This window comes from Phaseolus vulgaris, chromosome 5 (genome assembly GCF_000499845.2).
Source record: "Phaseolus vulgaris cultivar G19833 chromosome 5, P. vulgaris v2.0, whole genome shotgun sequence".
In the NCBI taxonomy this organism is placed as follows: domain Eukaryota; kingdom Viridiplantae; phylum Streptophyta; class Magnoliopsida; order Fabales; family Fabaceae; genus Phaseolus; species Phaseolus vulgaris.
This window is the reverse complement of record NC_023755.2, coordinates 40,250,926-40,317,487: the sequence shown is the minus strand read 5'-3', so window position 1 is coordinate 40,317,487 and position 66,562 is coordinate 40,250,926. Positions and strand designations below refer to the sequence as shown.

General features: G+C 36.9%; 7 protein-coding genes and 1 pseudogene across 10 annotated transcripts; 7 read left to right on the top strand and 1 right to left on the bottom strand.

Annotated features, from left to right (window-relative positions):
* Window positions 1-4,386: 4,386 nt before the first annotated feature.
* Window positions 4,387-5,898, top strand: LOC137836032 (embryo-specific protein ATS3B-like). The gene is made up of 3 exons (XM_068644837.1): window positions 4,387-4,614; window positions 4,875-4,985; window positions 5,459-5,898. Exons 1-3 carry the CDS (start codon window positions 4,474-4,476, stop codon window positions 5,726-5,728), a joined length of 522 nt encoding a protein of 173 aa, XP_068500938.1. The 5' UTR covers window positions 4,387-4,473; the 3' UTR covers window positions 5,729-5,898.
* A 4,696-nt stretch (window positions 5,899-10,594) lies between these two features.
* LOC137836030 (probable polygalacturonase At3g15720) lies at window positions 10,595-14,907 on the top strand. Its single transcript, XM_068644835.1, has 10 exons — window positions 10,595-10,847; window positions 10,983-11,105; window positions 11,199-11,336; window positions 11,818-11,988; window positions 12,121-12,144; window positions 12,690-12,897; window positions 13,021-13,102; window positions 13,917-14,025; window positions 14,152-14,268; window positions 14,370-14,907. The coding sequence occupies exons 1-10, from the start codon at window positions 10,845-10,847 to the stop codon at window positions 14,598-14,600; spliced, it is 1,206 nt and encodes a 401-aa protein (XP_068500936.1). The 5' UTR covers window positions 10,595-10,844; the 3' UTR covers window positions 14,601-14,907.
* Window positions 14,908-15,455: 548 nt separating this feature from the next.
* On the top strand, window positions 15,456-19,157 carry LOC137836031 (RHOMBOID-like protein 5). Its single transcript, XM_068644836.1, has 5 exons — window positions 15,456-15,928; window positions 16,642-16,805; window positions 17,158-17,333; window positions 17,997-18,253; window positions 18,352-19,157. Exons 1-5 carry the CDS (start codon window positions 15,654-15,656, stop codon window positions 18,428-18,430), a joined length of 951 nt encoding a protein of 316 aa, XP_068500937.1. The 5' UTR covers window positions 15,456-15,653; the 3' UTR covers window positions 18,431-19,157.
* A 411-nt stretch (window positions 19,158-19,568) lies between these two features.
* Window positions 19,569-21,692, bottom strand: LOC137836028 (DCC family protein At1g52590, chloroplastic). Its single transcript, XM_068644834.1, has 5 exons — window positions 20,965-21,692; window positions 20,804-20,861; window positions 20,365-20,472; window positions 20,011-20,103; window positions 19,569-19,912 (listed from the first exon to the last, which is right to left on the bottom strand). The coding sequence occupies exons 1-5, from the start codon at window positions 21,152-21,154 to the stop codon at window positions 19,831-19,833; spliced, it is 531 nt and encodes a 176-aa protein (XP_068500935.1). The 5' UTR covers window positions 21,155-21,692; the 3' UTR covers window positions 19,569-19,830.
* An 860-nt stretch (window positions 21,693-22,552) lies between these two features.
* On the top strand, window positions 22,553-26,080 carry LOC137836027 (uncharacterized). The gene is made up of 8 exons (XM_068644833.1): window positions 22,553-22,804; window positions 23,329-23,441; window positions 23,633-23,704; window positions 23,944-23,979; window positions 24,784-24,829; window positions 25,150-25,237; window positions 25,639-25,696; window positions 25,908-26,080. The coding sequence occupies exons 1-8, from the start codon at window positions 22,726-22,728 to the stop codon at window positions 25,956-25,958; spliced, it is 543 nt and encodes a 180-aa protein (XP_068500934.1). The 5' UTR covers window positions 22,553-22,725; the 3' UTR covers window positions 25,959-26,080.
* A 2,771-nt stretch (window positions 26,081-28,851) lies between these two features.
* Window positions 28,852-32,910, top strand: LOC137836026 (pentatricopeptide repeat-containing protein At1g52620). Its single transcript, XM_068644832.1, has 2 exons — window positions 28,852-32,333; window positions 32,452-32,910. Exon 1 carries the CDS (start codon window positions 28,968-28,970, stop codon window positions 31,428-31,430), a length of 2,463 nt encoding a protein of 820 aa, XP_068500933.1. The 5' UTR covers window positions 28,852-28,967; the 3' UTR covers window positions 31,431-32,333; window positions 32,452-32,910.
* A 3,372-nt stretch (window positions 32,911-36,282) lies between these two features.
* Window positions 36,283-38,762, top strand: LOC137836025 (nodulin-30-like). 3 transcript variants are annotated; one of them, XR_011085180.1, is made up of 3 exons: window positions 36,283-37,074; window positions 37,693-37,797; window positions 38,593-38,731. XR_011085180.1 is itself a non-coding variant. In XM_068644831.1 (2 exons), exons 1-2 carry the CDS (start codon window positions 36,435-36,437, stop codon window positions 38,604-38,606), a joined length of 654 nt encoding a protein of 217 aa, XP_068500932.1. In that variant the 5' UTR covers window positions 36,283-36,434; the 3' UTR covers window positions 38,607-38,762. The 3 variants fall into 3 exon arrangements, 2 of the variants coding, with proteins under 2 accessions (XP_068500932.1, XP_068500931.1); XM_068644831.1 differs by lacking the exon at window positions 37,693-37,797 and having other exon boundaries at window positions 38,593-38,762; XM_068644830.1 differs by lacking the exon at window positions 38,593-38,731 and having other exon boundaries at window positions 37,693-37,938.
* A 14,322-nt stretch (window positions 38,763-53,084) lies between these two features.
* Window positions 53,085-54,475, top strand: LOC137836024 (nodulin-30-like; annotated as a pseudogene). Its single transcript, XR_011085179.1, has 2 exons — window positions 53,085-53,834; window positions 54,444-54,475. The product of XR_011085179.1 is annotated as a nodulin-30-like (transcript).
* The last annotated feature ends 12,087 nt before the right edge of the window (window positions 54,476-66,562 follow it).

Here is a 66,562-nt window from a genome sequence, read left to right as displayed (position 1 = left end):
AAATGAAAAAAAAAATAAACAAACAAAAACGCAATTAACACTAGTGAAAACATCGCAAGATTTACTTCAACCACCAACGAACCACTCCTTGAAAATGAAGAAAAAGACAACACACTATGTACTATACTCAGAAGTGTATTGTTGGAATTAAAAAAGAAATATGGATGTGCAAGTAGAGGTGAAGGGAGAATTTGTGGATGATATATCATATATTTTTTGTATTTTTAAGAAAATTGTACATGTATGAAGACAATGTATTACGAAGTGGACTTTAAGCCTAACTCAATCCCATAAAACCGGTTCATGAGGTTGAGGTTTGCACCCACTTATATACAATGAAAAGCTCTAATCTCTAGTTGATGTGAGATCTCCAACACAATGCAAATGCAACCTTAGTTCCATGAATCATCTAAATGCTTATTAAAACCTTTCATATAATTAATTTATCACCGAATGGTGTGAGCAATTTCTAGTGTCCTCAATAAAAATGTGTGGTAGAACACCATATATAACAATCACATATATCAGTTTCTTCCACAAAACTCATCTCATAACTGTTCTTTTATCTAACCTCACAGTCTTCTCCACCAAGAGACATGATAGCATGAGAGTGAGAATGGCCAAGGTGGAAACTACACACAGGTTGAATCAGTCTCCCTTAGCAACTTTCAAAAATAATTATTATATTGGTGATAGTGGTAGGACCATTTAGCAACCATTTTCTTTATGCTTTTCCTTCATTCATCTTCTTTTATATATTCACTTATAGCACCTTTATGTATTGAGTTGAATCAGTTTATAACTTTTTAATATGACTTGTAATACGACAAAATATTCATCCCTAAGATAATTTCATGTTCTAGTTTTTGCATAAAAATGTAAATAATTTTAGAGAAAACATCTTAGATTACTAGGGTAGAAGGTGAAAACTATCTGAGATAAGTTGAAGCAACAGAAAGAGTAATGATTATATTGGAGGTAGTGGATGTACCAAAAAAATGTTGGTGCTAGTTGTTGGGCAGTCATGTCATATGCACTCTTAATCAACCTAAGACTAAAACAAATTAATTTTTTTAAAGTTTGTATTAGAAATTTAGGTATAAATTCTCAAGAATAATAGACAAATAATGTATTAAAAATAATAGACTAACATTGGTCTTGCTTCCAACTTTTTTATTGTCTGAATGAGTGGCTCTTTCATTGCAGTTTTCATGGAGGAGCGTCTACATTGGGGTTCTTTCTTGGTTAAACTAGGAGCTCACAACCTTAAGGGTGTAAAAAAGGAAGAACTTCTAGTTGTTTGCCACAAGTGAGTACACTCGTCTATTGTATATGTATATATTTATATATATATATACCGTATTTGAGAGATTATGTGACTTTATTTGATTTTGTTCTTGAATAAGGTTGAAATCAAGAGAACGATTATCTTTCTTCTCGATCGATCGGACTACCTTTCTTCCTTTCTACTTGAATGATCTTTTCGTATTCTTTTCGCTCCTCTGTTCCTCATCTTCGTGTGATCTCTGGACTTGGATGATATCTGCAAAAGATACTTTGATGTTCAAGTAAGACTTTGGTATTCGACACTTGTTGGAGATCCCACATCGACTAGAGATGAGAGCCTTTCATAGTATATAAGTGGGTGCAAACCTCACTCCATTAAGCCGGTTTTATGGGGTTGAGTTAGGCTTAAAGTCCACTTCCTGATTCTTGAAATTTGTGCCCCTATTTATATAATTATTCTGAGTTCTTTGTTATTGGGTTGGATTAAATTTTTTTTATTATAATTAAGAATGTATTACTCAGTGTTTAATCATTCATTAGTCTCGTTAATTTTCTATATAATAATTTTGATCGTGTTGATTGATGTTTATTAGATACCAAATCTTCAAATATCGTACGGACGACCAGTACATGAACATGTACATTTTTTTATCTTTATCAGGTCAGTTTATATTGTATACACAGTACTTGGAGATGTCAGCATTTTAAATTCTAGAGTTTGAAAAGTGTTTTACAGGTTTGAAAATATATTTCAAATTTTAAAATTAAAAATTATATTTCAAATTCTATAATTAGAACATTTATAGATTATACAAATAAAGAAAAACTTTGTTAAAGGGTAATTTTGGAATTAATAGATTTATGGAGATGTAAGAATAAATTAGGGAGTGGAGGAAGAAATTGCTTGAAAAGGTTAAACTTTCTTTTCGACGCTGACATGTGGATTGCGATGAGTTCTTCACCATCTAAATATAAACTATTTTTAACCCACGCGTTCGGCGAGGCCCAAATTTTAAATACAACACTTTTCGTCAAAAATAAAAAAATTATGTCACTTTTTTAACAATATCTGAATTTTATATTTTTTTTTCATATCTGTCAACTATACATTAATTTCATTTACAAATTATATTATATTCGATGGATTTTTGCATATAATAAAAATAAAATAAGATTGTCGGTTCTTCCCAATATTTGTATATATAAAATGTTTAATCATTTTTATATAATTAAATTTCATTATATAAACATACATTATTGAAAATCTAAAACAACATATAAATTGTTTCCCTTAAGACCGATAAATAGGAATTGAGAGAGTATTTCACTCACACAAAAGAAAAATTATTAAAACAACAACTCGTGTTGGCACTAATAATTTCTCTTCATTGCTTACGGTTTAAAAAGGGACCGGTCTCTGTACTGGAAATTATTAAATATATTTTAGTTTATATAAAATTAACAACAACAAAAATTGTAAAATTTATGAGTTCATGTCTCTTAAATGACGTGTCCATATCGAACACATGTATTAGACATTGTACGATATTTGTAGGATATATATCGGTGAAATGTTTAGTTCGAAAAATATTTGTTAGATTTCTGTCAATTCTAGTACGGTTCTAACACAGTTTTAAAAAATGAATAATAAGGAACAAATTTTTTTAAACTAGTTATTAAAAACATTTTTCTACTAAAAAAACTGAAACATACTTATGCACGTAATTTTTATTGTCAATTTATATAATTCATAATTATATAATATATAAATTCGTGTTCTCATATCCTACATTTTGGAGATTATACGTATATCTATGTCCGTATTTGTGTTGTTGTATCCGTGTCTGTGTTAGTGTTTATGCTACATAGTTCTCATATATAAAGATTACCTTGTTTCTATGCTTCCAAATCCCGTTCACTACTGCGATCTAAATCACTCTCCAAACTTCATTCACCTAAGCAGGCGCATTGCTCATCTTAAGCTGAGAAAAATTTAACAATTGGACGTTGTGAAACACACTCTGCATGCCCAGATGCACAACAACGATTTCACTGTAATCAAACAACTCTGCACTCAAAGAATAAATAAAAAATATTAGTTTTCTCCTCGATCCCACAAAACTACATGTGAAATTTGTAAGTGTGATTCCGCACCTTTGCAATAATATTTGTAGGATAATGTCAATATAAGTTAAATCCCCGAATGGAAATTTAGCGATAGTTTTCTATAAATTGATAGTTAAAGTTAATTAAAAAATGTGAACGTGTAAGGGCGTTTAAATTAATTAATAATTAGTTTGTCTTTTACTGTTATATTCACATATAGTCAATTATTAAAAAATTTAAAAGCCTAAATACAAAAGATGGTTAATTTTAGTAATACGTATTTATTTCCCTTTAACGAAGATATCAAATTTAAATTTTGTATTAACAAAAGAAGAAGAAAGAATCAGATATGAACAATGCCATTTGAGATTATTACAATAAGGAAAGCTTTGCTACCAAATGCTTTTTTTAAATAATTCCTCAATTAATTATTTTACATTTTACTATTTATTATATAAATATGAATTAAAAATAATAATATTTTATAATATATAAATGCAAATTTTATTTTATAAAGTTAAATTAAATATAAATTTAACTTAATATAAAAATATATAAAAAAATTGTTAGAGAAAATTGAAGTTGTTTTAATTAATTGAAAGTGATGGGAAATGTTTTGTTGTACAAGTGTTCTCGAAAAATATAAAAGAAAACTGGAATTTATTGTGAAAATGGCTTTTTCACCTTTCACATTCATATTACTTTAATTTTAAATTTCAAATTCTAAGATATCAGATTATTTAAGAGTTTATCTTACCAATTTTATTTTTTTTGAATTTATTAAATTATTCATGTACAAGTTAATAGATTTTGGTGGTGGTGAACTTTAAGTCTAACTCAACCCCATAAAATTGGCTCATGAGATTAAGGTTTGCGCCCTCATGATATTAAGATTTACACCCACTTATATACAATAAAAGACTCTAATATCTAGTCGATGTGTCAACTCACGGTAAAAATTCAATTAAATGGTAGACACCTACCCCTTAATGTCCTTGTTCTGTGATAATAAAAGAAAAGCTGTCCAACATTAAGCGTGTTCCTCGTTCTCTCCCCAACAACACTCTCAAACATTGTACCATGAAACCTCTCATTCTCATCCTCACGCTATGCCTCATCGCTGTTTTCTCACAAGCAGCAACACCATTACTCACTCTCTCTCAACCTCAAACTCAACCTCAACCCAATGAATCTTTCAAGGTCAACCAAACCAAGCCGCAGGTAACAAAGTTTTTTTTTTTTTTACTTTTACAGATGTTTCAGAAAGTACAATTGAATACCCTTTACTCTGAATCTTCAAAATCATCTACTTTTACTTGCAAAGTTTCGTTACAAACAATGTTTGTATTGACTGTTACTGAAGGAACATTGATAGACCAGAGAATATGAAAGGGTACTTGGATTTTGATTTTGAACTGAAGCATTTTGCAGATCTTGTTACTGTGTGTGAAATTTAAGGTTGTTGTGTATGCGTTTTGCAGAACACTGCTAGTTCCTGCAAGTACACGGTGACCTTCCAAACCAGCTGCAGTTCTCCCTCTTACACCAGAGATCAGATTAGTCTTTCATTTGGTGATGCTTATGGCTATCAGGTTCCTTCTCTATTATGATTACATCAAATGAAAATTGAAAATACAAAATGGGATTGTCCTGGTTAATTTGGTTCTAATTATTAGGTATGAGACACGTATATCGGATATAAGACACACGTGTATGGGATACTGACACTCATAGAACATTTGTACGACACCTGGAACATCTGTAACATTTGTAACATTTGTAGGACACTAATTCTAGCATAACTTAAGAAAGGAGAAATAAAATCTTCATTAAGAAGAAATAAATCCTCATTAGAAACATTTTTCTATTAGAAAAAAGAAATTGAAACATGTGTACATAAATCTTTATTATCAATTTATAATTCATAAATATATAATATATAGATTCGTGTCTCGTGTTCTATATTTTAGAGATTATACGTATCTCCATGTCTGTGTCGTATTAATTTCCGTGTCAGTGTTTGTATTAGTGATTTTGTTGGATAATAAATCAATGAATGAATCAGGTTTATGTGCCAAGATTGGATGATCCTCGATCAGGGACATTCGAGAGGTGCTCTACGGATACATTTCAGATAAACGGTCCATGTACGTATCAAACATGCTATCTGTATTTATACAGGAGTGGATACGATGGTTGGATTCCAGAGAAAGTGACTGTGTACAGCTATAACTACAATCCTGTTACATTTTACTACAATACTTACATACCTAATGGTATTTGGTATGGCTTTGACAACTGTCGCCGTTATTTGCCTTCTACTGCAGCAGAATAGTGAAGTGTAGTATTATTACTAGTACTCAACTTTCTGCAAATTTTCACTTTCTCATCACTATGAAATAATCATAGGTCCAAACATGAACCTTAATTCACCCTTTTGTTGTGGTTTCGTGTATGAACTTAATACTTTATTCCAGAGACTTTTTAGTTTTTTGCATGGATCAATGGTTTGTTCTTTTAGTAGATATTTTGTTTTCTTTGATTGGCATTGAGAATTGCCCACCACATGCTTGACATAGTTCCTCAATATGCAAAATACTGTGGAATTCTTAACTGCATATGAATCCTACTGAAATAAAGTGGTGACACTTTTTTCAGCTATGGATTCTCTTATGGCTTAGTTCAATTGACACCTTGTTTCAGCTATGAATACTGAAAATTGATCTGTATCTTTGCTAACAATTGGTTGTGTTATGAGATTTTTCTCCATTCCATATTTATATCTATCTATTGAAGTTAAAATAAATTCTTCAACTGATGAAGTTAAGTGTTCATACGTCTGGTGTTGTTTTTCTACTTCTATATTTGTTTTTCAGTTGTGTACATAAGCCAAGGTTTATCACTTTCTGTAATATAAGATACAATTCAATCAAATCCCTTTTTTTTGTTTTTCTCTGCCTTTGCTTCTTCTTCTCTTTTCTTCTTTGCATATTCTTCTTTTCATCATACATGCTAAAGTGTTATCTTGAAGAAATAAATCTAAGATGGTATCAGAAAAGAAGAGCTCTGTTGCATACATCTGATTTGTTCTTTCAGTTTTTCTTTTCTATTTCTTGCCCTTACACTCAATAAATCATAAATTTGTGGTGAAAATACTCAAATCATCTCTCACTTTTATAATAATTTTTTATTTTTCTTCTTTTTCCATTCATATTACTCAATATAGTATTTTAGTGAATACTCACTTGGTATAAACACAAGAGACTAAAGATGTTTGATTCTCATGCTTTGTTTTTGAGGAAATATTAAGACTTTCACAAGAGAACATTGTTTCTCTTCTTCTTTATCTTCCTTAAACAGAGTGATTTTGAAAATTAATCTACACCTCAACTTGTTAGATATTTTTTTCTGCAATTATCTTCTTAGATTCATAGTTTGGTCAAGATTATCATGCAATTCATTTGATATTTTATATAAAATAATAAATGTTACATTAAATGTCATTTATTTTTTTGGGCTTTTGATTAAATAACACATGTTACTTACATGTAACAAGTGATGTAGGTGCAACAATTTGTATTTTGAAACTTGACATATTGTTGTAAGAAAACTTGTAAGATCTTTTCTTCATAAACATTATATACACACTTAAAGATGGATTATATTTCTAATAACCAGTTATGGAGTTAGATGCATAATTTGTATTATAGAAAGACTATATTTCCACCAGGTTCATTATTAAGGAGTTAGATGCATGATTTGTACTAAAAAAGACGATAAAAGTTATATACATTTATATAATATAAATGCCTGTGGACAAAAAGTCTAATACTAATAATATTTATGTTTTCACTACAATAAATTCATTAAATAGTAATTAAATTTAAAGAAAAAAAAAATTAATCACCGCATTAATTAAATAAAATATTATTTTAAAAACTAAAAAATTATTTATATCTAAGATAGTTTCTATTATTAATAAAAATTTATAAAATAGTTTATAAATTGGAATATAAGTTAGTTATCAAGCTTTTAGTTACTAATATTTTAGACTATAAATTGGTCTCAATTAGTTTTTTAGAGATTAATTTAAAATTTAAAATATTAGTAGTTAAAACTTTAATAGGTAAGGGTTAGATACCAATTTAAAAATTACTTTATAAACTTTTATTTAATAACATAAACTATTTTGCATACTAATGATTTCTTGATCTCTAAAATGGTCTATAATTTAATTCAATAGTAATTAATTATTTTTAACTCTAAAATTAATTGCAATTTGATGATTTTTCTAGTATTGTTGTAACATCTTTAATTAAAAAAAATGCATGTTGATCTTTGACCTAACATCTTTCAACCTAAAAATAAACTATTATAAGATAGAGCAATAAATATTTACCCATTTTAACATTGATCTCGAATAAATTAAAAATCCAAGAATTTTCACCTTATTCAATTTTGGTTCGTTCTGTAGAAAGTGTTGAGAGTTCCTTAGTAAAATACGAAAATATTAAATTAATTCTTATATATATTTAGTTTATTTTTGTTATAATGTGTGAATTATTTTTAGTTAAAAAAAGGGAAGATTAACTATATATATATATAAACTATATATATATATATAAACTTAATTATTTAATTAAGAAAGTGTAGATATTTTCAAAGAAGGAATAAAGTTGGTAAATTGACAGTTTTACTATAATAATGTCAATTAAAAATAATTTTAATTAACATAATTATTCATCACTAACATTAAAGGCAAATAACGGAAATTAAGAGGAATAATAATAAAAAAAATTCTTATTAGAAAAAGAGAATTGAATATATATAAATACGTGACAGAATTATTTAGGAAAAACAAAAGTTACTCAAAAATCGAGAGAAGAGGTTGAAGAAAGATTTAGGAAGAAGGAGTTGGTGCTAATAAAAAGAAAGTTGAAGAAAATTATAATTCAAACAATGCAAATAAAGGTAAGAGAAGTCTTTTTTTTTTTAGTTTATTATTTTCATTATAATTATTTTGTTTTATTGTTAAAATTACATGGAAAAAATTGAATTTTTTATTTTATTTTGAGAGCATAGAGTGTTCTTATATTGATGTGAATTTGTAGTGGTATTTGTGTTATATTATGGTTAGAAGTAAAGAAAAAAAAGTTAGATAATATTTTAAGGAGAAAAGAATTTTTGTCATCTGTGATATTATGTGTTTGATTGATGTGAAATATAAAAAAAAAATATTTAATTAATGTTCGAGAAATTCTTAGATTGGTATTTTGTAATATTGTGAGAAAAATAAACGTTAGAACACTATAAGAATAACTGTATAATGATTTTTATTATATGAAAAATATTTTTTTAGAGTATATACTAAATTTAAATAGTATATACAGTGTATTTTAGTTATTATTTGAAATATATAATAAATTAATTATGTTGTATTTTGATTTAAGAAAAATAATATTGTTCATTTTATTATATTTTATTTTAAGAAAATAATACATTATATTTGTTTTTAATGCACTTTTTTAGAAAATACATTTTTTTGTAATGTTAGTGTAATTTCATTTGGTATTTCTTGAAATGGAATTTTTTTATTATTTCAAATTTGGACAAGTTATACATGTTGAATACAATTTCAATGAAATTTAATATTTCAAATACAACTTCAGAATATTTGTTTTTTATCCATTTCATTTTTATATATTGAATTTTAATATTATTTTCATTATATTCTACTTTGTTTATCTATTTTTATTGTAAAACCACCAATGTTGACAAATTAAATAATAAAATGATGTAGTATTAATTATATCTAAATAACAATTTTTCATTAAAACTACATCTCATTTTTTAAATGACTTTTAGTTTATATTTTTACAAATTATGGAAGTTATAAAAAATGAATTTTAACTAATTTATACAAAATTATATTTTATTTATATAAGTACTTTCATTATAAAAAATTATATTAATTGTTTTAGAAATGGATTGTTTTAACTTTTAAAAGAAGAAGTAATTAAGGAAAAATGTTATGTTTTTTTTAGGAAAGCACATATAGCAATTGTAATTTTTTAATATGCATTTTCTTTTCTTAAAAAACACATAAAAAAGATTTTGAATAGAAAAGGAATTAATATATATTCCAATCGTCATGGCCATGTGCAAATTAAATCATTGAATTGAAGTCAAAACGCAAAAACGCAAAACCCTAAATCCAAATCTAGAATGAAGCGTGGATTTGGGCATGTTCAACCTTAGGAGAATTCATTTTTACGTTATAATATCTTTTATATTATTCTATAAATAACGAAAAAAAAAATCATTTATTGATTTATTTTCCACTTAATGCACGGTGATTGAAAAAAGTATATTTATTTTCTTTAGCATGTCAACATAAGATTACCATATATAATAAGTAAATATTCTTATAAATATTTTTAAAGTCTAATATTGCAGATCTTATAAATATTTTTAAGTCTAATAGTGCAGATCTTACATCGTAAAATATATAAAATTAGTTTATAATATGTCAATTTTTGTAAGATTAAGTTATAAATATCTAGTTTCACCAGTTGAGAAATCTACGTATCACACACTAATATGACACGAACATAGACATATTCAGTTTTTTGTTTGTAGCATAAGAATGTTTCTAATGGATGTTCAAAATGATTTGTTCTTACTTTTATAGTCATAATAAAAATTTATACAATAGAATTTTTAGAAAATTAATGTATTTTTCCTTTTTAAAATTGTATTAGAACACGGGCTAGAATTGTCAGAAATCCAACAAATAATTGGACACTTTTCATCTATACGGACACCATTTAAAAGACGTTCGAGCCTCATAGGGTGTAATTGTTAAATTATAAATATATAGTTAAATGTAGGAGTTAACATGAAAAATATTAAAGATCCAATTATATTTTGATGAAATTTTTTTGTTTTTCCATAATTATATTTCATTTGAAGGAATATACTGAAGAATATTTTCATATATTTATGGACAAGAACGTGGTTTGAAATCAAAGTATAAGTTTTTTTTCAACCAAAAGTTAGCAATCTTTTGACATATTTACCAAAGTTTACTATTGAGTGTAAATGAAGGAGCTTCGTAATGTTGGTTCAGAAGAAAGCGTAGAGAGGTGCATTTGGTTCATGTGCTTACTGTAAAAACAATGTCTTAGTCTTCACAACCCATGTGTTTTCCAATTAGATTGTGTGCACTTTCATTTTCTGCAACTCCATTATATGTCTCAATTAATATTATAGTAAAACCAAACGTATCTTTATCACTAAAATGAACCCAATTTAACGTCTAAAATCTGCTTTCAAATACACAGATTCTATAGCTACTCCTTATATATATATATATAGAAGAAGAAACTGGGTACGTACATTGCATATATCAGTGTGTGAATCTTCAAGAACACTGAAAATTTGGATATAATATGGTTAGAATCTCACAATGTCACATTCTATTATATGCTGCAGTGACTTCACTGATGCTGTTTGATTTGTATATATAACGTTCTTACAGTGTAATTAATAAAGTCTTATTTGTCATGGAAAATGTTCATTTCATGCAGGAATTTTTCTTCACTGTTTTGATCATTCTGAGTGTTATTGCACCCGGATTGAGCAGCACAACAACTACTTTCAATGTTTTGCAATATGGAGCAGTTGGAGATGGACAAACCAATGATTCCCCAGTAAATTACAATCATTATATTTTAGTTTTCACAAATTATTAATTTCTTCCATTTTAAACCTGTTAATTATGCCTTTCTGATAATCTTCAACAGGCCTTTCTGAAGGCATGGAAAGACGTTTGCCAGAGCAAGTCACACATATCTCAGCTCATCATACCAGCAAAAAGGACATTCATGCTCAAGCCTACTACCTTCAGTGGTCCATGCAAATCTAATTATACCTACATTCAAGTAAATATAAGTGAATGCAAGTTTCACTTTATGAGTCAGGTTTTGTAAAGTTGGCTGGTCTTATAAGGTCATATCACAAAAACCTCGAACATGTTTCATATGATTGAATTAAACTTAAAAGTCACTTTTTAAAATTTATTTTAGTAATCCAGAATACTCATTCTCATGTACTATCATCCATCAACCTTTACAAATGGTTAAAACGCATAGCAAATAAACATTAACTTCACTGTTTCAACTTTCATGCAAACTACACTCAAAGACAGATATTTATGTATGATCAACTAATGATTTGGATTGCCTTGTGGTAAGAAGTTAGTTATGATAGTATACATAGAGAGTGTAATCCTACCTCGACTAGAGATTAAGATATTTCAAACTTAAATCCATTTCGTAATAATAGTTTACAAGCCAAAAATGCACGAAAGATCCTAAATTGAGTCATTTCATGATAAAAATTGAAGTGTTTGTGAGACCTCAGCTTTCAGGGAACATTGTTGCACCAAAGACAAAATCTGAATATTCTGGATTCCACACGAACACATGGCTTGGCTTCTCATTCATCGATGGTTTAATTATCAGTGGAAAAGGGTCCATTGATGGTCGAGGCTCTATCTGGTGGCAACAACCTTGCTTAGGAAATTCACAACCTGTAAGTAAATAGTTACTACTTTTCTTTCTCTTTTTTTTTTCTCAGTTTTGCTTTCGTTTTGACCACATAATTCCTCATTCTATTATTTAACAATATAGCCCAAATTTTTATGACTTCTATTTTCTTTTTCAGGGCACAACATGCCGTCCACCAACAGTGAGTAATATCTCTTGATACTTTCATTATCTAAATAATGATTCAAGCTTATTGTCACAATCATTGTTGTTTTTTTCATAAGGTTTATTAGCACATACACTAACACACAAATACTAATACAAGATGAACAAATACTGATACAACACGGGCACATAGATACATACCATCTCTAAATTAATGTATAAAATCCAACAAATATTTTTTCAATTGAAAATTTTATGACTTTTTTACGAGTGTCATTGTTTGATACGAACACGCCATTTAAAAAGTGTGTCTAAACCTCATAGGGTTTACCTGATATTAGGGTTTACCTGATATTATCAGCATAGTGTGACAACTTTGATTTCCTTCAAATTAGAATCAGTTTTTTTATACTGAAAAAACGCATTTGAGAACCAAAATCTAAATCCACCCTTGTACATATTCCTTGTTACACCTAATAAATGGATTGTTTTCTCAACACATGCATAATCAACACTGTTTTCTCAAATATTTTCATCTTATTTTGTTTTGATAAGCACAAACACATCTTTGTGGATGCACAGGCAGTAACATTCAACAGATGCAACCGACTTCAACTGAAAGGATATACAAGTATTAACCCTGCAAGAAGCCACATGACTCTAACTAGCTGCCAGAAAGGCACCCTCTCTAACCTGCGTCTGGTTGCTCCTGGAACAAGTCCTAATACCGATGGCATTGATATTTCTGGCTCTAGAGACATTCAAGTACTCAATTCTTCTATTGCAACAGGTAATGAACTTTACATCTGCATGTAATTTTACACCCAAATTTGTTGGTAAAATCTTTCAACTTCTCTGTTTCCTATAACATGATTATGGCTGTTATACAAATGGCATGATGGTTTAACTGCAGGTGATGATTGCATTGCTATTAGTGCTGGATCCTCCAAGATCACAATATCTGGTATAACATGTGGTCCAGGCCATGGTATCAGGTTAGTTAGTATTTCGGTGTATTAATGCTTTGAAATCCTATTATCCCTTTGCTTTGGCTTGGGTTTCACATAACTAAGACTTTTGTTCACTAGTTCCTCAGTAAGACAAGACATTCATATATCAGCTCTGTGAAAATTTATGAGATTCAGACACTTATCTTAAATGGCGTGTCCGTGACGTATCGAACACGGACATTTCTACGACATTTTTACGAAATTCGTAGAACATGTATCAATAAAATGTCCAATTCAAAAAATATTTGTTGGATTTTTGACAATCCTATCACGGTTCTAACATAATTTTAAAAAGAAAAAATACATTAATTTTTTAAAATCTCAAACTTATTATATAACCTTTTTTATTATGATTATAAAAATAAGAAACAAATCCTTTTGAATCAGTCATGAAAAATATCTTTCTGCCCAAAAAAAAATCTGAAACATACTCTCGTGCATATAAATCTTTATTGTCAATTAATATAATTCATAATTATAAAATATATAGATTTGTATTCCCGTGTCTTACACTTTAGAAATTATATGTATCTCTGTGTCCGTGTCGTATCAGTGTCTGTGTCAGTGTTTTACAGTGAAAACAAGTCTAGATTTTACATTAATTGATGGAAACAATACATTAATAGAACACTCGGTTTTTTTTTTTTAACCCAAAAATGTAATTCTTTGACCCACAAATCCAATTATCAATGATAATTTTTATATAATCCCCCACTTGTTTGGGAGATATGTGTGCTTCCCCAATGGGTATCATGTTCCTTTACTACTTTCTGATGAAGGAATCACATTTTTTTTGTAGCATTGGATCATTGGGAACACGTGGAGAGACCGACATTGTAGAGGACGTGCATGTGGAGAATTGTACTTTGACTGAAACATTAACTGGAGTAAGAATCAAGACATGGCAGGTAATTGACCACATAAAAAAAAACAATGCTAATTACTAAAACATATTTTGGTTACATGCAAAAGTTCTGCAACTTGTCATCATCATGTTGAATATAATAGACTTGGTATTCTATTTTTTGCATTAGGGTGGTGCTGGATTTGCTAGGAGGATCTCGTTTGAAAAGATCAAGTTTGTTCGAGCCAATAACCCCATTATCATTGACCAGTTTTATTGCCCTCATAGATCGGACTGCCAAAACAAGGTAGCACAAGAAGATAATAACCTACCCAATTTGACTGTTTATCATAACTAACATTTTACTCCAAAAATTTACTAACTTTTTCATGTTGTTTCTCTTGAAAGACTCAATCAATCAAGGTAAGTGATATAACTTACAAAGGAATTGTTGGGACATCATTGACGGACAAAGCAATCAATTTGAGCTGTGATGAAAACGTGGGATGCTCCAACATTGTGCTTGATCATGTTTATATAACTTCTGCAGTTCCAGGGCAGAAGGTTTTCTCCTTTTGCCATAATGCACATGGAACAGCCACCCACACCAAACCATCCGTAAAGTGTCTGCTCAAGTAGCCCTTCCACAACAATTCATCTGTGGTTGTCTTCTTCAGAATTGGCATATATGTTTGTTGCATTTTCATTTTCTTTTTCTTTTGATCATAGAGGTGATAATCATGTAAAAGATTTGTGTTTTAAATAGTATTATCAGAATAAAATAGAGTTATACTTGTTTGACGGACCATCGATAATATATTCTCTCATGCACGAGTTGTCACTTTCGATGAGGATGTGTGTTGGAGATCTCACCTCAATTAGATGAAGATATTTCATCATTATATATGTGAATGCAAATCTCACATTATAAGCTGATTTTTTATGATGTTGTTAACCTTAAAATCCACTTCTTTTTTTATCAGCAAAGAATGAAATTAAATTAAGAGAGATACAAAAGGGGTATCCCAACCCTTTTACATAAACTAAACCACAATAAGAATCTCTAAAAATAAAGAAATGAACAAACACCCCAAAAATGCATAAGCTAGACATCCTATTCCAGCTAGCACCGTGCTGGTATTAGAATACTATAAGCACTACATTGTACGTGTAATATTGGTTATCTCCACCACCTCATTCACTTAAAATCCACTTCTTACTAATACTTAATATTATCCCAAATATTTGTTCACAACCACATTTTTTTCAATGTTTTAAAATAAAACAATAATATATTTAGTCAATAACATAAGGTTGTGAAAATACTATGCTGAATATTGTACGTGTCAAGTGATACGTATGATTAGTGATTAAGCCAATCAAATGTTGTCCTACTTTTGAGTTTTGTGTTTATTTTGCAACCAACTAATTACTAGACCGAAATAGATATTGAGATGCAAATGAGAATAAGAGAAAGAAAAAAGTTGAAGGTATGCAATATAATGTAATGGATGGTATAATATAATGTAACGAATTCTATAAGAAGGAAGCATGGTTACCTAATTTAACTGCTAGGCTAGCCAACGGCAAGGAGGGTGGGTAGATTGGTTGTTATTGCAGTTGCATGCCAACACAACAACATATTTCATTGTCTGTTTTTGTGTCTGTGTTGCAATCTACAATCCCAACAGCATGGGGAAGAGACCGCCGCACATGTCCGACATAGAGGCGGCACGGTACCCCCCACCGCCACCACCTACTTTCCACATGCCACAACCTCGTCTGTGGTTTTCATGGTTGGTGCCACTCATTTTTTTGGCCAACATTGCCATCTTCGTCTATACCATGTACGAGAATGATTGTCCTGCATACTCAAACGACGACTCTTGTCTTTTCACAAAGTATCTGGGCAGGTTCTCCTTCCAACCTTTCAGGGAAAACCCTCTTCTTGGCCCTGCCATCCGCACGTGAGAATAATTCTCTCCCTCTCTCACCCAAAGCTTTTCTGCATTCCTCACCATCATCGTGGATCACATTGAACCATCTGCATGAAACAATAATTTTCTCTTTGATTAAGGATGCATGCATCATCAGCAGATGATTTTTGTTGCTTGAGGTGTCACCTTAACTGAAATGTGCCAAGTTGATGCCTTGCACGAAAGCTTTTACAAAAAAATGCCTAGTTTATCATTATGTGTCTTCTTTCCATTGCTAACAATGCATGCATAATACACGGGTTGAAATAAGGATGCATGCATTAAGATAGATGATTGTTATTACTTGAGGTGTTAGCCTAACTGAGATGTCGAGTTGCATAGTTATACATAACATGAAAATTTGTATAAAAAAAAGATGCATGCATTATCCTAGTTTATCATTATGTGTCCTCTTTCCATTGCTAACAATGCATGATACCTGGGATAAAAATAAGAATGAATGAATTATCAGCATATGATTGTTGTTCACTTGAGGTGTCAGTTTAACTCCAATGTCAAGTTACATAATAATATTTAACACGAAAACTTAACAAGGATGCAGGCATCATCCTAGTTTATCATTATGTGTTCTCTTTCCATTGCTGACAATGCATGCATGATGCATAGCAATAAAAATAAAAGAATGTTGAGGTTCACCTTGGTTCTTCATTCATTAATGGGGCTCTTGTATTAACTTTCTGCAGGCTGCGGCTGTTAGGGGCCCTTGAAGAGGACCTAGTGGTGAAACGATATGAAGTATGGCGCTTCTTCTCCTGCATGTTTCTTCATGCTGGAGTCGTGCATTTACTGGCCAATATGTTCAGCCTTCTCTTCATAGGGGTTCGGCTTGAGAAAGAATTCGGATTTGGTAAGGCATGCTACTGAATTCTTTTTTTTATCAGTAAAGAATAAATAAAATAAAATGAAACATTTTAGAAGTGTTCCAACTCTTATACAAATAATTACAACATAAGTTTCTTATCTCCCAATCTGTTGGGTATACCACCAACATTACAATACATCAGCCACATTAACATACCATAACAAGATACAAGAACATGTCAATATACAATTACATCAACCCTCCAAAAGAACACATTCTCAAGACAATACACAAAAATCCAACAACTAAACCCGGTCTTTGCTAATGAATATTTTTACAGATTGAATTGAACCTCTATGATTTTCTTTAGTTAAATTCTTCTCTGTGGATTTGGCAGTGAGAATTGGACTCTTGTATATGATTTCTGGTATTGGCGGAAGTTTGCTATCTATTTTGCATTTGCAAGAAGCTAGATCTAGTACGGTGTCAGTTGGTGCATCTGGTGCACTTTTTGGTCTTCTGGGAGCCATGCTTTCTGAGCTTCTAACTAACTGGAGTATCTATGCAAATAAGGTACTTTATATAATCTGTCAGCATTGGAAGACAGTGAATATTAAGAAAATCAGAACTAATTCTCATTTTTTGGTGTAGATACAAAATGGACATTTGTAAAAGCAATAAGCAGATAATAGAAAATAAAGTAAAATAAAATAATGACAAGTAGGAAAACCTTCTCAACTTGAGAAATAAGAACTCACGGAACATATTTAGAAAATGTCTTCATTATGAAAGTAGGATTAGAGTAGTTGTTTCTCTCACTCTGTGAGGATAACACTAAATTTCACTCAAGAATGATGAAATACAAAGTCTCTCTAGCATCTTACTAGGATTTCTAATCTCAACATTATGGTGATTATCTATTCTAGTGAGATGCTAGTGAGACTTTGTATTCCATCTTTGCTGGGTGAGATTAAATATTATCTTCACAAAGTGAGAAAAACCAATATTATAATCCTATTTTCATAGTGGAGACATTTTCTAGTCTAGGTCACATGGATTTTACTTCTCAAGTTGAGAAAGTTTTCTCACATTTCATTATTCTCTTTTGCTCTATTTTCTTTTATCTGTTCATTACTTCCGCTAGTGTCCATTTTGTATCTACAACAAAGAGAGAGAATTAGTTCTGGTTTTTCCAAAGAGTGAAGAAAGACAAATTTTAATCCACACTCACTTCAGTGTGCAGCTCTTGCAAGCCTTTTGATCATTGTTGGCCTAAACTTGGCTGTTGGATTTCTACCTCATGTGGACAATTCAGCTCATGTTGGAGGGTTCTTGGCAGGATTCTTCCTCGGTTTTGTCCTTTTAATGCGCCCTCAATACGGATATGTAAATCGCAAATATATTCCTCCAGGATATGATGTGAAACGCAAATCAAAGTACAAATGCTATCAGTATTTCTTCCTGTTTGTGTCACTGATCATTCTAATTCTGGGGTAAATGGTTACAGTTTTCTTACATGTCAATTTTCACAATGCATGTTCATGCCTTGTATATCATCCATGAGCCTGATTCAATGACTACAACTTCACAGATTTGCATATGGCCTGGCCAAACTGTTTGTAGAAAATACAGCTCAGAAATATCCCTTCCTACAAAGTTATCCACGATGAAGGGTTCTGATTTCACACTCAGTTCTTCAAGTTTGCATGTACAAACTGAAAATCTTCCCTTTTAGAAGCTTTTACAACAGCACATAAAGTCTTGCAGAAACAGATAAATAAAGCTCCATCACTTTCTTTGGCCTAAGAGATCTGCATGATTTGCTGCAACTGCTGAGAATTTTGGTTTGAAATTCTTTCTTCTTCCCAGTTACATGATTGTTTATGCTAGATCCAGAAGAAAAGGGCAAAATCCAGTTCTTGAGAGATTAGACACTCTATACATGTATCAACTTGGCTTCTTATATGGATAGAAGAAATTCTTGAATGTTGACTTCCTAATTATCAGACCATGTGGAATAGTGCTAAAGTGTACTACCATCATTTATTCAAAACTGTTCTGTTTTCTACTTCCAGAATCAGCTTGTATGTAGATCTTATCACAACTGAATCCAAAAACAATGAATATAGTTCTTCCTTTTTTTGGTGGCGGAACTAATATCTCATCCAATAGAAAGGAAGAAAAGAAGGAAAAATCGAGGTTTAGATTTAATTTATTTCTTTGTTAAAGCTGGTAGTTACAAAACTAGCAAATTTACTGCACGATTTTTACACTTCTGGCACTTAGTAGTTAAAGATTTATTTTAAGGACAGAGTCCTTTGCTTCCTATTTTCCTGTACCTTGTCATTATATCAACCCTAATAATTCTTGATTAACTGAAAAATAATCAATGTCATGAAAAATGTAGTTATCAAGTTGCATAATGATACCTAACATGAAAGCTTTTATAAAAAAAGAAAGTTGCATAATGATACCTAACATAAAAGCTTTTATAAAAAAAAGAAAATGTAGATAGAATCTTGACAAACATGCAGACAGAATGGAACAATATACATCTTAACATGTTTTTAGGTAAAGAACATATTTGTGAAGATTTCATGATCTCACTACAACTAGATTCTTAACCAATGAATAGTTCTTCCTTTTTCTAAGTAGAACTACTAGTTTCTTTATCTAATATGAAGGAGATTTGAGTCTTTGGTTAAACTTAGTTCTTTGTTGAAGCTGAAAAACATAAATTGTGTCAAACAAAGACATTTTTTATCACACAAAGACCCCAAACAGTTAAACAAAGATAAGAAGAATACATTTAGACAACTTAATGATTCCTGATGAAGCTATGAAATTATTGGGAGTATGTAGTGACATGATTTGGTACAGAAAAAATATTATGAATCGATGTTCTTCTCTACTTCTATAAAATAAAACAACAAGTAAAGTTCATATACAGAGCAGTACATGGAAGCTTCAAAAGATTTGAGGACAACATGATCTGACAACAACTATAAAGAACCCCACTTTTTGAACTTAGCAGGTTGCTATTATCCCATGTACTCATGCCAGGATGATGCTATATTTCACATGATTCAGAACGACCAAAAATCATGTAACGGTTGTTTGCAACATTGTCATAAACAAAATCTCTGACAAACCTGCAATCATCCATGACATATATCATCAAGCTTGTTGCCCTTAAGCAAATAAAGAACACCATAAAACCCACAAAGCAAGAGGGAAAAATACTACTTACAGAGGAACAAATTGAAGAAGAATTGCTAGTTGTGGAAATGGCAAGTTTATGTATTCCATTATCTTCAATACGGCTTCTGACTTTATGTACGATCTAGAATCAACCAGACAGTCAATTTTTTTATAAAAGCTTTCATGTTAGACATCATTATGCAATCAAAAAGTCATTTGTTTCCACTGTTAATTCTTTTTTCTTGTAATTTACAATATGACGTTCTTGTTTCCTCACATATACATTAACTTGGTTGAGGAAATAATGGAAAATTTAACCGAAAAAGGGTGATCTTATTGGGATGAAAATTGTTGAGGAAACCTTGAAATTTTTACAAATGCTTTTGAACCTTCAATAGCATACCTGTCCTTTTCAACCAGCACAACACTTGAGATGTCATCAGGAGCTCTTCCTGATCTCCTAAGCAACATTTTACCCGCTTCACTCTGAAGAGCTTCATATCTAATTGTCCTAACAATCATCAAAAAAGCACAAACAAACGAAAATAACTGATCAACTTTTCTTTAGTCGTGGGATCTCAACACAGTTTCACGATAGGCCCAACAAACTCTCACGCAAACTCTCACGCAGATAGGTTTTAAATGGCTCTGATACCATATTAAACCTAACTCGCTCATAATATAAGATGAGTTTGCACAAGAACAAAATATCCTAATTTCTATTAGAGATCCCGAACATAAAGAAACAACTTCAATATACAACTATAGGAGATAAAATTTTAATGTGAGAGTAATCAAAGGGAGGAATTATCACAAGGAGAAAGAAAAAAGGGATCATGTACTTATTTCTATCGTTATCACTGACGAACTTCACACCCCCGTTGCACAAGTTGCATACTCCTGTGTCACAAGAAAGATTTTTCACCCAACCTTAGCATGGAAGAAAAATTCACTTGTTTGTTAAAGGTAGCATGAAGAAAAAAGACGATAGAGGGTTAATTACCGTCAAACAGCATGATGGGTCGCTTGTCTTGGTCGAAGAAACTGGAAGTTGCTTCAACCCAGTTGGTTGTGTCGCCGCCACGGGGTTGTGACAGAGTGGCAAAGGTGCTGAATTTCCGACCAGACATCGAGCACACGCTTGAGTTGAAGCTCCTGACACAACCAGAAAGTGTTGGAAGTTGAAGAGCCATTGAACTCTGAGAAACACCAAGCCCTGCAAAAGGAAAAACCAGATAAACTCTTCAGAAACATGCTCTTGTCATTTTAACTGAGTTTTAAACAAAAAGGGTTAATTTTGAAGTGATTTTTTTAAGGATGTTATTGTAAAAAAGACTAATTGCTAAATTACAAGTGAACATGTAATATTTAAAATATTAATGCAACATGGGTAGGAAGAAATGTTTCAGAGTTCTAAGAAAAAAAAATGTAGAGTTCTTTGCTTAAAATATTGAGAAATGTCATGAACTTTATAGAGGTAATCTCCCATGTGAAATTTTCATCTGATTTATCTTTTTCTGTGGGTGTTATTATGTCAAATCTTTTGTAAGATTTGGTTATGAAATTTTGTATAAAACTTGTATTTTAATAATTGTTTATTCATATTTAAATGTTTCTAATAAGTCTAAAAACTGTTGTAGATAAGATTTTAGATGTCATGAAACTTTTGTTTAAAGAAGTTTGTAGCAGAGGTAACTTGCAATGTTTTCTATGCAAATATTTGATTATAGTAGTGACACGACAGTGTAATTTGAATGTAAGTGAGTGCTCAGAGAAAAAAAAACAAAATATCCTTAATTTTTTTTATAAATTTATATAATTTATAATTATATATACATATTTTTGTTTTTGTATTGTATCAGTGCTCATATATAGAATATTACAATATTCTATTTGTGTTGTGTGAATTTGTGGGATGAAACCCTCTTTCTATTTAGATAATCGATGTTGTTATTTTTTCTTTAATAATGTTTGAAGGGCATAATTAATATTGAAGGACTGTTTCATGAAAATTGATGTTGATGTTTGAAGGAGAATAATTCAGGTTAAACTAATTTAGAATTTTTGAATATTTTATATTTTTATTTAAATACGGTATTAAATATTTAAAATTTGTATTTATTTAAAAAATTTAATATTTTAAATTTTTATTTAAATAGAACATTAAATAACTCTCTCTATATCTTCCTAAAAGGTTTCATCTTTAGGTTTTATCTCTTACACAAAATCAAAGTTAATGCAATTGTATTAGGGATAAACAAGTTAGGGATTTTGACCAAATCCTTATTTATTGACCATGTCGACCAATGATATTATTATCAACTCTGACTTAAAAAAGATAAAATCTAGAGGGTTTAGGGTATTCTTGAGAATTCTTTTAACTATTTTTCTATTTTAATTAATTTATTATTTATTATGTTAATTCTAGCTTTAACTTCAACATGTTTCGAATGTAATAAAAATAATATGATACGGCAATAAAGATTATTTATTATAAATTTGAAATATAATATATACTTAAAATCTAAATAAATATTTAAAAATATTATTCGTAATATTAAATGACCTACATGATTAAAATTAAATCCATAATAAAATATCCTCTTGCAAACGGGGGAAAACAAAAAGGAGAGTTACGCCTTGGTGTTGCAGTGAAGTTGGGACTTGCAGCAGCAACCATAGACTTCTGCGTTTCGCGTTCTGCGTTCTGCGTTTTGCGTTCGTTCTTCGTTCTGCGTTGAAGGGAAGAGAAGAAGCAACAACAATGGGTTGGATCGGAGAGACTGTGGATTCCGTCAAATCTCTTCAGATCCGGCAGGTTCTCACCCAGGCCGTTAGCCTCGGTTCGTTCTTCTTCTCCTCTCTCTTTTTCCGTTTCAATTTTTCATTTTATCTACCCTCAATTTCCTGTGCCTACACTCCAAAATCAATCCAAATTGCAACTTCTGCAACCAAATTCTTCACTCCCCACTTTTTTAGGGTTTTTATAATCAACTCCGATTGCCAATTTTTTCACTGTTAGCATTTGTAAGAGCATTACGCGAGCATGGATGTCTTTAGGGGTTTATCTTTAGCGGCTCTCACTCTCACTGTCACACTGCCAGGTTATAGATTATGAGGATCAATATGATTTATTGTAATTCGATTATGCAGACAACATAGGGATTGTGTTTGTCTTCCGTACTTTATATGATTCCTCTATCATACTCAAAGTTTATATATGTATATGCTGCAGACAGTAATTCAACATTTGGTTGATGACTCTATATAGGCTATAGTGTTTAATCACAAGTACCGTCGACAATGTGGTTTTCTTGGTCTATATGTAGGGTTTTTATTTACCAAGGTAATTTATGTTTTGACTCAGGCATGATTGTTACGTCTGCGTTGATAATATGGAAGGCATTGATGTGCATTACTGGCAGTGAATCTCCTGTTGTTGTTGTTCTTTCTGGAAGCATGGAACCAGGATTCAAGCGGGTGAGTCGGTCTTATGCAGGAATGCTTCTGTTTTTTTTTTTTTTTTACCATTAATAGTATTTTTGTGTTTCTTGTACTCTTGATTCCGGATATATTTCAATGAGAGAGAAGCTGTGTATATATGTAAACTATTCTTGTGAGCTTAATTTGTCTGCTACTTTGTGGTTTTAACAAATGCGGCTAATGTGCAGGGAGACATCTTATTCCTGCACATGAGTAAAGATCCAATTCGGGCGGGGGAGATTGTTGTGTTTAATGTGGATGTAAGTTCTCTCTTGGGTTGTTTCTTTATATATTGCCTAGCTAATTTGTATTTATCAGAATCAATCTATAAAAAATATTGTATGAGTACCATTGTGAATGGCTTAACTCAGAATAATAGGTTTGCTTAGTCTTGTTAGTTATATTCATTGTTTGATTCTCTGTTTTCTGCTCACCACTTTCCTGTCATTATTGACGTAAATGAGATACTTTATTGACATGTATTTTTTTATTTATTTAGGGGCGTGAGATTCCAATTGTTCATCGTGTAATTAAGGTAAGCACCTCTGAGACACTTAAATTGATTTTTGGATGGAAAATTAGGGAAAATCGGTTCACAGCATTACATGGGGAGATCCATTTCATAAGTGTGTTGCTGAAGTGCTGTGCTTATTCAGTTTGATGTGATGTGACTACGAACCAAATCCTAACCTGGGTTTTATCGACATATGTGCCATCAGTTTGTGGTTCTCCTTATTTTAATCTATTGACGTAATCTTTGAAGCATAAGGAACATCAATGTAGATTGCCATTAGAACTTTCCTCCTTCACTCTCTGCCCCTCTTTTGTTGCGTGATTGAACTACTTAGTTATTTCCATTGACAACATTGTGAAAACCTGAGAGGATCATAATCTCAGGGTAATGGATATGAATATCATCGATTACTTGGGACTATCATTCCTTGCAAAAGGAAACTTCCTGAATCTCCAAACACACATGCATATTCACTAGTTTAACAGTATGCTTTCTAAAACACGCCTACTTTCCTCCTTCAATCACTGCCCTTCTCTTGTTGCTTAAACTAGTTTTATCAACTTATTGTCACTGAAAAATGGAGAACATCAAGAATCTCTGGATAATTCATAAGATTGATTAGTTGGATTTATCCTTCTTTCCAGCAAGAAACTCTTCAATCCCTCAAGTGCACACATGTTCACGCACACTTACATATTCACTTGTTTAAATTCTATATGTTTTCTAAAACACGAACTCTCTGGTTTAGCATTCTCTATGCTTTCTGAAATTTATGATAATTATGGTTGCCCTGTTTTAGAGTCTCAATACTTGATCATTCTGTAGGTACATGAAAGGGAAGATACTGGAGAGGTTGATGTTCTCACAAAAGGTAATGTCTGGTTCATGACTAGATTACTTAATGGAAATGTTGGCTATATTGATTTTTTGGTCCTCCATTTTACAGAAATACTAGTGATGCTTGCAACACACTTTTTCTAACACATTATTATTGAATGAATTTTCCAGTAAAAGAAATGGACCCATTCTCTATTTTGTGAGAAATGCTTGAAGTGTTTTAGTTCAGTCTATTGTTGGGATCTCTCTTGTACTACACCTACTAGAGTGCAAATTTTGAAATTCATTATTTTCTCTAGTATTCTATTTCATAATGCAGTGCTCTCCCTTGATTTATTTTGTTGTCTTTGGCAGGAGACAACAATTATGGGGATGACAGGCTATTGTATGCTCATGGTCAGCTTTGGCTGCAAAGGCACCACATAATGGGTAGAGCTGTCGGGTATGGTATTTTGTTTAGTTACACTTGCTCCACTTATTGTATAACTGTTTTCTAAACCTGCTTTGTTATAGCCACACTCACTTGTTGTGGCAACCACACAAAGTTATTTATAATATTTAGGTTATATGTTTCAAGTCTCCAACTATAATAAGAGAGAGAGATGTGTGACATCAACGAAGTAGGCTTTTTTTGGCTACATGCTAAATGCACTAGGGGAGCATAGTATCTAACAATGTGCGCAATTTACACCCAATAAGCTCTTGAATATGAGCATCATCCTTAGTGTTAATCCTACTTTATCCCGTAATGATACCAACAGTTTGACATTTAATATTATGAAGCATTTCAATTGGTAAGTAATTTTCTGGTACTCTAAAAATTGTCTGTATTGTCAATGGCAGGTTCTTACCTTACGTGGGCTGGGTGACCATAATTATGACTGAAAAGCCTATTATCAAGGTTTGTTTTCTGTGCCAATCTATTGTGTTCATCTAGCTCGTGTAGGGTGTTTACGGTTTGAAACTTAATAGTTTTGTTGTGATGCTGATTTATGCAAAACAATGGATGATATTTTACTCTGCGCTGCCATAAAATGACCATTTTCAAGATGCATGACATATTTTAAGTTGAAGCAAGTGTGAAGTATTCTAAAGCTGTCTCATCTTTGCAGTATATTCTCATTGGTGCTTTGGGGTTGCTCGTGATTACTTCAAAAGATTAAATGATATGGTAGTATGAGCAGACATCATGGTTTTCTTGAAGGTGTCATTTTGTACCATTCATAGTATGGAGGACTATATAATGTTAAGAATTAATGCAAAAATAGTTGAATTTTGATATTTACCTTGATGAGTTGGCATCTGATCGAACCCCACCGCCCCCCTCCTTTATATTCTTCTACTTTGGTGCAGTTCCTTATCCACAATGTCACCTGCTGTCTATGTTCATAAAAGGCTGCTTAGTTCTTTGCGAAATTTTTTAGCTTGCCCATGCTTTACGAATCTAATATAATTATTGAAATTTTTATCTTGATCGATCCTAAACGAAGCTAATATAATATTTGTGGGGGTTATTGGATTTTTGTAGTTGGTTATTTGTAGCTTTCACCCCTTTTTAGTATGATCACGGATTTCCCTTGGGTTACTCAGCCTGATCATACCATGTACTTTGTGCCACCCTATACTAAATTTGGAAATATCTTTTTATCTTTTTTTGTGTTATTTCTATACATAATGAGGAAGATGTTTTTGGATCCGGTATTGTTTTTAGATTTACAAAATTTAGAAATTTTTTTGATTTGAGATAAGTCCATGGATCATATAATCCAGAAGTTAATTTTATATTTAGAAAAAACTTCCAGATTATGTGATCTGAAAATTAATCACGCATTTCTTTTGAATTACATAATTTGAAAGTGAATTTTATATTAAAAAAAAAAATTGGATTACTTAATCTGAAAGTAAGTCTCGTATAGAAATATCATTCGGATGATGTAATTAGGAGTCTAATTAGACTATGAATTTAGAAAAAAAAATTATATAATGCAAAATATTAAAGAAATATATTTTTGAAATCCACCAATTCAACTTACCAAATATATACCAAAAGGAGATATTAATCTTAGTGCCAATCTTTTATCATTCAGACTGGGAACAATGGGGATGTACGCCATATTTTAATCTTTTTTCTGATAGAAAGAAAAAGCTTGTGATATGATTTATTTACTTACATGTTAAAAAATGTAAAAATAAAACAAAAAGAAATCAGCAATTATTATTTGGCCAAGCATACGTTTTAGTTTTTTCAAATCAAGAATTCAGTTAACAGATCTTTTGATAAATGCAAAAATATCCAGCATGTATTTGTCTTTTATTTTTATAATAATTAAAAGACTTGAATGGCTGACTACCAACATTTATTGATATTTTTGTAATCACGACATTATTTTTAATTGTTACTTTTAATTTTTAGTTTTGACACTTAAAACAATGAAGAAATTTCTATTTAATTTCCATCTTCATCATTTTTTTAACGGTTATAGATGAGCTAATCATCATGATAATCAAAATAAAAAATAAAGGTCGAAGAATGAAAATAATTCTTCCAAAATTATTCCAGAAATATTTTAATACCTCCTAAAGACAATGTAATAACCGCATTTTCATTCCATTTTGAATTTTAATTCGTCTGTGAAAATAATAAAAAAGGAAAATGCATAATTTAATTCGTGTTAAATCTTTTGAAATTTGAATATTAATGAATATTTAATCAAATGATTCTTTAAATTAAATGTTTCTACGTGTTATTTATAGACTTTACTTTCCATGAGACTATTATAATATATATATTATAATTAATTTTTATTTATACGATGTAAACTTTTAGCTCATTAGTGAGTTTTAGAGTAAAATTATGGTTTAATTATCTTTTTCGTCCCTATATTTATAATCAATAGTCAATTTAGTACAGTGATTTTTAAAAAAATCAATTTGGTCCCTAAGTTTTTTAAAATGTATTCAAAATGGTCCTTTATGTTAAATATCACCAAACGGCGTTAAGTGGTGCTTATGTGACAGACACCTGTAAGATGGTGCTTACATTACTTTAGTGAATACTGAATTAGGGTTTAGGTTATTCAAATTGGGGATTTCGAATTTCTGATTTAGGGTTTCTAATACGAGGATTGTTCCCCTGGTTGGATTTTGTAGAAACGAATGAGGGGAGCACACCTCCGAATGGAATCGAAGAAGGGAAGCGCACCACAGAATCCAACTAGGGGAGCAATCCAACTTAATGCCGTTTGGTGATATTTAATAGAAAATACCATTTTGAATACATTTTAAAAAACTTAGGGACCAAATTGAATTTTTTAAAAACCACTGTACCAAATTGACTATTGGTTATAAATATAGGGATGAAAAAGGTAATTAAACCTAAAATTATTTAACAATTATTGAGAGTGAGTGTATCATTGGTGCTACATTTCATGTAACATATTTCAGGGAGGTTTCCCAAGTGATTCAATTGTTGAAATGTAAATTAAAGATATGTGAATTTTCAATTTTCAATTTATATTTAAAAATATACTTTCACTTTTCAGATGACTATGTTTTTATGTGAATATAAAGAAATATTTTAAATATTACTTTGTAAGGACATATTCAGTTTTGAAAGAATATCGGGATATTATATTAATCTTTTGAAATTAAGAAGAAGAAAAAAAAACAAAATAAGTCTTTCAAAATTTTAGAATTGTATTTAGTTTGATATGTTCAACTATTTTATATATCTTAAATTTTAAATACATTTTCTTTTGTTAACTCATAATAAATTTAATAAAAAATTGTGATAGAATTTTAAATTTTAAAAATAAATAATTATTTTGGTGTATCTTAATGTATTTGAGGTTGGAATAATATTTATATTTTTTTCTTTTATTTTATCCTAATATTATTCTTGAAGGCTAATATTACGTATTTAAATAAATTCTTATTTTTTAATTTTGGGAACTGATTTAACACTGAGATACTAGAGATTAAAGTTTTCTCAATATTTTTTATAAAAAATAAATCTGATTTAGTTTGAATATAAACTAATAGAAAATTGAAGAATTATTATGAGTCTCTGGTAATAGGAAGATGAAGAAGATGTAACTGAGAAATGATTGAAACTTTTCCATGAAACCCTTTCTTCTTCTTCTTCTTCTTCTTCTTCTCTTTCAAACTCAACAATGTCCAAAGCCATTCTTTCTCGAATCAAACCTCGTCACCGCCCCAAAACTTCTTCCTCTTTGCCACCCCGCATCAACAACCTCGTCTCTGACGTCATCCGAATCCTTAAATCCCACCAATCTGAGGAATCCCTACAATCTCGCTTAGCTCAATCTCACGTTGTTGTTTCCGACATTGCCCATTTCGTCATCGACCGAATCCACGACCCGGAACTCGCTCTCAAGTTCTTCGACTGGGTTTCCACCCGACCCTTCTCTTGTTCTCTCGATGGGGTCGCCCATTCTTCTCTTCTGAAGCTCTTGTCCAGGTTCAGAGTGTTCTCGGAGATCGAGTTGGTGTTGGAAAGCATGAAAGTTCAACACTTGATCCCTACCCGTGCAGCATTCAGCGCTTTGATTCTTGCATATGCAGAATGTGGGTCGGTTGATAGGGCTCTCCAGTTATTCCATGCAGTGCGTGAGATGCATAGTTGTTTTCCCAGTGTTGTCGCTTGCAATTCGTTGCTGAATGGGTTGGTCAAGAGCGGGAAAGTCGATGTTGCGCTTCAGCTGTATGATGAAATGCTTCAAACAGATGATGGCACTGGTGCTGCTGTGGATAACTATAGCACCTCCATAGTGGTGAAGGGCCTGTGCAACTCGGGGAAAATTGAGGAGGGTTGGAGGTTGATTAAGGATAGATGGGGAAAGAGTTGTGTGCCATATGTGGTGTTTTATAATATAATTATTAATGGTTATTGCCAGAAGGGTGATCTCCAATGTGCAACTAGAGCTCTCAAGGAGTTGAAAATGAAGGGGGTTTTGCCAACAGTAGAAACTTACGGGGCTTTAATTAATGGATTTTGTAAGGTGGGGGAGTTTGAAGCAGTTGATCAATTTCTGACAGAAATGGCTGCAAGGGGATTGAATATGAATGTGAAAGTTTTTAATAATATTATTGATGCAGAATACAAGCATGGTTTGGTAGCCAAAGCAGCTGAGACGATGAGAAGGATGGCTGCGATGGGTTGTGAGCCAGATATTACAACTTACAATGTTATGATTAACTTTTCATGTAGGAGTGGAAGGACTAAAGAAGCTGGTGAACTCATAGAAAAGGCGAAAGAAAGGGGATTGCTGCCTAATAAGTTTAGTTATACACCCCTCATGCATGCTTATTGCAAACAAGGGGATTATGCTAAGGCATCAAGTATGCTTTTTAGGGTTGCTGAACTGGGAGAAAAACCAGACTTGGTTTCTTATGGAGCTTTTATACATGGAGTTGTCGTTGCTGGGGAAATTGATGTTGCACTGATGGTCAAAGAGAAAATGATGGAGAAGGGTGTATTTCCTGATGCTCAAATTTACAATGTTTTGATGAGCGGTCTCTGCAAGAAAGGGAGGTTTTCTGCCACGAAACTACTACTTTCAGAAATGCTTGATCGAAATGTTAAACCTGATGCATATGTTTATGCCACCCTGATAGACGGGTTTATTAGAAGTGGTGAACTTGATGAGGCAATTAAGCTTTTTGAAGTCATAATCGGAAAGGGTATGGACCCTGGTGTTGTAGGGTATAATGCCATGATCAAAGGCTTCTGTAAATTCGGAAAGATGACAGATGCTCTGTCGTGCTTAAATAAGATGAAAAAGGTGCATCATACTCCAGATGAATATACGTATTCCACAGTTATAGATGGATATGTAAAACAACATGACATGAGTAGTGCCCTCAAGATGTTTGGACAAATGATGAAACATAAATTCAAGCCAAATGTGATCACCTACACCTCTTTAATCAATGGGTTCTGTAAGAAAGCAGATATGATCAGAGCTGAGAAAGTTTTCGGAGGGATGAAATCTTTCAATTTGGAGCCTAATGTTGTCACCTACACTACACTAGTTGGGGGTTTCTTTAAGGCCGGTAGACCTGAGAAAGCAACGTCCATTTTTGAGCTAATGCTGATGAACGGTTGTCTTCCAAACGATGCTACATTCCATTACCTGATAAATGGTTTAACAAATACTGCACCTACTCCGGTTATTGTTGAGAAAAATGATTCTAAGGAAAATGAGAGGTCATTGGTTCTGGATTTCTTCACAATGATGATTTTGGATGAACGGGAACCAGTGATTGCTGCTTATAATTCTATTATTGTTTGTCTTTGTAAACACGGAATGGTTGACACTGCCCTATTATTGCAAACTAAGATGCTGAATAAGGGATTTCTTGTAGATTCTGTATGTTTCACTGCTCTGCTACATGGCTTATGCCAAAAGGGCAAATCAAAAGAATGGAGAAATATTATATCCTGTGATCTAAGTAAGATTGAACTTCAAACTGCTGTGAAATATTCCCTGACATTAGACAAATACCTATATCAGGGAAGGCTCTCAGAGGCCTCAGTTATTTTACAGACCTCCATTGAAGACTCCAAGTTTTCTGAACAACCTGATAAAGATCTAAAGGTTATAGCAAGATAGAGACCGAGAAAATTCCCATGCATCAGGAAATTTTACAGATTAAAGAAGTCAAGCAATTTTCAGTCATGTGTATATAATGTGATCTACATAGATTTTAAAGAAGACATTTATATTGTTTTCCGAATGCTATTAATCTTCTTGATCTCAGTAAACAGCAAAGGGACATCACAAATTATCTTCAGACAATCATCTTATGAAGAGTAAATCAATGAATGATTATTATTCCCAACCTTTTGCACTAGTACTGCATGCATTAAATATGTTGAATCTCAATGCTTTGAAGCTGGCATGCACAAAGATGTTGAATATCAATGCTTTGAAGCCTGAGACAGCTGCCAGTAACAATAAAGAGGTTCGCAGTCATTAGCCATGAAAAAGGTCCAATACCTTCCCAATTCCCACGAACATAAGAGGAAACTTTGCCTGACATGAGTATCAGGACCCCAAGGTTATTTCTTCAGTTTTTGGCAGTTCACTTATCATATTGAGGAAAGGTCCTCTACATAATAATGTGCCCTCACTGATTTATTTTGGCCTACTTTAATCACTTCTTCGCCCCTTGCTGGCTATCCCATGGGATGGGAGAGGGGCAAAATTGCAGCAAGCCTACAACACTAATCAATGTCAGAGAAAATGCATTGGGATATATATTTTGCATGCTAGTCAAAATGGAATTGGATTCTTCTCCACCTTATCAGTTAGTTGGATTATTCATGGATTCTGATTCAGATGTGAGAAAGCTGAAAAGGATCCTATGATAGAGCTAAAGAGCAGAGAAGAGTAATTGGTTCTGCAGTCCGCTAGTCTTTGAACTACTGGATTGGATGCTTTGGAGGCAGGCATGTGTGCAGTTGCTTCTGTTATTCTTTGGCTTCTGGAGCTGTTAGCTCTTATTCATCCCAGGTGTGGTCTTTGGTTGGTTTTCATAAATTTACCAACTAGTGTACCTTGAATAAAAGGTCTTCTTGGTTCATGATTACCATATTTTTAAAGCTAAATTGTGTTTTGTGTTCCTATTCAGATAATTAAATGGACATTTGATAAATACAAGAATGCTGCACATGTTCAACCCCATCCATGGAGTGCAAGTTCAATTATAGGATGTTCTGACTTTGATCAATATCTTGAACTTTCAAGTGATGCATTGATGATGCTATCAGTGTTTGATGGAAACAACTTTAGATCAAAGTCACTCTGCTGATAAATTTGTTGCTACTAACTCACTCTGCCTTAAAGAATGAAGGAGAGGTCCCAATGTAGCTGGAATGCATCAGTGTTGCCTCACACTCACTGCATAAATGCAAGAATTGGCCTACCTACTACATCATATATTTTTGTGTAATTTGGCATACAAAATACTGTAAATAAAAAGGGAGTAGAGAACACTTTTTTTTTTTAATTTTAAATTGTTTTTTTTACAAAATTATATGTACCTATAAATATATTTACATTTATACATAACTTTGATATACATACACAATTTTAATGAGATATTGATATAAAAAATATTTGAATTGCATTTCGTAATTATTGATTTTTCTTTCAAAAACATGTTTCCATCATGTAGGAGAGAAATTAAAGACATTTAAAAAAAATAGACGTATACATGCACACGTGTAATCATAGAACAAAATAGTATATTTTTGCTTAATTATGTTTATAGTCTAATTTTTTTGAATAATTTTGATTTTGGTCTCCTAAATTTTAAATTTGTTTTTAAGTTTCAAATTTATAAATTGATTATACTATTTCCTTTGTCCTTCAATTAAAAAAATTCATTTTTTTAGTTTTTCAATTTTATGAAATGTTATTTTTAGTTCTTGATATTAAACTACATTAGTCATGATGATGTGGAAAACTATTATCTTCTTAGTATTATATATATATATATATATTTAATTAAGTGTCATAATTTTTTGAAAATTTATCAAATACTTAAATGTCTTTTTTCTTCTAAATTGTGGAAACTATTTGTTTTGGTCTTCTATTTTATTGTGATATTTCCTATTTTACTCCTACTTTGTAAAATCTCACTCAAAAGTGTAATAAACTAACACCAATCAAAACTCCTTTATTTAAATCAAATTCATCGTGTTACTCATCTATGAAAATTTTTAATCGAATCACCAAAAAGAAACAATATGTAACCAATTTGGATAATTAAAAACATATTTAAACTTTTAATAAATTTTAAAAAGCTATGTCACTTAATTAAATTCATGAAATAAATGTTGAGTTATTCATACACAAAATAACATATTACATCTTAAACGTATATACATTTATATATTTACATTTAATAAATATTGTAAATATCAAACACACGTCATACCAAAGTTGCAACTTATTATAAAATATTTAATGTTAGTTGTGTCATTGGATTCTTATATAATTTTTATGATTTAGAGTATAAATAAAATATTAAATTCAATCATGAATTCTAAAGATATTTTTATAAACAAATTATTTTCAAATATAATATTTAAAACTTAAAACATATGAAAAACTAATTTAAAAACGTTGTACAATATATCCACCAATCATGAACTCCAACACCTTAAATCATGTCTCAAATTTGAGCCTACGTATTGAAAGATGTAATTGCAAAAAAATAACTAATAAAAATGGTTAATTAAGTTTTTAACGAAGTTTAATTGTCCACAGAAATTGATGAATATATCATGTAATCCAAAAAAAAAATACTGGAATAATGTAAAAGTTTGTTGTGTTATCCTATTAGAGTTGATCTCTAATAAGACACTAGAGACGAAAACAGTGGATAGATGGGTTTGGAAGGATAGCGTTTCAACTGAGTTTTCAGTTAAGTCCGCTTATGGGTTTTTAAGGGGAGAAGGTAGTGAGGAAGACTTAAGATATAAATTTTTCTGGAAAATTAAGGCGCTCCCCTCAGCTCAAGTCACAGCTTGGAGGTCAGAGGAGACAACAAATCATTTGTTTTGCGAATGCAGAGTTGCTTGGATAATTTGGAATCTCTGTTATAACTGGTTAGGAATAAGATCAGTGGATTGTATGAATCCTGGGTCTCATTTTGAACATTTTAAGATTCTGGATGCACCTATTTCAGTTAACCTTATTATGGGAAACCTGTGGATTGCGTTGGTTAGTGAGATATGGAGACACAGGAATAATTGTTTATTTAAAGGTGGAGTGGTTGATCACACTGAAATTTTCTCTCTGACACAGATTAAGGTTTGTTCATGGATCTCATCAAAGATACCGTCAGCTAATTTCTCATTCTCTGATTGGTGTCTTGAACCCTTGGTATGTATGTATTCTGTTTAGTTTTTATGTAAAAGGTTGTTTCTTGGGTTTCTTTTATTATTGATTGAAATGAGATAGAGAGTAGGAGGTCTTTTGGTTGATATGTAGATGGAAAGGCTCTTTGAGAAAATCTGTTTTGTTGTATAAGGGTTGGACCACCCTGAAGTGGTCTCATTTAATTTCATTGCTATTTGCTGATAAAAAAAAAAACCAACTTTTTTCTTAACTATCTTATATTACTCGTAATCACCCAATACGTTTTAAAAGAGTCTAATTTAGTAACTAATGGGAAAAAAAATCTAATTTTAAAAAGAGACTTAAAAATATAATTATACAATTTGTCATTTAACGAAAATTTATTATAAATTTAACTGCATGAATTATATAGTTCTTTTGTCAATTAATTCTGTTTATTAAAAATATAGTCTTGTAACTAATTAATATAATTACGTATTTTCAATTTATATGTGTTTGTATTTTTATATATTTAATTTACCATAAAATATATTTTTATATAATTGTCGTTCTAAACAAACAATTTTAGTTATAATATAACCGTGTTGTAATATAATAATGAATCAACTCTTAATTTTAATGAAGGATCGACCTTTTGTGAACCCAATTTTTCCAAAATAAACATTATTTTTTATGGGAGATTTTAGTCCATCCAATACCCGAAAGGGCTGTAAAATATTTTATTTATATATATTTTTATCACAAATGCTTGATAACTTATTTAATATAATGAAAAATAATAATTACGTAACTATTTTTCTTCTCATCACGTCTCTTTTCTTAGAAATGATTTTACTCAACCCACTTGTGTGTGTATATATATATATATATATATATATATATATATATATATATATATATATATATATATATAATAGAAATTAGTTTTATTCATCAAAATAATTAGTTTTATATCGATTAAATTAGAAATCACCATTTTATAATTTAAAAAATTATTGATTTTTAAAGTAATTTTTATTATTAATAAAAATTTATGAAATAATTTTTAAATTAGTATCTAATTATTAACTAATAAAGTTTTAGCTACTAACTACTTATGTTCTAAATTAATCTCTATTAGTTTTTTTAGATACTAATTTAGAATCTAAAATATTAATAACTAAAATTTTAGTAGCTAATTTAAATAACAATTTAGAAACCATTTTATAATATTTTATTAATAATAAAAACCACATTCGATACTAATAATTTTTTAATCTCTAAATTAGTATTTAATTAGTGAATGACTAATTATTTTTTATCTTTAAACTACTATTTAATGATTTTCTTGTATTATATATATATATGTATATTGATATACTTATAATGATTTTTTTTAAAAACTAAAAAAAAATACAAATATTACAATATTTTTAGTATATTAAGAAATCTACTTTAAATTTTATAAAAACAATTTCTAAGATAAAGTTTACTTAGATAAATGTTTTTATCCTATAGATTTCTATCATAGTATATTAAATACATTAATTTTATTTTATGTTTAGAGGTAGATATATTTTTAACTCTTGAAAAACAAATGAGTCAGGTTGTGTAATAAAGATGAAAGGTCGTTATAAATTTGTATAATAAACATGTTCATGGTTTCTACATTCTTCTATATATACTGTAAAATTCATGTACCTCAGCACCAAACAAAATCTAAAACTGTAAATTGGTTTATCACTGGAAATCCAATTGAGGGAGAAAATGAGAGCCATACTAATTACTCTGTTCTTGATCCTAAGTGTGGTAGTTGCAGAAGAGGCAGAAGATGCTGCAATTGTTGAAACCATTGATCCTGCAAAAGAAGCAGGAATTTCTGTAGCAACTAATCCTGCAAAAGATCATGGAATTGGTGGAACTGGTGAAATCAATGATCTTGCTGAAGATGCTGGAGTTGGTATTAGCAAAGCCATTTATCAAACACTTAGTGGGCAACCTGAAGCGTACGAATCTCCAAGATTCAAGAGGTTTGTGACACATTGCAGCTCACATGTTGCTGAAACATGCAGTGATCCAATGCACTATGAGGGTGGAATCCGTAACCCAACTGGGTTGTCTCACTGCATTTTTGATTCCATGGAAGCATGCTTGGCAGATCATAAAGCCTCGTTTTATGACTCTGCTCGTTCCAAAATCCTAAACCTTAAACCCACAAAAGTCGAATATTTGCCGGTTATCATTCAGACAGTAAAATTTCAAACTGTGTTGAAAACCTGCTCTCAAGTCAGTGCACAAAGTTGTTTGAGTGATTCTGATGTTGATGCATCAACTTTAGGAGCTTGTCTCTTACCATCTTTGAACCAGTGTGTGTATCCTACTCAAGTTCCACCTCCACCACCTCCTGGTAAGACTTCTTTAATAATATATATGATTTAAGAAATATAATTAACACACTTTTATTTCTGTATTTTGTTAACAAAACTCATTTTAGATTAACCTCTACAAAATTCTACCTTTTCACCACTACTTTTTCATTAAAACAAAAAAAAATAATATTAAAAAATAATATTTCATCGTATCTTGTACTCTTTTTTTCCGTAAACTTAAACTTTAGAGTTTAGAGTTTATGGTTTAGAATTAAAGATTAGGGTTTACACATACTAAACTCTAAATTCTAAGATCTTATATCGATTAAAAATAAAAATATTTCATAATATATAAATTTTATTATAAAATTACATAAATGCATCATTTCATGTGAAATTTTTGAAAAACATGTAAATAATTTCGAAAACCATTACATGAGCAGATATATTCATGATGGAAATAGAAGTAGTTTCATCAAATAAATTAATATTATAGGATTTTCAAAAACATAACACTAATGTGGCTTCTTATAGTTTTTTCTTACATTATGTGTTCTTATTATATCTGATGTTTCACATGTTTTCCATTGCTTCTTCTTTTTTTTCTGGAATTAATGTTTATATTTTAGAAGCTTAAAAGGTTGTGGTTTGTGCAGATGAGACACGAAGATAAATCATACTGGGGAAGTACTTATAGTTAGCATTGCCATATTATGCTAATACAACAATAATCGCAATGTTTTCTCCATCATCTTATATATGTAATAAATAATCTCTTTTTTCTAGCTAAGATTAAACTCTTAATCTCGTTCTTAATTTAATTTATGGTGAAGGATATGTTATACCTTCAATATTCTATGTCACTCTATGATACATGGTAATGAAGTTTGATTTTCTATTCACACTGTAACATCCTAATTTTTACCCATATATTAAAACAAACAATATCTAATTACAAATAACATATACTACTTTCTCATATGTGTATCTCAAAAGAAATATCCCTCTTCATAGGGATTTAATATATACATTAAAAGTTTTAACAACAAAACAAAACATTCAAATAAAACTATCTCATCCTCCAGCTGCTCACTAAGGAGTTCTATTACCTGCAATCTCATCTGCTCCCGTGTAAAACACGATCATCACAAATAAAGAAACAAACACAAACAAATAAAGGGTAAGTTATCTATATAAAAAGTTTTGATATAATTCAAAATTTAAATTAATAAGCATAATTCATCAATTCTCATGCGATTTCTCAATTTTAATATGAGATATTGATATTAAAAATATTTGAATTACATTTCTTAATTATTGATTTTTCTTTCAAAAACTTGTTTCCATCATGTAGGAGAGAAATGAAAGACATTTAAAAAAAATTAGACGTATACATGCACATGTGTAATCATAGAATAAAATAATATATTTTTGCTTAATTATGTTTGTAGTCTAAATTTTTTGAATAATTTTGATTTTGGTCTCCTAAATTTTAAATTTGCTCTTAAGTTTCAAATTGATAAATTGATTATACTATTTCTTTTTGTACCGATCAGGTGGTCGAAAATGATGACGTGGCAGCAAGCGATAACATAGGCGTGTTGAGCGGGACATCTGGATGACAGAAGGGAAGCACATCGGGAAGTTTGTGTAGTCGCCAGTTGTCAGCTTGGCGTTCTCCAGTATATATAACTGGCGGTCACCAGGCTTGCGTCATAGTCGCCAGTTGCGAGTTTATAACCAGCGGTCACCAGGTTTGCGTCGTAGTCGCCGGTTACGAGTTTATAACCGGCGGTCACCAGGCTTGCGTCGTAGTCGCCGGTTGCGAGTTTATAACCAACGGTCACCAGGTTTGCGTCATAGTCGTCGTATGCGAGTTTATAACTGGCGGTCACCAGCCTTGCGTCGTAGTCGCCGTGTGAGTTTTAGGAGATCAGGTGGTTTGAGACCGCCGAAAGGGGCACATCGCCGAAAGATCAGGAAGGCTTGCTTAAGGCTTTCAAGAGGTACTAATACGAAAGGCGAGGTTATCAGACGATCATTCCCTAGCCAGAGGTTGAGGCAAGGGAACAGTTTACCAGAACATGCATGATGCACGAGTGAAGCAGATCATCATAAGCGGCAAGCGAGACCACAGGGAAGGTGTGTATGGTGACACCCCGCACTCGCCACTTAAGGGGTCGCGCTCCAAGGAAGCTGTAGTTGCTCCTCGACGGGGTAACTTAGTCAAATAGCTTGAAGAGTAGAGTTGACGCTCAAGTAGAAGGTGACTCCAGATGGTGACACGTGTACAGCTGGATGCGAGCCACGTGTCCAGAGGTGTAACCGTCAGGAGAGAGAAAGTGCTCAGGTATATAAGGAACTCTAACGAACTTATGAGGTACGCGCGTTCAGAACACTTCTTTACGCTTTGAGAACACTTGAGTACGCTGAGAGAGATTTTGCACGGTTCCTTGAGTTTTAGCTTTTCTCTCTTAGATTTTTTGTGGTTCCGTCACTGACTTGAGCGTCGGAGCGCGATCGGCCGCAGTGGCGCCACTCTGTCTTTTTCAGGTTCTTGAGGAGAATCGAGGTGCGAAGGACGGAAGCTAGCGTGGTGCAAAGCCGATCCAGAAGGAGAAACCATCGACGTGGCAAGGCTCTTGCGCTCTGGTCAACCGGCAGGATCATCAGGCGCCCACCGTGGGGTCGTGTAAAACCTGTTCCCATCCACAGCGTGAGTTCTTGAAGTTTCTGCAGTTTCTGTGTGGTTGTGTGCTGGTGCAACCATTCTTCACCGTTCGTTCGAGCTTCTGTTCGGTGAATTGAAGTTTTCCACCGTTCGTTTGGGTTTTAATCGGTAGTTTGAAGTTTTCCACCGTTCGTTTGAGCTTTCGATCGGTTTCTTGAAGTTTCTTGCTGCTTGTGCGGTGTTCGATCGGTTGAATCGAGGTTTTACCGTTCGTTCGCGTTTCTGATCGGTGAATCGGGAGTTTTGCTAGAGAAGTGGTAGGTTCGTGGTGAGATTGCGAGTTTCTGTGAAGGTTTGACGTTCGAATCTATCGGCGTGTTGTTGTGGTTGCGTTTGAGGAAGTTCTTGGGAGTTTGAGAGTTTTGATCGATTGATTGCTGGATCGATCGTTTGCTGGTGAAGGTTTTGTTCGCTGGAGTTTGATTTGCTGATTTTTCATGAGAAAGATGAGAAGCAACCGTTCAAGTCCCGTTGTGCCAGTTGCTGCAGAAGGCGCCATGACCATGGCGCAGATGATGGAGATCATGCGTGCGTTGCAGGCAAATGTGGAGGCATCGCGCATAGAGCAAGCAAAGATGCATGAGGACCTGGTCGCCTCTCAGGCCAGAAACGAGGAGCTCAGTAAAGTAACTAAGAAGTTGCGTCAAGCTCTTCAAGAGCAGAGAGGGCGCACAGTTGCTGAAGAGGTTGCGCCGTCATCGCCACCGCGCGTTTTCCCAATGCCGTTTGCTCAGGCGATCACGGACACGCTTATCCCTGCGAGCGTAGTACCCGTGAAAGCCTCTTTCACCGGCGTGGAGGATCCTGAAGCACATCTCACTACGTTCCACACGCAGATGATGCTGTCAGGAGGCTCAGATGCTGTATATTGCAAGATGTTTGTGAGCACGCTCCAGGGAACGGCGCTGGAATGGTTTATTAGCCTGCCTACAGGTCACATAACCAATTTCCAGCAATTTTCGAAGCTCTTCGTCGACCAGTACATTGTGAACAAGGCGCCACCTAGGGTATCTTATGATTTGTTCGACGTAAGGCAGTACCAGGGAGAGTCCCTCAGGGACTACTTGAATCGCTTTGGAGCACAGATGGTCCGCTCGCCTGCTAAAGACGAGGAGATGTTGGTGTACGCCTTCAAAAAGGGCGTGCTGTCGGGACCCTTCTGTGAGGCGTTGATTAGGGCCCACCCCGCCACGTTTACTGAAGTTAAGTGACTTGCGGTGGCCCACATCGCCGACGAGAGTGAGGTCGTCGAGAAAAGAGGGAGCGTGGCTCCTGCTAGGCCACGAGCCCAAACCTGAATCCAGCCGCAGAGGGTGCTGGAGACGGCGGCGACCAAGAGGGATCAAAGGACTCGCCATCCTTACGATCCAAAGAAAAACAAGGGAAGGGGCCCAGGGCGCCCCAGGGAGTACAACCGCCCACCAAAGCACAAGTTTGTCATGGGGTTGACGGATCTGATCGTCATTCCCAACATAACACCGTTGATTCGTGTTTGGCCCTGGGATACCAGCTCGACGACCTGGTCAAGAGCGGTTTCTTGAATGATTACCTGCTGCACAGGAGGACAGGGGGTGCGTCGAGCTTCCAGCCGGCGAGTGGGGAGGGTCAGCAGCACGAGGTGCCAACCCATGTCGAGATCCACACCATCGCTGGAGGTTTCTCGGGTGGTGGAATCACTGCATCACAGCGGAAGAAATACGCAAAGTCTGTGATGACGGTGGACATGTTCGAGGATCACTCGCTAGACGTGGACATCACGTTCACAAAAGAAGATCTCAGGGACGTTGTGCCTCATGACAACGATCCCATAGTTGTCTCGCTAATCACGGCGGGAAGGAAAGTCCACCGGGTACTGGTGGACCAGGGAAGCTCGGTAGATGTAATGTTCTGGCCGACTTTCACGCAGTTGCAACTACCCCTTGACCAGTTAAGGCCCTATGGAGGATACTTGTATGGGTTCGCTAGCGATCAGGTGGAGGTCAGGGGGTATATCGAGTTGAGAACTACGTTCACAGACGGGGCGGCCTCGAGGACGGAGAAGATCAAGTACCTCGTCGTGAACGCCCCCTCGGCGTATAACATTTTGTTGGGAAGGCCAACACTCAACAGAATAGGAGTTGTGCCCTCGACCAGGCACATGAAGGTTAAGTTTCCATCTATGGAGGGGGTGGTGATCACCATCAAATCTGACCAGAAGGAAGCGAAGAAGTGTTATGAGAATAGCCTGAAGAATAAGAGGTCAGTGAGTTACATCACGACCACGCCGCCCCCCGGTGTGGAGCCCAGGTCGACGGCGATGGAGGTGACCGCCAACGGCGATGTCGTTATGGTAGACGCTGAAACAGGGGGAGAAAACGGTGATCGGGGGGAAGAAGCGAGAAACCGCCTAGAGGAAGCGAGGGAATCGGGGATCGCCAGGGAAGCCAGGCCCGCCCCCGTCGAAGAGTGGCTCGAGAGGGAGATCGGGGGTAAGGTCTTCAAGTTGGAAAGATCTTTGAGAAAAGAGCTACAAGACCAGATCGCCAAGGTGATAGAAAGGCATCTGGATGCTTTTGCATGGTCTGCTTTAGACATGCCGGGAATTGACCCCGACTTCTTGTGTCACCATTTGGCGATGGACACGCAAGTCAGACCAGTGCGACAAAGAAGAAGGAAGTTTAACGAGGAGAGGAGACAGACGATTAGGGATGAAACGCAGAAGCTCCTCGTCGCAGGCCATATCAGGGAGGTCCAGTACCCTGAATGGTTAGCTAATGTCGTACTGGTGAAGAAGAGCAACGGGAAGTGGCGCATGTGCGTCGACTTCACAGACCTGAACAAGGCTTGTCCAAAGGATTCATACCCTTTGCCAAGCATAGATGCCCTGGTCGAGAGTGCAGCAGGGTGCAAGTTGCTGAGTTTTCTGGACGCCTTCTCGGGGTATAATCAGATAAAGATGCATCCTATGGATGAAGAAAAAACTGCCTTCATGACTGAGAGGTCGTGCTACTGTTACAAGGTGATGCCCTTCGGGCTGAAAAATGCGGGAGTCACGTACCAAATATTGATGGATAAGGTACTTGCACCGATGCTGAGAAGGAATGTGCAAGCGTACGTAGATGATATGGTCGTGACCTCGTTAGAGAAGAGCAATCACGTCTCAGATCTGGAAGAGTTGTTCACCACGATTGCCAAGTTCAGATTAAAGCTAAACCCCGAGAAGTGCATTTTCGGCGTGGAGGCAGGGAAGTTCTTAGGTTTTCTCTTAACTGAAAGAGGAATAGAGGCAAGTCCTGATAAGTGCGCTGCCATCTTGGCAATGAGGAGCTCGGCTGCCATGAAGGAGGTGCAGCAACTTACAGGTCGGATGGCCGCCCTGTCTCATTTCGTATCAGCTAGTGGAGAGAAGGGTCATCCGTACTTCCAATGTTTAAGGTGAAACAACAAGTTTGTCTGGTCGAAGGAGTGTGAAGAGGCCTTTGTGAAGCTTAAAAAGTACCTGGCGAGCCCGCCAGTTTTGTGCAAACCCATGGTAGGAACCCCTCTCAGGTTGTATTTTGCTGTGACTGAGAGGGCGGTGAGTGCGGTGCTCGCCCAAGATCAAGACCAGGCTCAGAAGCCTATCTATTTCGTCAGCAAGGTGTTGCAAGGCCCGGAGGTGAGGTATCAGGCCTTGGAGGAAGCTGCACTGGCTGTAGTATTTTCGGCGAGGAGGTTGCGCCACTATTTTAACAGTTTTACGATGCTGTTGATGACTTGCCCATCCAGAAAGTCCTGAAGAAACCTAATGTAGCTGGGAGAATGGTGAAGTGGGCGGTAGAGCTGTCAGAGTTCGACATCAAATATGAGCCCCGAGGACCGATCAAGGGGCAGATTTTCGCTGATTTTGTGGTCGAGCTCTCGTCAGAAGCAGCACGAGTCGAAGGGGACGATTTTCGTTGGGTGCTTTCGGTGGACGGATCGACTAACCAGCAGGGTAGCGGTGTTGGAGTCATTCTGGAAGGCCCCAACGGCGTGCTGATAGAACAATCCTTGAGATTTGCTTTTAAAGCCAGCAACAATCAAGCAGAGTATGAGGCGCTGATCGCCGGAATTTTGTTGGCTAAGGAGATGGGGGCTAGGGTGTTGATGGCCAAGAGTGACTCATTGTTAGTCACGGGACAAGTAACAGGCGAGTTCCAGGCCAAAGATCCACAAATGACGGCTTACTATGAGTATGTGCAGGAGTTGAAGAGTTCCTTTGTCTCATTTGAAGTAGTGCATGTGCCCAGAGAACAAAATGTCCGAGCAGACTTGCTAGCCAAGCTCGTCAGTTCGGGCAAGGGGGGTAGGCAGAGGACGGTGATCCAAGAAACTCTGAAGATGCCTAGAGCATTTGTGGCAGACCACCTAGTTCTTCAGATAAGCAAGTCGATGGAGAAAGCGGCGAGGAGTCACAGGTCCTTGACCCAGGAGACCTTGAGATCGCCGAGAATAAAAGCGTGTCAGGGGGACAGGGTGAACATGACGCAGGTCTGCGCTACGCATGAGCTAGACACATGGATAACACAGTACAAGCGCTGCCTGACAGATGGCCTTCTCCCGCTGGATCCGATGGAGGCTAAAAGGATAAAGAAGAACTCTAGCAAGTTCACCATGATCGATGGCGAGTTGTACAGGTTTGGGTTTACACACCCACTCCTAGAATGTGTGCACGGAGAAAAATGCACTAGAATTATGGCCGAGCTCCATGAAGGTATATGTGGGAGTCACGTCGGGGGTCGAGCTCTGGCTGCAAGAACTCTCCGTGCAGGTTATTATTGGCCAACGATGAGGGAAGACTGCAAGAAGTATGCTCAGTGTTGCAAGCAATGCCAACAGCACGCCGATTGGCACAAGGCGCCCCCAGAATAGCTGAAGTCAATTTACAGCCCTTGGCCATTTCATACTTGGGGAATTGACATTCTGGGACCTTTCCCATTGGCGGTCAGGCAGATGAAATACTTGGTGGTGACAATTGAATATTTCACCAAGTGGATCGAAGTAGAGCCAGTAGCCCAGATCACCGCACACAAGATCGAGACCTTTGTATGGAAGAACATTGTGTGTCGGTTTGGTGTGCCTAAGCGCCTGGTGTCGGATAATGGGACTCAGTTTGCAAGTCACCTACTGAAGAAGCTGTGCGAGGAGGTGGGAATACAGCAGGTGTTTGCATCCGTCGAGCACCCACAAACAAATGGCCAAGTAGAGTCTGCCAATCGGGTGTTGCTGAGAGGTTTGAAAAGAAGGCTAGAGAAAGCTAAGGGGTCGTGGGCTGAAGAGGTACCCCGCATAGTTTGGGCGTACCATACCACTGAGCAGTCAGGAACCCACGAGACACCGTTTAGCTTGGTTTATGGATGTGATGCAATGATTCGAGTCGAAATCCAGGAGAGCTCGCCGAGATTCCAAAACTTTGTAGCAGAAGACTCAAATGAAGAAAGAAGGTTGAATCTGGATTTACTGGATGAGGTCAGGGATGAGGCAAGAGTAAAAGCTGAGGCAGTAAAAAGGAGGATTGAACGAAGATACAACTCCAGGGTAATGTCAAGGCAGTTTAGAGAGGGCGACCTGGTGATGAGGAAGGCCCATCAGTACGAGATGGAGAACAAGTTATCGCCAAAGTGGACAGGACCGTTTAGAATAACCGAGGCGTTCGGGAACGGCGCCTACCGCTTAGAGACGTTAGAAGGGGGTGATTCCTCGTACTTGGAACGCCACACATCTCAAATTATATTACAGTTAAAGCTTTGTAAGTAAAAACGAACATGAAGTGATTTACATGCTTTATGTTAAAACAGTTTGAAAGGGGGCACTCTTTTTTCCCTAAGGAGGGTTTTTAATGAGACCACCCAATAAAAGAAGAGTTTTCAAGCTTAAGTTTCTGAGTTTGCATGCATGTTTGTGTTGAAAGCTTGTAGAAAAAAGACCTTGTCACTCGTACGTGATTTAAGGCGAGTTCAAAGTTGTATTGCATGCTCTCAATTAAAAGTTTTTAAGTCCCCATCGTCTTTCGGCGATTGGCGGCATCAGTTAAAAGTTTTAAAGTCCCCATCGTCCTTCGGCAATTGGCGGCATCAGTCAAAAGTTTTTAAGTCCCCATCGTCTTTCGGCGATTGGCGGCATCAGTTAAAAGTTTTAAAGTCCTCATCGTCCTTCGGCGATTGGCGGCATCAGTCAAAAGTTTTTAAGTCCCCATCGTCTTTCGGCGATTGGCGGCATCAGTTAAAAGTTTTTAAAGTCCCCATCGTTTTTCGACGATCGGCGGCATTAGATAAAAGTTTTAAAGTCCCCATCGATTTTCGGCGATCGGTGGCATCAGATAAAAGTTTCAAAGTCCCCATCGTTTTTCGACGATCGGTGGCACTAGTTAAAATTTTGAAAGACCTCATCGTCTTTCGGCGATCGGAGGCACCAGCAATGATTAAAGACCTCAACGCCCTCGTGCGTCTTGAGGCGAGAAAGAGATAAAGTCCTCATCGACTTTGTGCGAGTGCAGGCGAGAACAGATTAAAAGACCTCTCTGCACCAGCAGATAGAGGTAAGATTAAAAGACCTCTCTGCACCAGTAGATAGAGGCAAAATTAAAAGTCCTCAGTGCATCCAGGGGGGAGGAGATGTACACCCTGGGCAAGTTGAGGCACCAGAAAAAGTCCTTCTCGCCGTTGAGCGAGTTCAGGCAAGATAAAGTCCTTCTCGCCGTTGAGCGAGTTCAGGCAAGATAAAGTCCTTCTCACCTTAGAGTGAGTTCAGGCCAGAGAAAGTCCTTCTCACCGCAGAGTGAGTTCAAGCAAGATGAGCTGAAAATTCAGGGGTGTTCGTGACCTTAAATGGTGGGAAGGGAAGGAAAATGCCTTTCCCCCCCTTTAAGTGAAACATCAATATTGACCCAGTAAGACCAGATCATTGTTGAGGAGATGTACACCCTGGGCAGGTTGAGGCATCAGAAAAAGTCCTTCTCGCTGTTGAGCGAGTTCAGGCAAGATAAAGTCCTTCTCACCTTAGAGTGAGTTCAGGCAAGATAAAGTCCTTCCACCTTGATCGCATCTGCTTTCATGGCAGCCTCCAAGTTGGTCACCTTGAGCCTGTAAGGGACCAGTTTGCTCTCCAGCTCGATTTTCTCTTGGGCTTTGAGCTGCAGTCTTTTGCGCAGATCGGAGGCCTTCGCGCGCTCCTGAGCTCAGCATCCATGGCGTCCTCCAGCCTTGAATGGTCCAGCTCCATCATCATCAAGTTGCAAGACAGTTTCTCAGCCTCAGCTCTTGTCATCAGGTTTGACTCTTTGAGCACTGAGTTCTCGTCTTGGAGTTTCTTGTTGGAGTCCTGCACAGCCTTCGATACGATCAAGGGGAGATCCTCCGCCATCATCTTTAGTTTAGCTGTGAAGGGCCCCAAGATCTCTCTGATGGAGGTTGGGAGGTTTGAGTTTGTTGCTGCTGGAGGTGCTGGAGGAGCTTGTTGCTGACTTTCACCACCACCCTCTTGTGTTGGAAGGGCAAGGGGGGCTTCTTGGCGTTGTAGTGAAGTCGGAGACTCTGTAATGAGAATTGGCGAATTATGAGCGCCCTCATCCTCGCCTAATGCAGCCCCAGCAATAGAAGCAGTAGAATGAGGACCCTCTCCAACAGACATGAAGGGTGTGGAGGTGCTTGGAGGGTTCTCCATGAAGTTAGGGTCGCTGCTTTCGACCACCGGGGGTGCAACGGCCAAGGGTGTTGCTTGGACTGGTTGTGTTGGAGTCGGAGGTGAGGGCGGTGTTGTTGTTGGGATTGCGAGAGGTGAAGAGGGAGCTACCCTTTTCCTTTTGGTGACAAGGTCATCTTCGGTTTCCTCATCATCCTCTTCATCCTCCTGTACCACCTGAGTAATTTTCCTTTTGGATCTCCTCAGGACCAGTTTCTTCCTTTGGGGGGCGGGTGGTACCCCGGAGGAGGTTGCACCTCGGGGGGGTGTTTTTTCTTGAGCAGCGGCGATCGCCACCACCGAATTGGGCGCAGCTTGGGAGCCCGCCGCCAGTTTGTGAGATCGGGCGATCGTCCTCAGTTTTGCTAATTTCCCTTTTCCCAACATGTTATCTGCATGAGGTAAAGCACGGTTGAGCAATCAAAACAGAAACTGAAATATAAGCGCATTTATGCAGAGACAACACAAGCGATACATGGTTAAAAGATCAGAGTCAACACAGAGTAATAGAATGCCAAAGCAGAGCGGGGAAGGCGCTAAGTTAGGTATTAACTTGAAGTGAAGGACTTGGTGTGGAGGTAGGAGCTAACCTATATGTATTTCAAGCTGGGTTTCGAAGAACTCGTAGGAAATGATTGAGGCAGTAGGGAAGATGATGTTGGCGGCAGCGACACTCTTCCAGAAGAGGCAAAGGTCTCTGTCCAACTTCCCCATGTTGTCAGGGCTCCTTGGTCTTCTGAAGCTGTCCTTAGCGTCCTTGTCCCCCTTATGTACCCAATATAAAGGGAAGCCGTCGAGCAGTGAAGGATCTTGGTCGTTTTGGCACACCTTCATGAACTTTCCCTTCCAATCTTTGTAAGACTGCTGGAAGATTGAGAAGATGGATCTCCCAGCAATCCCGTTCAGGCTTACCCAGAGGCGATCTCCAGGGTTTTTTGCCTCAAATAAGAAGAGAAAGACGTCGACTGAGCCCGGTAACAGCAGGTGTACACAAAGAATTTGGAACGCCCTTATAAACGCCCAGCTGTTGGGATGAAGCTGGGCGGGGGCGATATCGAGCTCAGTTAGCAGCTCCCTCTCGAAGTGGGTGAAAGGAAGCCTAAGCTTCACCTTCTTGAACACGGTGGTGTAGATGAAGCAGAACAATCGTCGTTGCTCCCCTTATCGTCCGCACAGACCAGTTCATCCGGGAGGCAGGGCAGCACAGCCACTTTGCTATCGTGCTCCTTATGGAAGGAAAGGTCGGACTGGTCTCCCTTCCTTAGCCGGTGCACGCCCAACTCTGTGTTTATTGAAGAAGTCTCTTTTAATAGGGTTGGGGTGGTCCAAGGGTAGAGTTCCTTGTAGTCTCTTGGAGGTAGGGAGGCTCCTCCGGCGACTGGTGGAGTTGCTTGGGGAGGATTGGCTTGAGAAGGAGCAGGCCTCTCAGCCTGTGCAGAAGGGGCACCGGAGGCTCGAGGTGGGTTGCGCACTAGTGGAGGATTTACCCCAGGGGCAACCCTACGCGTTTGGGGTAGAGGGTTTCGCGATGAAGGAGGGGGGTTCGCGGTGGACTTCGTGCGAGCCATCGCAGGAACTGCAAAGAAAAAAAAAAGGAGAGGGATGAACAAAGATTGCAGAGAACGACTCGATTGAAGACGAAGAAAGAAGAACGAACGAACATGAGTTCGCTGGGATGAACGTGATGGAAGACGAAACCCTAAGTTACGAGGGAGGAGGAAAGGAAAAAACAGCCCACAACGTATGCTCCAGATAGATAATGGATGATGCGAATCGGTTAAAATGCAACAAGTATCAACAGAAGGCGTAAAAGAGTTACCTTTTTATGATCGGATGAGCGTTGAAGAAAGTTGGAGATTGAGAGAGTTAAGAAGTTTCGTGGGTTGCAGAGAAAAACTTAGAACGCTTGAGAATGCAGAAAGGTGATGGAACAGTGAGAAGCGCGATAGGGTTTAAGGGTTTTCTAACGTTTTCGGAAGCGCAAACGCCAGCTGAAGATGACCGTTGATGAAAGCCATGTGTCGAGCGATGGGAAAGGAGGTTGGTGGAGCGTCAGAGAAGCAGAGGGTACGGATGTACGGAAATCTGCATCAGTGCCACGTAGATCGACGATGGCGTGACCTCTTAGTCTTTTCGCTGGTCAAGTCCCAGCCTAAGACTGGGGGGCTTGTGTACCGATCAGGTGGTCGGAAATGATAACGTGGCAGCAAGCGATAACATAGGCGTGTTGAGCGGGACATCTGGATGACAGAAGGGAAGCACATCGGGAAGTTTGTGTAGTCGCCAATTGTCAGCTTGGCGTTCTCCAGTATATATAACTGGCGGTCACCAGGCTTGCGTCGTAGTCGCCGGTTGCGAGTTTATAACCAGCGGTCACCAGGCTTGCGTCGTAGTCGCCGTATGCGAGTTTATAACCGGCGGTCACCAGCCTTGCGTCGTAGTCGCCGTGTGAGTTTTAGGAGATCAGGTGGTTTGAGACTGCCAAAAGGGGCACATCGCCGAAAGATCAGGAAGACTTGCTTAAGGCTTTCAAGAGGTACTAATACGAAAGGCGAGGTTATCAGACGATCATTCCCTAGCCAGAGGTTGAGGCAAGGGAACAGTTTACCAGAACATGCATGATGCACGAGTGAAGCAGATCATCATAAGCGGCAAGCGAGACCACAGGGAAGATGTGTATGGTGACACCCCGCACTCGCCACTTAAGGGGTCGCGCTCCAAGGAAGCTGTAGTTGCTCCTCGACGGGGTTACTTAGTCAAATAGCTTGAAGAGTAGAGTTGACGCTCAAGTAGAAGGTGACTCCAGATGGTGACACGTGTACAGCTGGATGCGAGCCACGTGTCCAGAGGTGTAACCGTCAGGAGAGAGAAAGTGCTCAGGTATATAAGGAACTCTAACGAACTTATGAGGTACGCGCGTTCAGAACACTTCTTTACGCTTTGAGAACACTTGAGTACGCTGAGAGAGATTTTGCACGGTTCCTTGAGTTTTAGCTTTTCTCTCTTAGATTTTTTGTGGTTCCGTCACTGACTTGAGCGTCGGAGCGCGATCGGCGGCAGCGGCGCCACTCTGTCTTTTTCAGGTTCTTGAGGAGAATCGAGGTGCGAAGGACGGAAGCTAGTGTGGTGCAAAGCCGATCCAGAAGGAGAAACCATCGACGTGGCAAGGCTCTTGCGCTCTGGTCAACCGGCAGGATCACTTTTGTCCTTCAATTAAAAATTTCATTTTTTTAGTTTTTCAATTTTATCAAATGTTATTTTTAGTTCTTGATATTGAACTACATTAGTGATGATGATGTGAAAAACTATTATCTACTTAGTATTTATATATATATATATATATTTAATTAAGTGTCATAATTTTTTGAAAATTTATCAAATACTTAAATGTCTTTTTTTCTCCTCTAAATTGTGGAAACTATTTGTTTTGGTCTTCTATTTTGTTGTGATATTTCCTATTTTAATCTCACTCTAACTCTAAAGTGTGATACACTAACACCAATGAAAACTTCTTTACTTAAATCAAATTCATCATGTTACTCCTCTATGAAAAATTTTAATCGAATCACCAAAAAGAAACAATATGTAACCAATTTGGATAATTAAAAACATATTTAAAATTTTAATAAATTTTGAAAAGCTATGTAACTTAATTAAATTCATGGAAGAAATGTTGAGTTGTTCATACACAAAATAACATATTACATCTTAAACGTATATACATTTATATATTTACATTTAATAAATATTGTAAATATCAAACACACGTCATACCAAAGTTGCAACTTATTATAAAATATTTAATGTTAGTTGTGTCATTGGATTCTTATATAATTTTTATGATTTAGAGTATAAATAAAATATTAAATTCAATCATGAATTCTAAAGATATTTTTATAAAAAAAAAATTTCAAATATAATATTTAAAACTTAAAACATATGAAAACTAATTTAAAAATGTTGTACAATATATCCACCAATCATGAACTCCAACACCTTAAATTTGAAAGATGTAATTGCAAAAAAATAACTAATAAAAATGGTTAATTAAGTTTTTAACGAAGTTTAATTGTCCACAGAAATTGATGAATATATCATGTAATCCAAAAAAAAAAATACTGGAATAATGTAAAAGTTTGTTGTGTCATCCTATTATATTTTTACCAACTTTTTTCTTAATTATCTTATATTACTCGTAATCACCCAATACGTTTTAAGAGAGTCTAATTTAGTAACTAATGGAAAAAAATCTATTTTTAAAAAGAGACTCAAAAATATAATTATACAATTTGTCATTTAACGAAAATTTATTCTTCAACTATAACAAAATTGTTTTCCTACTAAATAAATTTAACTACATGAATTATATAGTTCTTTTGTCAATTAATTGTGTTTATTAAAATATAGTCTTGTAACTAATTAATATAATTACGTATTTTCAATTTATATGTGTTTGTATTTTTATATATTTAATTTACCATAAAAATGTATTTTTATATAATTGTCGTTCTAAACAAACAATTTTAGTTATAACCGTGTTGTAATATAATAATGAATTAACTCTTAATTTTAATGAAGGATCGACCTCTTTTTGAACCCAATTTTTCCAAATTAAACATTATTTTTTAATGGGAGTTTTTGGTCCATCCAATACCCGAAAGGGCTGTAAAATATTTTTTATTTATATATTTTTTTTTATCACAAATGCTTGATAACTTATTTAACATAATGAAAAATAATAATTACGTAACTATTTTTCTTCTCATCAGGTCTCTTTTCTTAGAAATTATTATTATTATTATTATATATATATATATATAAAGAAATTATTAAATAGAAATTAATTTTAGTGATCAAAATAATTAGTTCCTATATTGACTAAATTAGAGACTACCATTTTATAATTTAAAAAACTATTGATATCTAAAGTAGTTTCTATTATTAATAAAAAAAAATTATAAAATAATTTTTAAATTGGTATCTAATTACTAGTTATTAATGTTTTAGTTACTAATTACGTATATTCTAAATTAATTTCTTTTAATTTTTTAATACTAATTTAGAATCTAAATATTAATAACTAAAATTTAGTAACTAATTTAAATTTCAATTTAAAAACTATTTTATAATATTTTATTAATATAGAAATCACATTCAATACTAATAATTTTTTAATCTTTAAATTAGTATTTAATTTAATAAATGACTAATTTTTTCTATCTTTAAATTACTAATTTTCTTGTATCGTATATATATTATATATATATATATATCGTTATAATAATATTTTTAAAAACTAAAAAAAATAAATACAAATATTACAATATTTTTAGTATATTAATATACTTTAAACTTTATAAAAACAATTTTCAAGATAAAATTTACTTAAATACTATAAAATATTTTTATTTTTATTTAATATAAATTCTAACATAAATTATGAAATGTTTTTATCGTATAGATTTTTATCATAGTATATTAAATACATTAATTTTATTTTATTGTTAGAGAGGTAGATATATTTTTAACTCTTGAAAAACAAATGAGTCAGGTTGTGTAATAAAGATGAAAGGTCGTTATAAATTTGTATAATAAACATGTTCATGGTTTCTACATTTTTCTATATATACTGTAAAATTCATGTACCTCAGCACCAAACAAAATCTAAAACTGTAAATTGGTTTATCACTGGAAATCCAATTGAGGGAGAAAATGAGAGCCATACTAATTACTCTGTTCTTGATCCTAAGTGTGGTAGTTGCAGAAGAGGCAGAAGATGCTGCAATTGTTGAAACCATTGATCCTGCAAAAGAAGCAGGAATTTCTGTAGCAACTAATCCTGCAAAAGATCATGGAATTGGTGGAACTGGTGAAATCAATGATCTTGCTGAAGATGCTGGAGTTGGTATTAGCAAAGCCATTTATCAAACACTTAGTGGGCAACCTGAAGCGTACGAATCTCCAAGATTCAAGAGGTTTGTGACACATTGCAGCTCACATGTTGCTGAAACATACAGTGATCCAATGCACTATGAGGGTGGAATCCGTAACCCAACTGGGTTGTCTCACTGCATTTTTGATTCCATGGAAGCATGCTTGGCAGATCATAAAGCCTCGTTTTATGACTCTGCTCGTTCCAAATCCTAAACCTTAAACCCACAAAAGTCGAATATTTGCCGGTTATCATTCAGACAGTAAAATTTCAAACTGTGTTGAAAACCTGCTCTCAAGTCAGTGCACAAAGTTGTTTGAGTGATTCTGATGTTGATGCATCAACTTTAGGAGCTTGTCTCTTACCATCTTTGAACCAGTGTGTGTATCCTACTCAAATGCCACCTATACCTCCACCACCTCCACCACCTCCACCTCTTTCACCTCCACCTGCTGGTAAGACTTCTTTAATAATATATATGATTTAAGAAATATAATTAACACACTTTTATTTATGTATTTTGTTAACAAAACTCATTTTAGATTAACCTCTACAAAATTCTACCTTTTCACCATTACTTTTTTATTAAAACCAAAACAAAAATATTAAAAAATATATTTCATTGTATCTCGAACTTTTTCTTGTTCGAAAGTTTAAAATTTAAAATTTAGAGTTTGTGATTTAGAATTTAAGATTTAGGATTTCTACTTACTAAACCTTAAACTTTAAGATTACATTGACTAAAAATAAAAATATTTCATAATATATAAATTTTATGTTTTATTTTATTATAAAATTACATAAATGCATCATTTCATGTGAAATTTTAGAAAAACATGTAAATAATTTCGAAAACCATTACATGAGCAGATATATTCATGATGGAAATAGAAGTAGTTTCATCAAAAACATAACACTAAATGTGGCTTCTTATAGTTTTTTCTTACATTATGTGTTCTTATTATATCTGATGTTTCACATGTTTTCTGTTTTCCATTGCTTCTTCTTTTTTTCTGGAATTAATGTTTATATTTTAGAAGCTTAAAAGGTTGTGGTTTGTGCAGATAAGACAAGAAGATAAATCATACTAGGGAAGTACTTATAGTTGCATTGCCATATTATGCTAATACAACAATAATCCCAATGCTTTCTCCATCATCTTATATATGTAATAAATAATTTTTTTTCTAGCTAAGATTAAACTCTTAATCTCGTTCTTAATTTAATTTATGGTGAAAGATCTGTTATACTTCAATATTCTATGTCACTCTATGATACATGGTAATGAAGTTTGATTTTCTATTCACACTGTAACATCCTAATTTTTACTCATATATTAAAACAAACAATATCTAATTACAAATAACATATACTACTTTCTCATATGTGTATCTCAAAAGAAATATCCCTCTTCATAGGGATTTAATATATACATTAAAAGTTTTAACAACAAAACAAAACATTCAAATAAAACTATCTCATCCTCAGCTGCTCACTAAGGAGTTCTATTACCTGCAATCTCATCTGCTCCCGTGTAAAACACGATCATCACAAATAAAGAACAAACACAAACAAATAAAGGGTAAACTATCTATAGAAAAAGTTTTGATATAATTCAAATTTTAAATTAATAAGCATAATTCATCAATTCTCATGCGATTTCTCAATTTTAATATGAGATATTGATATTAAAAATATTTGAATTACATTTCTTATTATTGATTTTTCTTTCAAAAACTTGTTTCCATCATGTAGGAGAGAAATGAAAGACATTTAAAAAAATTAGATGTATACATGCACACGTGTAATCATAGAATAAAATAATATATTTTTGCTTAATTATGTTTGTAGTCTAAATTTTTTGAATAATTTTGATTTTGGTCTCCTAAATTTTAAATTTGCTCTTAAGTTTTCAAATTGATAAATTGATTATACTATTTCTTTTTGTACTGATCAGATGGTCGAAATGATGACGTGGCAGCAAGCGATAACATAGGCGTGTTGAGCGGGACATCTGGATGACAGAAGGGAAGCACATCGGGAAGTTTGTGTCGTCGCCAGTTGTCAGCTTGGCGTTCTCCAGTATATATAACTGGCGGTCACCAGGCTTGCGTCATAGTCGCCGGTTGCGAGTTTATAATCGGCGGTCACCAGGTTTGCGTCGTAGTCGCCGGTTGCGAGTTTATAACCGGCGGTCACCAGGCTTGCGTCGTAGTCGCCGGTTGCGAGTTTATAACCAGCGGTCACCAGGTTTGCGTCATAGTCGCCGTATGCGAGTTTATAACCGGCGGTCACCAGCCTTGCGTCGTAGTCGCCGTGTGAGTTTTAGGATATCAGGTGGTTTGAGACCGCCGAAAGGGGCACATCGCCGAAAGATCAGGAAGACTTGCTTAAGGCTTTCAAGAGGTACTAATACGAAAGGCGAGGTTATCAGACGATCATTCCCTAGCCAGAGGTTGAGGCAAGGGAACAGTTTACCAGAACATGCATGATGCACGAGTGAAGCAGATCATCATAAGCAACAAGCGAGACCACAGGGAAGGTGTGTATGGTGACACCCCGCACTCGCCACTTAAGAGGTCGCGCTCCAAGGAAGTTGTAGTTGCTCCTCGACGGGGTAACTTAGTCAAATAGCTTGAAGAGTAGAGTTGACGCTCAAGTAAGAAGGTGACTCCAGATGGTGACACGTGTACAGCTGGATGCGAGCCACGTGTCCAAAGGTGTAACCGTTAGGAGAGAGAAAGTGCTCAGGTATATAAGGAACTCTAACGAACTTATGAGGTACGCCCGTTCAGAACACTTCTTTACGCTTTGAGAACACTTGAGTACGCTGAGAGAGATTTTGCACGGTTCCTTGAGTTTTAGCTTTTCTCTCTTAGATTTTTGGTGGTTCCGTCACTGACTTGAGCGTCGGAGCGCGATTGGCCGCAGTGGCGGCACTCTATCTTTTCAGGTTGAGGAGAATCAAGGTGCGAAGGACGGAAGCTAGCGTGGTGCAAAGCCGATCCAGAAGGAGAAACCATCGACGTGGCAAGGCTCTTGCACTTTGGTCAACCGGCAGGATCATCAGGCGCCCACCGTGGGGCCGTGTAAAACCTGTTCCATCCACAGCGTGAGTTCTTGAAGTTTCTGCAGTTTCTGTGTGGTTGTGTGCTGGTGCAACCATTCTTCACCGTTCGTTCGAGCTTCTGTTCGGTGAATTGAAGTTTTCCACCGTTCGTTTGGGTTTTAATCGGTAGTTTGAAGTTTTCCACCGTTCGTTTGAGCTTTCGATCGGTTTCTTGAAGTTTCTTGCTGCTTGTGCGGTGTTCGATCGTTGAATCGAGGTTTTACCGTTCGTTCGCGTTTCTGACGGTGAATCGGGAGTTTTGCTAGAGAAGCGGTAGGTTCGTGGTGAGATTGCGAGTTTCTGTGAAGGTTTGACGTCCGAATCTATCGGCGTGTTGTTGTGGTTGCGTTTGAGGAAGTTCTTGGAGTTTGAGAGTTTTTGATCGATTGATTGCTGGATCGATCGTTTGCTGGTGAAGGTTTTGTTCGCTGGAGTTTGATTTGCTGATTTTTCATGAGAAGATGAGAAGCAACGTTCAAGTCCCGTTGTGCCAGTTGCTGCAGAAGGCGCCATGACCATGGCGCAGATGATGGAGATCATGCGTGCGTTGCAGGCAAATGTGGAGGCATCGCGCATAGAGCAAGCAAAGATACATGAGGACCTGGTCGCCTCTCAGGCCAGAAACGAGGAGCTCAGTAAAGTAACTAAGGAGTTGCGTCAAGCTCTTCAAGAGCAGAGAGGGCGCACAGTTGCTGAGAGGTCGCGCCGTCATCGCCACCGCGCCGTTTTCCCAATGTCGTTTGCTCAGGCGATCACGGACAGCCTATCCTGCGAGCGTAGTACCCGTGAAAGCCTCTTTCACCGGCGTGGAGGATCCTGAAGCACATCTCACTACGTTCCACACGCAGATGATGCTGTCAGGAGGCTCAAATGCTGTATATTGCAAGATGTTTGTGAGCACGCTCCAGGGAACGGCGCTGGAATGGTTTGTTAGCCTGCCTACAGGTCACATAACCAATTTCCAGCAGTTTTCGAAGCTCTTCGTCGACCAGTACATTGTGAACAAGGCGCCACCTAGGGTATCTTATGATTGTTCGACGTAAGCAGTACCAGGGAGAGTCCCTCAGGGACTACTTGAATCGCTTTGGAGCACAGATGGTCCGCTCGCCTGCTAAAACGAGGAGATGTTGGTGTAACGCCTTCAAAAAGGGCGTGCTGTCGGGACCCTTCTGTGAGGCGTTGATTAGGGCCACCCGCCACGTTTACTGAAGTTAAGCGACTTGCGGTGGCCCACATCGCCGACGAGAGTGAGGTCGTCGAGAAAAGAGGGAGCGTGGCTCCTGCTAGGCCACGAGCCCAAACCTGAATCCAGCCGCAGAGGGTGCTGGAGACGGCGGCGGCCAAGAGGGATCAAAGGACTCGCCATCCTTACGATCCAAAGAAAAACAAGGGAAGGGGCCCAGGGCGCCCCAGGGAGTACAATCGCCCACCAAAGCACGAGTTTGTCATGGGGTTGGCGGATCTGATCGTCATCCCAACATAACAGTCAGGCTTAAGGCGCCTGAGAAAGTGAGCGACAAGGTGTTAGGACCAAAACCAAACGCCTGGTGTGAGTTCACCACAGTTTTTGTCACACCGTTGATTCGTGTTTGGCCCTGGGATACCAGCTCGACGACCTGGTCAAGAGCGGTTCTTGAATGATTACCTGCTGCACAGGAGGACAGGGGGTGCGTCGAGCTTCCGCCGGCGAGTGGGGAGGGTCAGCAACACGAGGTGCCAACCCATGTCGAGATCCACACCATCGCTAGAGTTTCTCGGGTGGTGGAATCACTGCATCACAGCGGAAGAAATACGCAAAGTCTGTGATGACGGTGGACATGTTCGAGGATCACTCGCCAGACGTGGACATCACGTTCACAAAAGAAGATCTCAGGGACGTTGTGCCTCATACAACGATCCCATAGTTGTCTCGCTAATCACGGCGGGAAGGAAAGTCCACCGGGTACTGGTGGACAGGGAAGCTCGGTAGATGTAATGTCTGGCCGACTTTCACGCAGTTGCAACTACCCCTTGACCAGTTAAGGCCCTATGGAGGATACTTGTATGGGTTCGCTACGATCAGGTGGAGGTCAGAGGGTACATCGAGTTGAGAACTACGTTCACAGACGGGCGGCCTCGAGGACGGAGAAGATCAAGTACCTCGTCGTGAACGCCCCTCGGCGTATAACATTTGTTGGGAAGGCCAACATCAACAGAATAGGAGTTGTGCCCTCGACCAGGCACATGAAGGTTAAGTTGCCATCTATGGAGGGGGTGGTGATCACCATCAAATCTGACCAGAAGGAAGCGAAGAAGTGCTATGAAATAGTGATGAGCATATATTTATTCACACTCATTAGCCTTATTCATAGATTATTGACTATAATAATAAATAAATTCATTGTTTAATTAATATTCTTATAATTGGGTTTATTTGGGCCTTAACTATTATTATGTTAATTTTGTGTTTTTAGAGTAAATTATCCGGAGGAAACATCTACCTTTGTGATGGGCAAATATGCAAAGTCCAAGTTGCTTTTTGAACCAAAACAGAAAACAAATTCTGAGGAGAAGAAAGAGAAAATAAATCTACAATATCTCAGAAACAGAATTGGAAGCAAATCTTCTGCAAAATACAAGATTCTGGAAAGATGGAAACTTGGAAACGGTTAACAAAATATAAACTACAATATTCTCTCAAGATCTTGGAGCATAAAGCCTATAAAAGGACACAAGCATCAAGGAGAAAGGGAGAGCTTCATAGGGTTTTCTTAGTTTATTTTCTTCTTAGTAATTCTTTTGTTTTGCCTCCGCATGGAAGGCTAAACCTCTTTTTGGTTGATTCTTTTGTAATTCCCCATTGAGTTCTGAGGTTTTGTTCAATAAAAGTTTCGATTTTTAATTCTCTATAGCAGTTGTTTTTATTGTCTAATCTTCTGGAAAACTGGTTTTTTGTGAGAGGTTGTACTTGAACGCATGATTGAGAGTCTTCCTTATCTTAAACTTTGGTTTCTTAGTTAGTTCGCATTGTTCTAATTAATTTCTTGGGCGCATGATTCAAAGGGAGAGGAGGTAAGCATTCCCATGGAGTATACGCATGGAACAAATGGGTATTGATTAAACTAGTAGACGCATGCTTTACTGGTGAGTTTCAGTGAATCAGATCGGCGCATGTTCAATTTGGTTTAGCTCTGTTGGAGGATTGAAAAAAGATTAATCTTTAGAGAACCTATGAAGAATTCAATGGTGGAAGAACTTAGGATCAACCGCTTTTTATTTGCTATTTAATCTTTTTTTATATATTTTTTGCAACTATCTCAAACCCCCTTTTTATCTTTATTGTATTGCTAACTTTTATTGCTTGCAGATAGATTTTAAACCCTGATCAACTGATTTACTATTGGATTCGTTGGGAGACGACTTGGGGACATTTGTCCACAATTATACTATCATCTCTCTAGTGTAGACAAGTCTACGCTAGAATCATATTAGTTTGACAGCAAAACAAGCTATCAAATAGCCTGAAGAATAAGAGGTCAGTGAGTTAATCACGACACGCCGCCCCCCGGTGTGGAGCCCAGGTCGACGGCGATGGAGGTGACCGCCGACGGCGATGTCGTTTGGTAGACGCTGAAACAGGGGAAAAACGTTGATCGGGGGAAGAAGCGAGAAACCGCCTAGAGGAAGCGAGGGAATCGGGGATTGCCAGGAAGCCAGGCCGCCCCGTCGAAGAGTGGCTCGAGAGGGAGATCGGGGGTAAGGTCTTCAAGTTGGGAAGATCTTTGAGAAAAGAGCTACAAGACCAGATCGCCAAGGTGATAGAAAGGCATCTGGATGCTTTTGCATGGTCTGCTTTAGACATGCCGGGAATTGACCTCGACTTCTTGTGTCACCATTTGGCGATGGACACGCAAGTCAGACCAGTGCGACAAAGAAGAAGGAAGTTTAACGAGGAGAGGAGACAGACGATTAGGGATGAAACGCAGAAGCTCCTCGCCGCAGGCCATATCAGGGAGGTCCAGTACCCTGAATGGTTAGCTATGTCGTACTGGTGAAGAAGAGCAACGGGAAGTGGCGCATGTGCGTCGACTTCACAGACTGCAAGGCTTGTCCAAGGATTCATACCCTTTGCCAGCATAGATGCCCTGGTCGAGAGTGCAGCAGGGTGCAAGTTGCTGAGTTTTCTGGACACCTTCTCGGGGTATAATCAGATAAGATGCATCCTATGGAAGAAAACTGCCTTCATGACTGAGAGGTCTGCTACTGTTACAAGGTGATGCCCTTCGGGCTGAAAAATGCGGGAGTCACGTACCAATATTGATGGATAAGGTCTTGCACCGATGCTGAGAAGGATGTGCAAGCGTGTATGATATTGGTCGTGACCTCGTTAGAGAAGAGCAAGCACGTCCAGATCTGGAGAGTTGTTCACCACGATTGCCAAGTTCAGATTAAGCTAAACCCCGAGAGTGCATTTGCGGCGTGGAGGCAGGGAAGTTCTTGGTTTTCTCTTAATGAAAGAGGAATAGAGGCAAATCTGATAAGTGCGCTGCCATCTTGGCAATGAGGAGCCCGATGCCATGAAGGAGGTGCAGCAACTTACAGGTCGGATGGCCGCCCTGTCTATTTCGTATCAGCTAGTGGAGAGAGGGTATCCGTACTTCCAATGCTTAAGGTGAACAACAGTTTGTCTGGTCGAAGGAGTGTGAAGAGGCCTTCATGAAGCTTAAAAGTACCTGCGAGCTCGCCGGTTTTGTGCAACCCATGGTAAGACCCCTCTCAGGTTGTATTTTGCTGTGACTGAGAGGGCCGGTGAGTGCGTGCTCGCCAAGATCAAGACAGGCTCAGAAGCCTATCTATTTCGTCAGCAAGGTGTTGCAAGGCCCGAAGGTGAGGTATCAGGCTTGGAGGAAGCTGCACTGGCTGTAGTATTTTCGGCGAGGAGGTTGCGCCACTATTTCACAGTTTTACGGTGCTGTGATGACGACTTGCTCATCCAGAAGTCCTGAAGAACCTAATGTAGCTGGGAGAATGGTGAAGTGGGCGGTAGAGCTGTCAGAGTTCGACATCAAATATGAGCCCGAGGACCGATCAAGGGAGATTTTCGCTGATTTTTGTGGTCGAGCTCTCGTCGAAGCAGCACGAGTCGAGGGGATGATTTTCGTTGGGTGCTTTCGGTGGACGGTCGACTAACCAGCAGGGTAGCGGTGTTGGAGTCATTCTGGAAGCCCCAACGGCGTGCTGATAGAACATCCTTGAGATTTGCTTTTAAGCCAGCAACATCAAGCAGAGTATGAGGCGCTGATGCGGATTTTGTTGGCTAAGGAGATGGGGGCTAGGGTGTTGATGGCCAAGAGTGACTCATTGTTAGTCACGGGACAAGTAACAGGCGAGTTCCAGGCCAAAGATCCACAAATGATGACTTACTTGAGTATGTGCAGGAGTTGAAGAGTTCCTTTGTCTCATTTGAAGTAGTGCATGTGCCCAGAGAACAAAATGTCCGAGCAGACTTGCTAGCCAAGCTCGTCAGTTCGGGCAAGGGGGGTAGGCAGAGGACGGTGATCCAAGAAACTCTGAAGATGCCTAGAGCATTTGTGGCAGACCACCTAGTTCTTCAGATAAGCAAGTCGATGGAGAAAGCGGCGAGGAGTCACAGGTCCTTGACCCAGGAGACCTTGAGATCGCCGAGAATAAAGCGTGTCAGGGGGACAGGGTGAACATGACGCAGGTCTGCGCTACGCATGAGCTAGACACATGGATAACACAGTACAAGCGCTGCCTGACAGATGGCCTTCTCCCGCTGGATCCGATGGAGGCTAAAAGGATAAAGAAGAACTCTAGCAAGTTCACCATGATCGATGGCGAGTTGTACAGGTTTGGGTTTACACACCCACTCCTAGAATGTGTGCACGGAGAAAAATGCACTAGAATTATGGCCGAGCTCCATGAAGGTATATGTGGGAGTCACGTCGGGGGTCGAGCTCTGGCTGCAAGAACTCTCCGTGCAGGTTATTATTGGCCAACGATGAGGGAAGACTGCAAGAAGTATGCTCAGTGTTGCAAGCAATGCAACAGCACGCCGATTGGCACAAGGCGCCCCCAGAATAGCTGAAGTCAATTTACAGCCCTTGGCCATTTCATACTTGGGGAATTGACATTCTGGGACCTTTCCCATTGGCGGTCAGGCAGATGAAATACTTGGTGGTGACAATTGAATATTTCACCAAGTGGATCGAAGTAGAGCCAGTAGCCCAGATCACCGCACACAAGATCGAGACCTTTGTATGGAAGAACATTGTGTGTCGGTTGGTGTGCCTAAGCGCCTGGTGTCGGATAATGGGACTCAGTTTGCAAGTCACCTACTGAAGAAGCTGTGCGAGGAGGTGGGAATACAGCAGGTGTTTGCATCCGTCGAGCACCCACAAACAAATGGCCAAGTAGAGTCTGCCAATCGGGTGTTGCTGAGAGGTTTGAAAAGAAGGCTAGAGAAAGCTAAGGGGTCGTGGGCTGAAGAGGTACCCCGCATAGTTTGGGCGTACCATACCACTGAGCAGTCAGGAACCCACGAGACACCGTTTAGCTTGGTTTATGGATGTGATGCAATGATTCGAGTCGAAATCCAGGAGAGCTCGCCGAGATTCCAAAACTTTGTAGCAGAAGACTCAAATGAAGAAAGAAGGTTGAATCTGGATTTACTGGATGAGGTCAGGGATGAGGCAAGAGTAAAAGCTGAGGCAGTAAAAAGGAGGATTGAACGAAGATACAACTCCAGGGTAATGTCAAGGCAGTTTAGAGAGGGCGACCTGGTGATGAGGAAGGCCCATCAGTACGAGATGGAGAACAAGTTATCGCCAAAGTGGACAGGACCGTTTAGAATAACCGAGGCGTTCGGGAACGGCGCCTACCGCTTAGAGACGTTAGAAGGGGGTGATTCCTCGTACTTGGAACGCCACACATCTCAAATTATATTACAGTTAAAGCTTTGTAAGTAAAAACGAACATGAAGTGATTTACATGCTTTATGTTAAAACAGTTTGAAAGGGGGCACTCTTTTTTCCCTAAGGAGGGTTTTTAATGAGACCACCCAATAAAAGAAGAGTTTTCAAGCTTAAGTTTCTGAGTTTGCATGCATGTTTGTGTTGAAAGCTTGTAGAAAAAAGACCTTGTCACTCGTACGTGATTTAAGGCGAGTTCAAAGTTGTATTGCATGCTCTCAATTAAAAGTTTTTAAGTCCCCATCGTCTTTCGGCGATTGGCGGCATCAGTTAAAAGTTTTAAAGTCCCCATCGTCCTTCGGCAATTGGCGGCATCAGTCAAAAGTTTTTAAGTCCCCATCGTCTTTCGGCGATTGGCGGCATCAGTTAAAAGTTTTAAAGTCCTCATCGTCCTTCGGCGATTGGCGGCATCAGTCAAAAGTTTTTAAGTCCCCATCGTCTTTCGGCGATTGGCGGCATCAGTTAAAAGTTTTTAAAGTCCCCATCGTTTTTCGACGATCGGCGGCATTAGATAAAAGTTTTAAAGTCCCCATCGATTTTCGGCGATCGGTGGCATCAGATAAAAGTTTCAAAGTCCCCATCGTTTTTCGACGATCGGTGGCACTAGTTAAAATTTTGAAAGACCTCATCGTCTTTCGGCGATCGGAGGCACCAGCAATGATTAAAGACCTCAACGCCCTCGTGCGTCTTGAGGCGAGAAAGAGATAAAGTCCTCATCGACTTTGTGCGAGTGCAGGCGAGAACAGATTAAAAGACCTCTCTGCACCAGCAGATAGAGGTAAGATTAAAAGACCTCTCTGCACCAGTAGATAGAGGCAAAATTAAAAGTCCTCAGTGCATCCAGGGGGGAGGAGATGTACACCCTGGGCAAGTTGAGGCACCAGAAAAAGTCCTTCTCGCCGTTGAGCGAGTTCAGGCAAGATAAAGTCCTTCTCGCCGTTGAGCGAGTTCAGGCAAGATAAAGTCCTTCTCACCTTAGAGTGAGTTCAGGCCAGAGAAAGTCCTTCTCACCGCAGAGTGAGTTCAAGCAAGATGAGCTGAAAATTCAGGGGTGTTCGTGACCTTAAATGGTGGGAAGGGAAGGAAAATGCCTTTCCCCCCCTTTAAGTGAAACATCAATATTGACCCAGTAAGACCAGATCATTGTTGAGGAGATGTACACCCTGGGCAGGTTGAGGCATCAGAAAAAGTCCTTCTCGCTGTTGAGCGAGTTCAGGCAAGATAAAGTCCTTCTCACCTTAGAGTGAGTTCAGGCAAGATAAAGTCCTTCCACCTTGATCGCATCTGCTTTCATGGCAGCCTCCAAGTTGGTCACCTTGAGCCTGTAAGGGACCAGTTTGCTCTCCAGCTCGATTTTCTCTTGGGCTTGAGCTGCAGTCTTTGCGCAGATCGGAGGCCTCGCGCGCTCCTGAGCTCAGCATCCATGGCGTCCTCCAGCCTTGAATGGTCCAGCTCCATCATCATCAAGTTGCAAGACAGTTCTCAGCCTCAGCTCTTGTCATCAGGTTTGACTCTTTGAGCACTGAGTTCTCGTCTTGGAGTTCTTGTTGGAGTCCTGCACAGCCTTCGATACGATCAAGGGAGATCCTCCGCCATCATCTTTAGTTTAGCTGTGAAGGGCCCCAAGATCTCTCTGATGGAGGTTGGGAGGTTTGAGTTTGTTGCTGCTGGAGGTGCTGGAGGAGCTTGTGCTGACTTTCACCACACCCTCTTGTGTTGGAAGGGCAAGGGGGGCTTCTTGGCGTTGTAGTGAAGTCGGGACTCTGTAATGAGAATTGGCGAATTATGAGCGCCCTCATCCTCGCCTAATGCAGCCCCAGCAATAGAAGCAGTAGAATGAGGACCCTCTCCAACAGACATGAAGGGTGTGGGTGCTTGGAGGGTTCTCCATGAAGTTAGGTCGCTGCTTTCGACCACCGGGGTGCAACGGCCAAGGGTGTTGCTTGGACTGGTTGTGTTGAGTCGGAGTGAGGGCGGTGTTGTTGTTGGATTGCGAGAGGTGAAGAGGGAGCTACCCTTTTCCTTTTGGTGACAAGGTCATCTTCGGTTTCCTCATCATCCTCTTCATCCTCCTGTACCACTGAGTAATTTCCTTTTGGATCTCCTCAGGACCAGTTTCTTCCTTTGGGGGGCGGGTGGTACCCGAGGAGGTTGCACCTCGGGGGTGTTTTTTCTTGAGCAGCGCGATCGCCACCACCGAATTGGGCGCAGCTGGGAGCCGCCGCCAGTTTGTGAATCGGGCGATCGTCCTCAGTTTTGCTAATTTCCCTTTTCCCAACATGTTATCTGCATGAGGTAAAGCACGGTTGAGCAATCAAACAGAAACTGAAATATAAGCGCATTTATGCAGAGACAACACAAGCGATACATGGTTAAAAGATCAGAGTCAACACAGAGTAATAGAATGCCAAAGCAGACGGGGAAGGCGCTAAGTTAGGTATTAACTTGAAGTGAAGGACTTGGTTGGAGGTAGGAGCTAACCTATATGTATTTCAAGCTGGGTTTCGAAGAACTCGTAGGAAATGATTGAGGCAGTAGGGAAGATGATGTTGGCCGGCAGCGACACTCTTCCAGAAGAGGCAAAGGTCTCTGTCCAACTTCCCCATGTTGTCAGGGCTCCTTGGTCTTCTGAAGCTGTCCTTAGCGTCCTTGTCCCCCTTATGTACCCAATATAAAGGGAAGCCGTCGAGCAGTGAAGGATCTTGGTCGTTTTGGCACACCTTCATGAACTTTCCCTTCCAATCTTTGTAAGACTGCTGGAAGATTGAGAAGATGGATCTCCCAGCAATCCCGTTCAGGCTTACCCAGAGGCGATCTCCAGGGTTTTTTGCCTCAAATAAGAAGAGAAAGACGTCGACTGAGCCCGGTAACAGCAGGTGTACACAAAGAATTTGGAACGCCCTTATAAACGCCCAGCTGTTGGGATGAAGCTGGGCGGGGCGATATCGAGCTCAGTTAGCAGCTCCCTCTCGAAGTGGGTGAAAGGAAGCCTAAGCTTCACCTTCTTGAACACGGTGGTGTAGATGAAGCAGAACAATCGTCGTTGCTCCCCTTATCGTCCGCACAGACCAGTTCATCCGGGAGGCAGGGCAGCACAGCCACT

Bases quoted from the DNA above. Each gene is read 5' to 3' on its own strand.
- LOC137836028 (XM_068644834.1), bottom strand. From the start codon at position 21,154: ATGGCTCTTCAACTTCCAACACTTTCTGGTTGTGTCAGGAGCTTCAAC. The intron at 20,862-20,964 runs GTAATTAACCCT...CTTGTGACACAG, and splicing joins ACCCATCATGCTGTTTGACG to GAGTATGCAACTTGTGCAAC. The intron at 19,913-20,010 runs GTAAGTAGTATT...GGATGATTGCAG, and splicing joins CTTCTTCAATTTGTTCCTCT to GTTTGTCAGAGATTTTGTTT.
- LOC137836032 (XM_068644837.1), top strand. From the start codon at position 4,474: ATGAAACCTCTCATTCTCATCCTCACGCTATGCCTCATCGCTGTTTTC. The intron at 4,615-4,874 runs GTAACAAAGTTT...TGCGTTTTGCAG, and splicing joins TCAACCAAACCAAGCCGCAG to AACACTGCTAGTTCCTGCAA. The intron at 4,986-5,458 runs GTTCCTTCTCTA...TGAATGAATCAG, and splicing joins GTGATGCTTATGGCTATCAG to GTTTATGTGCCAAGATTGGA.
- LOC137836027 (XM_068644833.1), top strand. From the start codon at position 22,726: ATGGGTTGGATCGGAGAGACTGTGGATTCCGTCAAATCTCTTCAGATC. The intron at 22,805-23,328 runs GTTCGTTCTTCT...GTTTTGACTCAG, and splicing joins CACCCAGGCCGTTAGCCTCG to GCATGATTGTTACGTCTGCG. The intron at 23,705-23,943 runs GTAAGTTCTCTC...TTATTTATTTAG, and splicing joins TTGTTGTGTTTAATGTGGAT to GGGCGTGAGATTCCAATTGT.
- LOC137836026 (XM_068644832.1), top strand. From the start codon at position 28,968: ATGTCCAAAGCCATTCTTTCTCGAATCAAACCTCGTCACCGCCCCAAA.
- LOC137836031 (XM_068644836.1), top strand. From the start codon at position 15,654: ATGGGGAAGAGACCGCCGCACATGTCCGACATAGAGGCGGCACGGTAC. The intron at 15,929-16,641 runs GTGAGAATAATT...AACTTTCTGCAG, and splicing joins CTTGGCCCTGCCATCCGCAC to GCTGCGGCTGTTAGGGGCCC. The intron at 16,806-17,157 runs GTAAGGCATGCT...TGGATTTGGCAG, and splicing joins TGAGAAAGAATTCGGATTTG to TGAGAATTGGACTCTTGTAT.
- LOC137836030 (XM_068644835.1), top strand. The intron at 11,106-11,198 runs GTAAATTACAAT...AATCTTCAACAG, and splicing joins GACAAACCAATGATTCCCCA to GCCTTTCTGAAGGCATGGAA. The intron at 11,337-11,817 runs GTAAATATAAGT...GTGAGACCTCAG, and splicing joins CTAATTATACCTACATTCAA to CTTTCAGGGAACATTGTTGC.
- LOC137836025 (XM_068644830.1), top strand. From the start codon at position 36,435: ATGAGAGCCATACTAATTACTCTGTTCTTGATCCTAAGTGTGGTAGTT.